At 35.8% G+C, this 72,089-nt stretch overlaps 2 protein-coding genes and 1 long non-coding RNA gene across 3 annotated transcripts; 2 read left to right on the forward strand and 1 right to left on the reverse strand.

Annotated features, from left to right (window-relative positions):
• Positions 1 to 13,197: 13,197 nt before the first annotated feature.
• LOC111989385 (phosphatidylinositol 4-kinase gamma 4) lies at positions 13,198 to 16,660 on the forward strand. The gene is made up of 2 exons (XM_024021171.2): positions 13,198 to 15,003; positions 16,098 to 16,660. The coding sequence occupies exons 1-2, from the start codon at positions 13,648 to 13,650 to the stop codon at positions 16,485 to 16,487; spliced, it is 1,746 nt and encodes a 581-aa protein (XP_023876939.1). The 5' UTR covers positions 13,198 to 13,647; the 3' UTR covers positions 16,488 to 16,660.
• Positions 16,661 to 24,394: 7,734 nt separating this feature from the next.
• LOC111989340 (uncharacterized) lies at positions 24,395 to 29,339 on the reverse strand. The gene is made up of 5 exons (XM_024021133.2): positions 27,022 to 29,339; positions 26,055 to 26,701; positions 25,660 to 25,869; positions 25,102 to 25,319; positions 24,395 to 24,961 (listed from the first exon to the last, which is right to left on the reverse strand). The coding sequence occupies exons 1-5, from the start codon at positions 29,306 to 29,308 to the stop codon at positions 24,919 to 24,921; spliced, it is 3,405 nt and encodes a 1,134-aa protein (XP_023876901.1). The 5' UTR covers positions 29,309 to 29,339; the 3' UTR covers positions 24,395 to 24,918.
• A 6,818-nt stretch (positions 29,340 to 36,157) lies between these two features.
• LOC136062699 (uncharacterized) lies at positions 36,158 to 37,030 on the forward strand. Its single transcript, XR_010624429.1, has 3 exons — positions 36,158 to 36,338; positions 36,523 to 36,585; positions 36,787 to 37,030. It is a non-coding gene; the product is annotated as an uncharacterized LOC136062699 (long non-coding RNA).
• Positions 37,031 to 72,089: the final 35,059 nt, after the last annotated feature.

Consider the following 72,089-nt stretch of genomic DNA (forward strand, 5'->3'; position numbering starts at 1 on the left):
AGTAGGTACTTGGGGATAGGGTAAGATTCATTCTTGTAACCTCTATTTTTTTAGTGGATTTTTCGAGATAGTGGCTTGAAATTCACCTGGTGGAGTTTTATTTGCGAGAGTTTTCCCTATTGTGATCAAATTGTCATGTCGAACGTATATTCCATTGTACTTAATTTAGTTTGATGATTTGATTATGCCTTAATAGAATTTGCATGTAATTTGGACTAATTAATCAAATAGGGTAATTAGTTAATTAACTAGGATCAATTTATACCCCAACATCCATGATGCACCAATGAAGGCTTCCAAGGTAGTCATTTATCAGTCAAAATTCAAAACTATTGTTGAACTTGTTCAAGAATCAAGGGTCCAAGAGCCATTTGAACTCAATTCTTGAGAGGCTGTTTGGCACCATTTTTTTCATCACTTAATTTCGGTCACTCAATTTTCATCACTCATCGCTCATTTCTCATTGCTCACCACTCATCACTCTAAAATACCAAGGCTGTTTAGCACCAAACCCAGGAGAAGGGGAAAAAAAAGGATGAACAGGGAGAACCAAACCAGGAGAAGAAAGGAAAAAAAGAAAAGAAAAAGAAAAGGAAGAACACTGAGGAGACTGAATCTTGGAGAAGAAAGGGGGAAAAAGAAAAGAAAAAGGAAGAGCAGGGGAGATCGAACCCAGGAGAAGAAAGGAAAAAAAAAAAAAAGGAAGAACAAGGGAGATTGAACCCAAGAAAAGAAAGGGAAAAAAGAAGAAGGAAGAATAGTAGAGACCGAAACTAGGAGACGAAAGGGGGAAAAAGAGAGGAAGAACATGTGGAGACCGAACCCAGGAGAAGAAAGGAAAAAAAAAAAAGAAAAAAAAAAAAAGGAAGAGTTGTTTTGGTTAAAAGGTGCAGCTGAGTTATGATTAGTGGGTCCCTTATGTGTGTTTAATTACAAAAATGTCGTTGAATTATAAGTTATGGAAAATAAAAATAGCCAAAATGTGTTTTTAGTTTCCATAACTCATAACTCAAAAATCAGAGAATTGAGTGATGGAAACAGAGTTATGGAAACAGAAAATTGGTGCAGCCTAACAGACTTTTTGCTATGGGTCCCACCATTTTTGAGAATTGAGTTATCAAAATAGAGAATTGAGTTACGGAAACAGGCCAACCAAACAGCCTCTGAGTGTCTCAACGCCATAATCGAGGAACCTCCAACAATTCATGAACCCCACAAGATCTCGGAGACCCAAGAAAAATCAAAGCTTCAAGAAACCAATGAGATTTCAAAGATGAAAGAATGATTGAATGATAGGGTTCCAAGATTGAAGAATGACAAATGACTCATACTCCAATACAATGATAGAAGTTGTAGCATACAAAGTAGGTCATGCTAGATCTCAAGGGTTTGTACTCTTAAAAAGAAATGGAGTCAACTTTGGAGTACATAAAAGAGTGGTTGACGTGGTAAATATGATCCTAAATCTAAGACTGCTTACCAAGAAGAAGTGAATGAACATGGTACTTTAGATGTGACTAGATTATTTGCTAATTGCAAGGTCACCTTTGATGAAGAGGCATTGTGGAAATGTCCATCCATACTTGGCAAAAACAACATAACCTTGAGAAAAATGTTCTCTAAATGATGGCGTGTTGTTAGGATATCATGTTAAGAAATCAAACTAGCTTAAGAGAAAGCATAATTAAGGGAAACAAGAAAAAAAAAATCGTCATTTCAAAGCCTCTCATTGATAATGTGTGCCAACCTTGCCTGCCCTAAAGTGCATCTGAACTCAACCCAAGGCAATTCCTCTTGTACGTGAGAGACATCTAGAAATCAGTTCAAGGCTTGAATAAGAGTATCCATGTGGAAGGATGATGGGGTAATATTCAAGAACTGTTTCAGGCTAGAGCTAGTTAAGATTTTGTTAGGCAAGTGTACATGTAATGCAATTAAACCATGTTGATATTCTTTAGAATGTATAATTGAAGATCCAATAGTAAACTAATGCATCATGTGCGACGAATGAGAATGATGCAAGGAGGGTATACATATAGTTTATGTAAAATACCTTCTTTTTTTTTTCTTTTTTCTTTTTTTTTTTTTTTGAGAATGAAGATTGCTATTTTATTGAAAAATCAACCGGGATTAGCAAAAAGTACATCATAAAGGTGTGGTGGCATGTCCTCCACCCACACTGACAAACCTCTAACATGTCTAGCATGTTTAGCTAGGTTGTGTGCTACTCTATTACCACTTCTACGAATATGGGAAAATGCAATACATTTGCTGGTAACTAGAGTGGATTTTGCAGATTCGAGAAGATGACCATAAGTTGTCAAATGAGGCTTCTGAGCTACGGAGGGTGTTTATTACTGCTTCTGAATCTCCTTCAAGCATAAACTCATTAATACCAAGTTCTTGTAAGAAGGTAATCGCTCTTGTAGCAGCCATGGCTCCACAATAACTGGTGAAAATGGCAGTGGAGCTTGTTCTGACAATGAGGCAATGGCATTCCCATGAGAGTCATGTACAACCACACCCAGACCAGCCTTGCCCAACTCCAGAAAAATGGCACCATCGAAGTTCAATTTAACATAGTTAGCTAGAGGAGGACACCACTGAACACGTTGTTGAGTTCTTATGTCCCCTGCATGGTTGATGAGAGATTGTTGGCTCTTTTGAAATGTTTCAAGGACCTGCATTGCTTGTTGAAGAACCTGGGCTTTAGGGAGGACGTTGGCGTTTACTCGGAGTTGATTCTGCCTATGCCATACCGTCCACATCACTGAAGCCATGAGTTCCGTGTTCATCCTTCTCTCATGCGTCACATTGATCAGCTCCATGATGTTTGAGATGCCAAGTTGGTTACATTCTTCAAAGCCTGGGGTGTTATCCCAAATTTCATCCAGAGTGGAACAATTCCAAAGTGCATGGGCAGCTGTTTCGGACTCCACCCCACATTGTTCACATCTATCTTCATTTAGGATCTTCCTTTTCAACAGATTGTGCTTTGCTGGAATGGCTTCTTTGCAAACCTACCACATGAAATTTCACACTTTATTTGGAACATTGAGCCCCCAAATCAGCTTTCAAACCTCATTTTGCTGTTGCAGATTACCTGCAGGAACCAACATAGAGTTTAGTTTGGCTAGGAACTTGGAACCCGAGTTTATTGTATAGTTACCTAAGGGGGTGAAGGGCCAAATGATTTTGTCCTCCACTGGGGTATGGCTCAGTGGGATGCTGAGAACCAGTGCAGCTTCTTCAGGTGACAATAAATTGTGCACTAAATTTGCATCCCAAGTTCTTGTACTCGGATTAATGAGATCAGAAACTCTACCATCTTCAAAACCGGGAACAATGTTTGAAAGGACCCGCGGGTGCTCCTGTGATGGTAGCCAAGCATCATTCCAAATACTAATATTTTCTCCACTCCCAACCCTCCATCTTTCACCCTTCAGTAGAACATCTCTTCCTTTTAAGATGCTATGCCAAGCATGTGAGCCAGAGCTAGAGTCTTGAGCTTCCCATATACTGTAGTTTGGAAAGAACTTCATTTTAAAGACTCTATAGAATAGGAAATCCTTATTTTGAAGTAGTCTCCAAGCCTGTTTGGCCAAAAGAGCATCGTTGAAGTTGGTTAGATCCTTGAAACCCATTTCGCCTTCTTTTTTTGGAAGACAAAGTGTGTCCTATCTCACCCAGTGAATTTTTCTCCATTCTCCTTTTTGCCCCCACCAAAACTTTCTTATTAAGCTCTCAATTTCAGAACAAAGTCCAACTGGGAGTTTGAAGCAGCTCATGATGTAGGTTGTAATAGCCTGAACAACTGCCTTAATTAGAATCTCCCTTCCAGCTTGTGAAAGAAGTTTTTCCTTCCACCCCTGCAATTTTTTCCATACCCTTTCCTTTATATAATTGAAACTTTCTTTTTTGTTTCTACCTACCAGCGAAGGTAACCCCAAGTATTTTTCATACTGAATGATTTCAAGAACTCCCAATGCCAATTTAATTTGATCTCTAGACTCAACCTTCGTAGATTTACTAAAAAAGATTGTCGTCTTGCTACGGTTAATCTGTTGACCTGAGCATTTCCCATATACATCCAGAATGTCCAAGACTCTTTGGCACTCCTCGTTGGTGGCCTTGCAAAACAGTGAGCTATCATCTGCAAACAAAAGGTGGGCTAGACGTGGACTATTTCTACAAAGAGAGTAACCCTTTATATGTCCTTGGTGAGCTGCTTGATTAAGAAGCCCATTGAGACCTTCAGTACAAAGTAAGAATAGAAAAGGAGATAGGGGGTCGCCTTGTCTAATGCCTCTTGTTGGTGTGATCATGCCTTTACATTCCCCATTCACCAATATTGAATAGGTCACCGTCTTGACACATAACATCATGAGTTTGATCCAGTGGTCTGTGAATCCCATTTTTACCATGACTGATTCTAAGTACACCCACTCTACTCTGTCATATGCTTTGCTTATGTCCAGCTTAATGGCCATGTATTTTTCCTTCCCTGTGTGTCTCTGCATACTGTGTAACGACTCAAAAACTACAAGAATATTGTCAGAAATAAGGTGACTCTTAGTAAAAGCACTTTGATTCTCAGTGATAATATTAGGAAAAATTTTCTTAAGTCTATTTGCTAGAACTTTTGAGAAAATTTTATACAAGACATTGCACAAATTGATGGGTCTAAATTCAGATGCAAATTCAGGATTCTTCTTTTTTGGAATGAGTGTGATAAATGTGTGATTGAGGTGTTCAGGTAGAGTGGCAGAATTAAGGTAATGCAACACAGTGTTAGATATATCATCACCAATTAAATTCTAATAGTGTTGATAAAAGAGAGAAGGCATATCGTCTGGCCCAAGGGCCTTAAGTGGAGCCATTTGGTTTATGGCTTGCTTTACCTCCATATGAGTGAACTCAGAAGAGAGCTTGGAGTTCATTTCCTCAGTAATCACAGTCTGAATTGAGTCTGTAGCTGAGTCACAAAATTGTTGGTTTTTTGAACTAAGGAGATTCTGGTAGTACTGCACTAGACATTCCGCTATCCCCTCATTTTCCTCAAACACATAGCCATTGGAGTCCTTAAGCTTCCGGATTATATTTTTCCTCTTCCTTTGTGAAGCTTGGCTGTGAAAGAACTTCGAGTTTTTGTCTCCAAATTTTGCCCACAAGACTTTGCACCTCTAAAACCAGAGTCTATTTTCCTTGTCAACCAACTCAGCAATTTCCTTCTTCAATTCTCTGAACTGTTGATTATTTCTAGATCTCATGGCTACTTTTTCAGCCTCTTTTAACTCCTTTCTCTTTCGACTTAACATCATTCTGACATTGCCAATGCAATTCTGGTTCCATACTCTTAATTCTTTGCCACAATTGTCTATTTTACGAATGACATGATCCTGAACATCGCCATCTTCTCTTGATAGCCACACCGCTTCTACAATCTCCGAGCATCCACGATCTGAGAGCCACATTTCTTCGAACCTAAATGGTTTAGAGAAGGTAGGAATATCTAAACCATCTAAGGTGATCCATAGTGGCAAGTGATCTGAGAAGTCTGAATGCAAGTGATGTACTTTTGAACTTGAGAATTTCATGAACCAATCATGATTGGCCAGACCTCGGTCCAATCTTTCCCACAGTGAGTGACCATTTGCAAAATGCTTTCTCCAAGTGAATTGATCTCCCACATACCCGAGGTCAAGGAATCCACTCATCTATGACATCCCTGAAGAGTTGCATCTAAGCTTGGCTTTTACTATTACCCCCCAATTTTTCTGAGTGTCTGGTGATTTCATTAAAGTCTCTAGCGCAAAGCCAAGGGAGTTTATGTTTTGTGTTGAGTAATCGAAGTTTATTCCAGGCTTCAATTCTCATGTGAGTTGCTGGTTCTCCATAAAAACCTGTGAATCTCATGCTTCATCATTGCCTTTGTTGATAATTGAATCTATATGATACTTGGAGAAGGAGTCTATGTGTACATCCGTGGAACTCTTTCAGTATAGAGCCAAACCCCCACCACCTCTGTGATTTCTTTCCACGTAAAACAGATTATCAAACTTAATATTCCTTTGGACTTCTTTTAGCCTAGCTTCGTCTACCTATGTTTCAGCTAAAAACACAACGGAAGGATCTTTAGCCCGAATCAAAACTTCAAGCTCCTTCCCTGTACACAGGTTTCCAAGCCCATGACAGTTCCATACTAAGAGACTCATTGTGCTTGGCAGGGCTACTGAGCAGCCTCCACCATTTTATTTTGTTGACAATCTTCCATTGAAACCTGTATCTTTTTGATAGGTAACTCGGGAAGAACTTCCAAATCCTCATCTCTGTGTCTTTTTGTGGCCGTGGGTCCTTGAGTAATTTCAGTTTCCATACTGCTATCACGTGCTAACCTTTTCCATGTTCGCAAAGTTCTGTTGGCTGCCACCTGAGGTGCTTGTTCTTAACTTGTTTAGGTGTGAGCTGGCATGGAGGGAGTTACCGTGGCATCATTATTTGCTAAAACCTGTGAAGTATCAATTAAATTGGAGGCCACGTATTTTTCACAGTTGTCACCAGTCCCAAGAGCAACGTCTATTTCCTGTATCTGCGCATCAAAGTCAATTGAATTAGTATGGTAAGTGGATAATACTGATTTGGATGTTATTACCTCAGTTATTGGGATGCGATTTTTCTGGGATTTTGGCAAGAAGTGCGCCCCTGTTTTAATTGTTTCCATATTGGGCTCCTAAAACCGATCAGCTTTGTTCTTTTCACCGGGATCGGATCTTATCGTGCTCATTCTGGTTGGGTGAACCTCCGCTTCAGTTGTCGTTTTTGATGGCTTTGATGCTCCTCCTAGTTTGTTGCCCAAACCAGAGACAATGGTGAAAGAAGTTTTCCCCGGGTTGAAGGGCATCGCTATCAACCACGGTCCATACTCTGTAGGTTCTGTGTTCCCTGTATCTTTCCTTGCTAACCAGAGGTCGCAGTCCTTCCCCTCATGTGAAATCAGACTGCACCAGTAATAGAAATTCGGGAGCTTTTCGTACTTGAATGAAATCCATCGTTCATTGTTATCATCTAATGTGACTCTTCGACCTCGGCAGAGAGGCTTTGAAACATTGATCTCCACATGAACACATAGAAAATCATCCCCCACCAACTCATTCGGGTTCTCACATGGTGTTACCTGACCGAGAGATTCTCCTAATTCAATTGCCATCTCTGGTTCCAACATACTTATCGGCAAACCATATATTTGCACACAAAATTTCAGTTTTGTGAATCTAGGTACCTCGGTGGTGTGGAGCCATCAAACCTCTGAAGAAGGATTGTGTGTTTATCGAAAGTCTAAGGTTCATTGGCAAGAACCCATTCTGCATCTGCTTCAAGTTCAAAGACAAATAATAGAATGTGATCTCCAGCTTCGCGAACTTTGAAGTCCTTTATGGCTCTCCATAGGGGTTTGAATGTGCGGCCTATGGCTTCCACGTTGAGAGCTCTTTTTGTGAGGAACTTGGTAGCCAATATATACTCCTTTGTTCGTATATTTTTGGATCTTGATAGACTAAGCTTAACATCTTCTTCATCTGTTAGTGATAGTTTTTTCTAGTCGTAAAGGATCTCTTCCATGGAGGCTAGCAATAATGAAAGAGTGAGAATATAGAGAGTAGACCACACGTATAGGAGAACGGAGGTCAAGGAACCCTATTGCAATGGAGGATTCAGTAGAGGGGAGGATTTATCATTCCGGGGAAGATAAGGGAGATTCTACGCTCTAGTGTCTCAGGGAGAAACTAGGGTGAGAAAAAGGGGATCGACGTGACATTACCTTTATGTAAAGTACTTAGTATTCTTTTTTAATAATAATAATAATAATAATAATAATAAAGGAATGAAGAATCAACTTTTTATTAAAGACTTGTTTCTAGTCTTATTTTGAGGTAGAGACCACATACTCTTCTTATCACTGAAGAATGTGAATCTTTCAAAGAAGTTACAACCCATTCAATCATCTACTATATGTGTCAAGGGTCATATTTTAATATATTGACATTTCATAGTCAGAACACAAATTATTTATTTATTTATTTATTCTTTTTTAATGTACTTGAGTCTTAGGTTGAGTATCTCTATTTACATTCAAGTGATATCAATTGCAGGTATAAGAAAACTAATCAAGAATTGTTGAATTTGCTGCCTTGATACTAGGCTTGATTGCAGGCCGACCGATTAAGCTTTTAAAAATCTCGATATCACCTCAATATCTCTCGATCTTTCAATCTATGAGATCTTAGAATTTCCTTTTCTTGTGTGTGTGTTTATTTCTTTAAAAATTAAAAAATTTATTTGCAATTTGTTGGAATTTTGATTACATTAGTTAATAGTGATCCTTTTTCAAAGGTATATATATATATATATATATATATAATTTAAATTAAATTAAGATTTGGAATTTGTTGGAATTTTGATTACATTAGTTAATAGTGATCCTTTTTCAAAGGTATATATATATATATATATATATATAATTTAAATTAAATTAAGATTTGGTTGAAAATTTTTAATTTTGCCTAAAACATATTGTATGAGTATGCAACTTTTATTGCATTCAACATAAAAACTTATATTTCAAACAATTCAAATATTCATTTATAAGTGGTTAAAATCAGGTAATCATATTTATTATTTCATCAATTTGTAAATTTTATGATATAAAACTTAAAAAGTACAAGAAAACCACAAAATGCAAGCATCATACATGGCACAAGCATGCTAATTGGACCGTCCCCAAAATTGTAACATTGACTTGGAAAGCACTCCAGGTGACCAGAAAGTGAAAAACGAAAATTCTTATTATTATGTAACTGTTTTTTTTTTTTTTTAATTCAGTTTTTAAAAATCTCTTTCAGACAGCACAGTACTCCCGACAGATTAAGCTTTTAAAAATCTCGATATCACCTCAATATCTCTTGATCTATCGATCTAAGAGATTTTCGAATTTCATTTTCTTGTGTGTGTGTTTATTTCTTTAAAAATTAAAAAATTTATTTGCAATTTGTTGGAATTTTGATTACATTAGTTAATAGTGATCCTTTTTCAAAGGTATGTGTATATATATATATATATATAATTTAAATTAAATTAAGATTTGGTTGAAAATTTTTAATTTTGCCTAAAACATATTGTGGGGCCTGTGGGCCTGATAGCCTCGACCCATCGTGTAGTAGGCCCAAGGCCCACACCGAGGAATACTGACCATTCAAGGCTAAATTGGGGAAAGTTTCCTTTCTGGATCCACGCCGAGGACCTCCTCGTCCTCGGCCTGAAAAGAATGATTTTTGGGAAAGACCAGGCCCAAAGTAAGCTGTCACCCTCACATTTAATGCATTCACCTAACCCCCCTGGCCGCATTAATGAGGATATAACCCCTTAGCAGGGCAACGTTGATCAGAGTGAACCACTTGAGTACTGATAAGGCCTCTGATGGGACGGACGGCCAGAAGAGAGGCAAATGGATGATCAACAGATGAAATAAGGAGATAGGAAGATGAAGACTATATAAGAAAAGCAAGTAAAGTAAAGGGGAGGGGGGAAAAAGGGGAAGAAAAAGGTCTCCTCGGATGGGCCGAGGAGCATCCCCCCAGTTGTAAAGAAACTCTAAGTATCTTTTTTATAAAAGAGAGTTCATACTTGATGAACGACGGCCAGCGCCTAAACCTTTAACCCACTCTCTATAAATTTATTGTTTGGGCTTGTTGGGCTGAAAACTCATTCATACTCAGGGTCAATCCAAACTGAGTCCCTACAATTAGTGCCATCTGTGGGAAGGATTAGGGTGCTGGCCGGCGCACCAGGCGATTGTTCTAAGTGGTCGTTTTACAGTAGGTTGAAAAAAAAAATATATAGAAGAGTTGACAACGAAAAGAGAAATCTTGATATTATTATTTCATAAATAGAAACAGTACAAATTACAATCAGAGGCTCAGGCAGGTGTGTTTCACAAACAAATTTACAAGCTAATCCTACCAGCTATTTCTACAATCAGAGGCCCAGGTGGAGCCGCCCTAAAAAAAACTAGCCGGTGGGAAGTGTCAAGCCGTCCCTTTATTGGTATAAAGAGAATGGGAGAGCTTGACACAAAAGCCAAGGAAGGGGGAGGGCCATCATGTTTCCAGGCCACCGACAACTCCCTTCTCGGCGCGGCGGAGCTGGAACAAAGAGAGGAGCAGATGCAGGGGCTCCGGGATACCTTCCCCCATGATGTTCCCTTGATTCTCTCCAATCCTCACGAGTGTTGGCCGTTGGAGACGGCAACACTTGAGCACCGCCCATGAGGTGAATTCGCACGTCTTCTTCGTTGGGGATGCGCTCCGAGGAGAGACGTTAGGTACTCTAACAACATCCCTCCAAGCCACCTTATATGGCGCCATCGGGTTACGCTTAGATTCTGCCGCACCGGAAGCCCAGTGGGGGCTGCGGCCGTAATGGCTCTTGGCACGGATGTCCTCACACCCGCCCAAAGCCGCCTCATATTTGCCAACTCCAGTCACAATTCCGGTGGGGTTATTAAAAGGGATTGGGGAGCTGAAAGGATGTGTTTTTCTTTTTGTTTGTGTTGGGAGGTTCATGGATTGTGGAGAAACCATCTCCCCACCTTATATAGGGGATGAGGGTTGGTGAGAATTAATTCATGCAGAGTTCGAAAAGAGAATTATTAGCTGGGCTAATAATGAAGCTACCAATTTCCAAGGAGGCCATAGACCGTTGGACTCGTGTTAATTCACGAGGACATTAATGAAGGCGCGTTTCGCGCACCGAAGCGTCAAGCGCAGAACACGAACGGACAATGGGCGCTTCATAAATGAAAAAGATGGGGCCTCGAGCTAGAGGCGAGATCAACGCCACGTGTAAAGATCATAATCTGACCCAAGGAGGAATCATCTCTAGTAAAGCTGTCCGAGGACAAACCTCTACTTACAGAAAAATAGAAGTGGTAGACAGAACCAAGGTATTGCATGGTCCTCGGACTCAAACCTATGGGAAAACTAGATACTTACAGAAAAATAGAAGTGGTAGACAGATCCAAGGTATTGCATGGTCCTCGGACCCAAACCTATGGAAAACTAGATACTTATAGAAAAATAGAAGTACTAGGCATAACCAGGGTATTGCATGGTCCTCGGACTCGAACCCATGGAGAAAATAACTATCTGGAGAAAAACCAAAGCGTTACATAGAGTCAAGCTATAATACGGTCTTTAGATTTATATTTGAAGGATAACAGATGGTTTCATGAGGCTAACTCCAGAATAGAATACGAATATTGAGCAGAATATTATAGTAAAGCAAATAAAAGAAAATATCATTAGTTGGAAGTAAAATATTAAGTATTCAGTTCAAACGGAAAGTATACAACTTCCTTACAACGCCACTGAGGCAAGAAACAAAATGAGATAAAAGAGAAAATAAACAAAATTATCCTATGTCGTATACTAGTCTCCCCAACTCAGTAGGCAAATTAAGTCGATAAGTAAATCAAAAGGCTTTGGCCAAGGCCTAAGGGCTTGGTCTCGAAAGGTCCGCCGGAGGCCTTGCCACATCTTGCGGTATCTCCTGACCCTCGGTTATAAACCCCCCCAACGTTCTCTGGGGCTCAACCTCCTCGGGTGGTTGGTCAGTTAACGATGCATCCTCGGCGGTCTTATCGTGACTCTCAACCGCTGGTAATGAGGAAACCAGGCGGTTCAAACAGGTACTTATACTCCCCCTTAGGTTCCCCAAATGTAACCGCTTGCCCATAAAAGCAGGAGATCCCCACCGAACAATTACCATCATACTGTTGAAAGTGGGAAACGTGGTGCCGCCAAAAGTTAATGTGGGCACACATTAAGTCTTGAAACGCTAAAAACGAGCATCGGGCAGTCGAAAAGTCGCCAGTATTAACACGAACTGAAGTGGGGCGACTCGTCTATAGGGCTCGCAGGTATCAAAACCCTCCTCCCCGTCCGAGGGAACGTGCAGCAGGGTTTTGAGGGGCTATTGTGGGGCCCGTGGGCCTGATAGCCTCGGCCCATCGTGTAGCAGGCCCAAGGCCCACGCTGAGGAATACTGACCATTTAAGGCTAAATTGGGGAAAGCTTCCTTTCTGGATCCACGCCGAGGACCTCCTCTTCCTCGGCCTGGCAAGAATGATTTTTGGAAAAGACCAAGCCCAAAGTAAGCTGTCACCCTCGCATTTAATGCATTCACCTAACCCTCCTGGCCGCATTAATAGGGATATAACCCCTTAGCAGGGCAACGTTGATCAGAGTGAACCACTTGAGTACTGATAAGGCCTCTGATGGGACGGACGGCCAGAAGAGAGGCAAATGGATGATCAACAGATGGAATAAGGAGATAGGAAGATGAAGACTATATAAGAAAAACAAGTAAAGTAAATGGGAGGGGGAAAAAGGGGAAGAAAAAGGTCTCCTCGGCCCATGGCCGATGAGCATCCCCCCAGTTGTAAAGAAACTCTAAGTATCTTTTTTATAAAAGAGAGTTCATACTTGATGAACGACGGCCAGCGCCTAAACTTTTAACCCACTCTCTATAAATTTATTGTTTGGGCTTGTTGGGCTGAAAACCCATTCATACTCAGGGTCAATCCAAACTGAGTCCCTACACATATTATATGAGTAATTGAGTATGCAACTTTTATTATATTCAACTTAACACTTTATATTCCAAACAATTCAAAAATTTATTTATAAATGATTGAAATCAGGTAATTATATTTATTGTAATCATATTTATTGTTATATCAATTTGTAAATGATAGGATATAAAACTTGAAAAGTAAAAGAAAATCACAAAATGCAAGTATCATACATGGCACTCATTTATTGGACAACATACATGGCACAAGCTTGCTAATTGGACCGTACCCAAAATTGTGACATTGACTTGGAAAGCACTCCAAGTGTCCAGAAAAGTGAAAAATGAAAATTCTTTATTATTATTACGTAACCGTTTTTCTTAATTCAATTTTTAAAAGTCTCTTTCGGACAGCACAGTCCTCCCGACAAAAAGTCAAACAGGAACCATAAATGAAAAAAGAATACCTTCCGACATATTTGTATACGCGTTTGGTGACGTCTTTATCTCTGGCTGCTACACGCGTTCCACCTTCCTTCCTCCTCCTTTCTAAGAAATATATAAATTTTCAAAGCAACAAAAAACAGCCAACCATTATTTAAGCTCTGGTTCCTGGTACCCTTTCTCTTCGGTTCTTCCTGTTCGGCAAGGGTCCTCTGTCTCTGCCTTCTTTCTTTGTTGGGTCTTCTCCTCCTTTTTGCTTTGTAATCTCGATGGATGAATTATTTCATTTTTAGTTTTGTCTGGGCCTCTGGGGGCGTTGACTCTAGGCCTTTCAATTTGTTTGTTTGTTTGTTGTAATTGTATATAAGAAGAAGAAGAAGAAGAAGGAGTAGTAGTCAAATCTAATCTAGGTGTCTATTTGATGGATAATCTCATCTGGGGTTGGTATGGTATGTATGTATCAATTAGATGGTCTTTGTAGTTAGAAGAAATATGTCTCAATTCTGACTGAATTCTTTTTGCTTTCAATAATTGTACATTTCATTCATTTCTAGTAAGCTTAAAAAAAAAAAAAAAGCAATGTCGTCCGCCGGTGTCAGTGCTCTTCGTCCCGTTCGCGACGTACCTGTTGTTTTCCCTAATAATTTGCATTCCGAATTCAATCTTTGCTCGGAAGAGTCGATTATGGTATACCTCGCAATGTCGGGGTCAATGACTCCTATGCGTGTTTTGGAATCGGATTCCATTGATTCTGTTAAACTCAGGATCCAAACCTGTAAAGGGTTTGTTGTCAAGAATCAGAAGCTCGTTTGTGGAGGCAGAGAATTGGCCCGGAGTGATTCTCTGGTACGGGACTATGGGGTTGCTGATGGTAATGTTTTGCATTTAGTTCTTAGGCTTTCAGATCTTCAGGAGATTAATGTTAGGACTGCGGGTGGGAAAGAATTTACATTCCATGTGAAGCGGGGTAGAGACGTTGGTTATGTGAAACATAAGATTGCAAAGAAGGGGAAGGAGTTTGTTGATCTTGAAGAACAAGAAGTTGTGTGTAACGGAGAGAGAGTAGAGGATCAGAGGCTTATTGATGATCTCTGTAAACATAACGATGCTGTGATACATTTGTTGGTTCGGAAATCTGCAAAAGTTCGGGCTAGACCAGTTGAGAAGAATCTTGAGTTGTCCGTCGTTGTGCCACAGTTAATTGATGTTGGAGGAAAGAATTCTGATAGAGGGTATGAAGCTGATGGAGAAATTCTACCTAGAAAGCCTCCTGATAGGGATTTTTTGTTGGAGCCAATTCTTGTTAACCACAACATCAAATTGCCCTCGGTGGTTTGGAATATGGTTAACTCCACATATGGCGGATTAGAAAGTGGTCATTATCCGATCAGGTCTATGGAGGGTACAGGAGGAGCTTATTTTATGCTGGACACGTTGGGGCAGAAGTATGTGTCTGTTTTCAAGCCCATTGATGAGGAGCCAATGGCTGTGAACAATCCCCGAGGGCTACCATTGTCACTGGATGGTGAGGGATTAAAAAAGGGTACAAGAGTCGGAGAAGGAGCGTTCAGGGAAGTAGCAGCTTATATTTTGGATCATCCAAAAGGTGGGCACCGCTCATTGTTTGGTGAGGGTAAGGGCTTTGCTGGGGTTCCTCCTACTTTTATGGTCAAATGCTTGCACGGAGGATTTAACCATCCTGGGGATTTGACTGTCAAGATTGGATCTCTGCAGATGTTCATGGTGAATAATGGAAGTTGTGAGGATATGGGCCCTGGGGCATTCCCGGTTGAGGAAGTGCATAAAATCTCTGTGTTGGATATCAGACTGGCAAATGCAGATAGGCATGCTGGGAATATTTTGCTGAGCAAAGAGCAAGTAGATGGCAAGACTCTTCTGATTCCAATTGATCATGGATATTGCTTGCCTGAAACTGTAAGTACTACTTAACTTTGGCAATGTGTAACTCTTTGCAACTTAATGCATCTTACAGCTATTTTATTTGTTTGATTTGCCTGTGGTATAGTTGTTTGAATGGTTTGTTGTCTCCTTTTATGTTTTTTGACTTTCATATTACTTTATATTCATATTTTAGAATCCCATTATTCTTGATTTCATCCCATATATTTGGTTCAAATTTCAATCAGGAGTCAGGACTATAGTGTTCCATAAGACTTATTCAGTTTGATTAAATAAATGAATTCAGCCTGTTATGATTTTCCACATCTGGTCATTTTTATTAAAAGTTTTTAATCCAAGTTAACATTGCTGCACATCCGCTTGCATATGGTACATTTGTGGTCATTACTGATTTGATGGCCTTGCATATCAGATTGCCTAATCTAAGAATTTTGTTATAATACTTCTGATTTTGATTAGTTTTTATCTTGAAAGCTTTTATTTTACTTATTTATTTTTTACAAAATTGTATTCTCTTGAAAGTTGATACCTATCAACTTTTCTTTGAGACGGTCTCAAATATGTAATGAGGGGAAAAGACTGCTGCTCTATTCTCTTTGTTATTTATGATTTTCAAAGTATAATGACTGCTTAATTGATTTTAAATTTGCTTCCTATATTACAAAAATATGTCATCCTGTTTTTTTTTTTTTATATGAATTTTCTTTTTCTTTTCTTTTTTTTCAATTGAAATGAAGAAATTTTCTTAAAAATAGGAGTGACCAATTGATGAAAAGATGAGGAAGAGTCACTTGATATGTTTTGATTCTGTACAAAGGAGAGCAATTAATGTACTACGGAGAAGGAATGAATTGATTCAAATGTAGAGGAAGACCTAAAATAACATTAGTAAAAATAATGAAAAAGGTCATATCAATTAAAGTAGTGACAAAAAGAGTGATTTTGGATAAGATAGAATAGCGGAAAAAAGTACATGTAGCTGACCCTAATTAGTTCGATGAGGATTTATAGTCAACTCTAAAATTTTGGGACTAAGACTTGGTTGTTGTTTCAGTCTTTTGCTCAATCTGTTCAATCCTATTTACTTTAGACTTGTGCTGATCCTGCAGTTTGAAGATTGCACATTTGAGTGGCTCTATTGGCCACAGGCTCGTCAACCTTACTCCACTGAGACCATTGACTACATCAGATCTCTGGATGCTGAAGAAGACATTTCCCTTCTGAAATTCCATGGATGGGACGTGCCACTTGAATGTGCTCGCACACTCCGCATCTCAACCATGCTTCTGAAAAAGGGAGTAGAAAGAGGGCTTACTCCCTTTGACATTGGAAGTATGATTTGTAGAGAAAACTTGAAGAAGGAATCCGTGATTGAGGAAATTGTCCAAGGAGCCCAGGATTCTGTGCTACCAAGCACAAGTGAAGCTATATTCCTTGAGACTGTGTCCCAAATCATGGATCACCACCTCGACAAGATTGCTCAGTTTCCGTTTTCATAAGGATGCTATTTTTTATTTTTATTTTTAAATTCTATTATAGGAACATTGGTATATATATGGACATATTATCGTACATATGTATGTATGATAGGTGACTAGGATGTTCTCCTTTTGTCCATGCACAATGTGAAAGGAGTCGTTATTTCTTTGTTATTACTATTTCTTTCATGTCACATGTCTTGATCCATTTCATTATTTATTTGTTGAACCTTTCATAGGTTCTTCTCAAGCTTTCATTTGAAAGCAAATAAATTATGTTTTATTTTATTATTTTTTATTTGTGGCACTGGTTCGTGATCATAGTTGTCAAAATCGCGATCTGGATCGTAAGATTGCACGATTTTACAATCCTACCTCATTAAAATGTTTAGGATCGCACTAAGATCGTAAAATTGGTAGGATCGTACGTAGGATTGTGTAGGAATGTATAGGATCCTACCAATCCAACCAAAAACATACATTTTTGGTTTTTTTATTTTTTATTTTTTATTTATTTTTTATGGGATAAATTTTTTGTTTTGATAAAATTTTAAGAGTTTTTATTTTTTCATGTTGTGATAGTATAACTTTTTATTTTATAAAATTATGTTAACCTAAGCAAATGTTTTTTAATTTCTAGTTCACTTGTAATCAAAATAAAGGAATCTTCATCATTTCTAAATAAAAAATTTGATGTTGGCTTTGCTACCTTTTAAGCTATAATGTTGTTATATTTGTTTGATCAATATACTAAACCTAAGCAAATGTTTTTTAATTTCTAGTTCACTTGTAATCAAAATAAAGGAATGCTTCATCATTTCTAAATAAAAAATTTGATGTTGGCTTTGCTACCTTTTAAGCTATAATGTTGTTATATTTGTTTGATCAATATACTAAACCTAAGCAAATGTTTTTTAATTTCTAGTTCACTTGTAATCAAAATAAAGGAATGCTTCATCATTTCTAAATAAAAAATTTGATGTTGGCTTTGCTACCTTTTAAGCTATAATGTTGTTATATTTGTTTGATCAATATACTAATTTGTGTTCTAATATTACTAAAATATTTATATATATATATATATATATATATATATATATAATTTTATTAGTTATGCTTGTATTTGTATATTGATTGACTGATTTTTTTTAAGCATGCTCTTTAATTATTGCTGAGTGGTATAACTTGAATAGTTGAGTGTGAAATTGTATTATGATGTCTTTTACAACTCTAGAATACAAATATATAGTGTCTACATAAATGATGAAATGGATGATAATGATTAGAAATTTATGTACATTTTTAGACCCCTTAAATACAAACAGATTAACCTAGTTATTTAGCCAAGTGATTAACTTAGGTAAATTATTCAGATCTAGATTAACACAAGTAAATCATATCATTGAAACAATGCGAAAAATAAATAACATAACGATATGATAACCCAGGAATACCAAACCAGTAAAAAACCTATGAAGGATTTAACCTAACTATCCTCAAGGTAAAACAGATCCACTATAAAAGAATTGAAGTTTTACAATAGCGACTTAGACCACTAACATCCTATTGCTACCTCAAGTATAAAACTTACTACCACGATCACGTGACAGCTCCAAATTTACGGACTACTTCTTTCTTGGATTCACAGCTGAAAGGTTTTTAGACCCCTTAACCCAACCAGATTAACTTAGTTAATTAGCTAAGTAATTAACTTAGTCAAATTATGCAAATCTAGGTTATCACAATCAAACAATCATATCAAGTATATAGCAGCGGAAATATAAATAACACAAAAATATGATAACCTAGAAAAACCAAACCGGTAAAAAACCTGGAGATGATTTAACTTAGTTATCCTTAAGGTAAACTTGAATCCACTATCTTGAAAGAATCGAAGTTCATACAATAAGACTTACAACCCCCACACTCGACTTCTTATTGCTACCCACTAATAGAACTTACTGACACGACCACGTGTAAGCTCTGAGACCACAGACTCCTTCTTTCTTAGATTCATCACCAGATACAAGCACCCACGCTTGTTTTTCTTTAGGCTTCAATGGCAACAACTGAGTTGATCATTAAGGTGTAGATAACATCTCCTCCTTGAAAACCCTAAGTTTTGTGTAAAGGAAAGATCCTCTAGATCTCACAAGAGATTTACACAAAACAGCAATATGAGCAACCTCTAAAACGTGGCTAGGGTTTGCCTTATATACCTAGGGCAAAAAAATAAAACCCTAAACGTTTTAGGAGTTAGGGCTGAGTTGGAAATTCTGCAGAAAAAACGTATCTACCCAAACGTATCTAGGCCAAGATGCACAATGAATTCTGCATCAGCTCGATTCCAACTTTACATAAACAACACTACTTTGAGCAAGTCTAAACAAGACTAAATAACTTGTTTTGATCATGGTTTCCAGCAATACATATTAGAATTCTAAATACATTAAATCCTAAATCTTTAGAACCTAACAAACTCCCCCTTTGGTAATCCGTGACAAAACACAACTAAAAGCTCAAAGTTTACAAAGTACAGCCCTTTACATAACAAATCCAATCATAACTACTATCCATCAGTTGCAAGTGTAAACAGCAACTCAATTGAATCAACCTATATTTCCTAAAATACTCAACAAATGCATAAACGCATGTGTGGAAAATACAAGTAAACAAAATAAATTCTTAATTTCACCGAAACACAAAATAAAGACATTTATCAAATGAATAACCAAAAAATATAAGTCAATAAGCAATGAAACAAGAAACAAAATAAATGTATCTCCCCCTAACATGAATACCCAACAAAAATAAATCTAGAGCCAAAAGAATGTAAATACAAGATGCAGCTCCTAGATACAATCTAATCACCACAGGCTCCTCAGAAACAAAAACTCCCCCTATCAACAAAAACTCTACAAGCTAATCCAAAAGCTACTCCCCCTTTTTGTGACAGAATGCCAAAGGGCAATCACAATCCATCATCAAAAGGAGGTGGTGAAGGAGATCGTCTGAAATGTCCCAACTCCGCACGCAAAGCACGAACCTCATCGAGCAAGTCCACCAAAATCTGTCCATGAGCCGCCTAAACGTTCAAGACATGATCCAACGTACATCGAATGTCTGAATCATCTGAAGTAGTCAATGGAGGAACATCATCAGTAGTAGCAGCACCAAACGCCTCGGCCTGTGCATCACCTATAGAAAAGGAAGAAGGGGGTACAACACCAGAAGACTGAACACGAGGAGGCCTCAAATGTGCAGCCCTCAGACGAAGAATAGAAGCACCTATGGGACCAGTAACATGTACAAGCTCAGATGCGGGGAAACCATCTAAACCTAAAAACAACAAAATCCTATGAATGAAGATAGGATAGACAAGAGCGTGACCAACAACGCTACTCCTATGAATCTCGTTCAAAGAACGAAGAAACAGATAAGGAAAAGAAATAGAAGCACCAGAGAAAAGGGTATACAAAAACACACATCGCTTAATAGGGATGGTGTGGAGATGAGAGATAGGCCACAAAAAATGACACGCTATCCTAAGAAAAAGATAGGTAGTCACAGGAAGCTCAGCGGACGTGATCTGAGGATCAGAACCCCATTAAATAGAAAACCCAATGATGTATGACATGACGTCATCAAGGGGTGGAGACTCCTCATAAGGATAGTTAGGATGCCTAATGACCAAGACCCCAAGAGCATCAACCACTACCCTAGGGGTAATGGTGAACTCAACACCTCGTATCCAACTCCTAACATGGGTGTTGGAATCATAGGCGTGGCAAGAAAGGTTCGAATAGAAATCTCTAATGAGGGCGGTCAGAGGTGGATGATCTATCTCCAACAGGGACAACCAACCTCGACTCTCAAAGTTTGCCCTAATGGCAGGATCTAACTCATCTAGCAGCACAGAACGCTCAGCCCAAATCTTCCTCTTACTGTTCAGCTTATCAAAAGCATCTCTGCATTTAGCATCCTTAAACAACTCACTCCAAAAGGGAGACTCAGAAGAAAAGGAGGGAGTCCTATGAGCTCTAGTTTTCCTAAGCATGGTGCTAAGGAAAGGACAAGGACACACAACTGAACCAAAAAGAACAAAAAGGAAAAACTAAGGGCAGACAGCAAGTTAGCATAAAAAAAATATAGAACAAAAATCTATATGATGCATGAACAGATTAAAAGTCATGATGCATGCGCTAATGCAGTGAAACTAGGTTCAATTGAAGTTTAAATTCACAAAATTGGCTTGAGCATAAAATTTCTAACAAAAACCCAAAAAATTTGAAAACCACTTGAACATTTTTTTTTAAAAAGAAATTTTACCAATTGATCATCACACAAGTTAGAAAACAGATTAGAATGATCAATTACATCAATCCAACAAGCCAATTTCATCAGTTTTGACCTAATTGAACAAAATCCCCAAATCGGATTCAAAACAAGCCCTAGAAAATCCAATTTCGCACAAACCACAAAATTGATCAAATTATCCAACATAGAACATGTTAATAACATCATAGGAAAAAAACCCAATGATCAATTTTAGAAAATATGGCTTGAATCATCAAAAACCCCAAGTATGCATAGGTTCGAAATCCCCAAATTAAAATGCATGAAAAATGCATGAAATGTGAAAATAAAAACAAAAAGAAGGGTAAAAGAGTCTTACCGGTATTTGCAGAGAGAAACCTTGCAAAAAGAATGATAAAAAACAACAAAAATCTAAGGTGGAGCCAAGTCCGAATCCGAGAGAGAGAGAGAGAGAGAGAAGCTTAGAAACTTTTGAAAAAGTGAATTTAAAAAGGTCAAGATCTGATTTTTTTTTTTTTTAAACATGATTCAAGATTTTCGATTGATCGAAACAAACAGAGGCTCACCTAAAATTTTAATTGCAATTTCGATTGATCAAAAAACAAATTCGATTGATCGAAATTGTAAAAAAAAATGAATTTTTGAAAATCAATATAATTTGATGCAACCTCTCCTCAAAGCATTAAAAAATGAAATAAATGCATGATTATAAGATGAAATAAGTTTCAAAAACCCAAGATTTTAGCCCAGTTTTTCAAAATTAAGATTTTCAAACAATCTCCCTTGAAATTCTCAAGCAATAATGCTATTTTGCATAAAAACTCAAAGTATTTTCAAACTTAGTTGGTCAGATCAAAAACACACACAATAACATGTACAAAGTTTAGCAAAGAGTAACTTGTGTAGTGTGTGCAACTAGCAAAAACTTGAGATACATGTGAGGTGATATGTGAATAGAAATCAACCACAAAGTCTACAAAATTCATCACATAGAATTCAAAAGAGACTATCACTTAAAGAGTTACATCATATAACTCCCATATCTCTTAGAACATAAGCTTGCAATCATGTAAGTTTCTTGATTTTTGCCTCATAATATACACACCAATTTTAATTTATTCAAAAACTTATTAAAAAGTCAGGATAATGTACACACCAATTTTAATTATGTGATTTGGCATCAAGCCTAATAGTACACACCAATTTTAAGCATTAAACAATTAAACCGAGGCTACACCTTATGTTCTTTTTGTGCATGTGCTACGCTTTCTCGAGTACTTACGATATGCACTAAGGTATTCATGATTGGCTAGTGAACAGTGGTGAGATGGTTATTTATGCCTTTCTCAAAAAGTTCAAGTCCAACAGTCAAAGACATGTGACTTCAAGATCAAGACAAAATGATCAAAAATCATAAACATCTTTCACACACAACATGCACTACAAAGCTTCAGCTAGTAAAGTGCAATAAATAAGCTCATCAAAGCTAAACAAGGTACAAAGACATGTTATGTGAAAATAAATTGATCAACCTTGTTTTCAAAAACCAAGAGAATGAATACAAAGCACAAATTGCTTTCCTCTTTCTCCTTTTTTTTATTTTTTTTTTTTTTTTTTTTCTTGAAAAGAAAAAAACAAAAGCAATCCTAGAATGAAATGCATGAATGTTATGCAATGCAAATCCTAGGAAAAAAAAAAAAAAAAAAGATAGAACAATGAAGCATAAGGACCATGTCAGAAAGACTCAATTAGATCGAGCCTTTTGTATCCAAAATCTCTTAGATGTATTACGAGCATTGGAGTTCATATTCACATTAGAGTGATTTCCAACTCCGGGGTTGGAATAAAGGTTTAGATCCTTTACCAATTCATCAATAAGTGTCATAGGATCTTGTGCTTGAGGTACAGGCACTTTTGGCTTATTTGCTCGCTTAGCTGCTTGCAGCTTATAACAATTTGGACGAATGTGTCTAGACTTTCCACAAAAATGACAAATCCAAACAGGTTTATCATGCATCTTGTCCTTAGTAAGGGAAGACTCCTTAAGTTCAGACTCTTTCATATCAACCTTAATCTTACTAGAAGGTGTGACTTCTATAGGTTTAGCAGTCTCACTCACAACCTCACTCTCAGGGGGTTTAGAGGAAGAAGAAGGAACAAAGTTTGTGGAATTTAGTGTAGTCACAGAGATGCTTTCAACAAAACCTAATCCAGATTTGTCAGAAGGAGCCTTTTGAACACTTACCATTTGATCAAGTTTAGAACTAGCGGATCTAGCAACAGATAAATCATATTCCAAATATTTAACTTTATCAAGCAAGAGCATATTCTCAGTTTTCACATTGTTCAAAAGATCATTCGCATCAACCAAATTAGCAAGCAAATNAAAGGCCTCCTCGGCCACAGGCCGAGGAGCATTCCCTCATTTGTAAGAAAATACTTAGCCATTTTTAAAGATAAGTTTGGGCATGGTGATCAACGGCCAGCACCTAAGCCTGTCAGCCCACTCTCTATAAATGTATTGTTCGGGTTTGTTGGGCTGAAAACCCAACACTCAATTCAAATTGAGTCCCTACATATGACATGCAAATTATATCATATGATACAAATCTAAGTTTTTTTGTGGATGAATTTATAATTTACATGATTATTCAACATATAAAACGGTTAAAACCATTATCAATGTATTTTTTTCTTTAAATATGAAAATATGTAAGATCTTACGATTCATGATCCGATTCTATGATCTATGATTCCCACCTACTTACAACGATCATATATAGGATCCCGATTTTGACAACCTTGTTCGTGATTATATTGCTGAAAATGCACATATATGAATATGACTGAATCTGTTTGTGATTCAATACCAAAAATTGCAGGAGAGACAAGGATTGTGTAATCTGCGTCATGACTTGGTCTTCTGATGCTTCTGTTAGAGCATCTAGGTGTTTTTCATACTGAAGGTAATCTTCGTGTAGGTAGGATCATCACAACAATAACATAAAGTTGGCAAGAATATTGAAACTTCTAATGTCTTTTTCATATTGACTTGATAGATTTCTTGAATCGAGATGTTCAACTCTGTTTCTTAACATCTTCCTATCAATAAAATCAAACTTTTCTCACTTGTTTTTCTCTCCTAGATGCACCATTTTGGGACGATAGTTTACATCTATTGACCCAAAATGTGCTGCTTTCATTTGAGGTGTTAAGACAATAATTGTTCAAGTAGTAACAAGTGAAAAATTGGGTGATTTTAATTATAGAAAAATGGTAAAATTACTAAAATATTTATTAAAGAAGTCTTAAAAATTGTCATACCAAATGGACATCATAATAATTATGAATTCTCTCTTTTTTTTGGTGTTTAAAAATTGACAAAAAATGACACATGGATATACTGTGCCTAGCATTGGTCTTATTGATAATTGGTCAGTTGATACACAATTGGACTGTGCATTTTAAATGGAAAATATTAAAGCTATTGCCAGTTTTAGTACAAAAAGATTTAAAATTTATGTAACAGTGAATATGATTGGTGTCTCGCGTCCCATAAATAAATTTCTTAATTATCTTTATGTTGTGATGTAATTTCAATATTGTATGACTTCTATAACAAACACCCTGTCCTCATTAAACATTAAGCAGCAGTAACAAGGATACACCTTCACAAAACACCATACATTTTCAAATTATTGCTCAACACTTTCATCCATGTTGGATTTCCATTCACTACATGATTGGAGTAGAAAGGTGACTCAAGAACGGGGCAGGGACAACAGGATGATGCAGAGCAGTTGTGAACCTATTTGGGACAACTCACTGTCTTGAACAATTATGTGATCAGAAGATTGAGTGCTGGCTTCCCATAGTCCATCTTTGGTCTGGAATAAGAACAAAAATGCAAGTGAAATAGGCAGTCGTAATATTATTTTATGCATAACTTACGATGTCTTCTATAAATTTATCGAGCTTGACACATCCAAATTTTGACAGACGATTCAAGATATTGGTCAAGAAATGCTGGATCTTGCTATAGCTATGATTTTTGTGTGGCACATGTCAGACCAAGAAAGCAAGACAGGCATCTTGAAAACACATCCTGCCCAATTGCAGGAGGCAGACATCATCCTTATTTCTTGTTAGACTTCTTCAGCATCTGCTTCAACCCCTTTCTGAAAAGCAATCACCAAGAAATACATGAGTTTACCATAAAAATGTAAACGTGACTGAAATAACTAATGCAATTGAGCAGAATTGTCCCATCCCTTTCTGCCAACTTTCAAAACTAACTATGCCAGAGTTCAAAAGTTACCTCTTTGTGGGTTTGCCAGAAACACCAAATACACCCTTCATCAATGAGCTTATATCCACAGAGCGTTCCTTCATGATCTTATCATGGTAAATTTTGCTCCCAATCTCAGTAATTTGTTCGTCCACTTCTTCTAGTGTTTGGTCAACATTGAGCTGAAGTTCCCCTTTCCTGATGACAGTTACACTGAAACCATTTGCTTTGGCTTCCCAAAAAGCGTCCTAGAGAGAGTTAATGACTGTTAGCAATGGCAAGAACAAGAGTTCCCATCTCAAAGGAATAAATAACACCTAAGAACCCCAATGTCAAGCAATATATATATATATATATCCATTATACTTAAAATGGACCAAGAAGGGAACTCAGACCTAGCAGACAGCAAAAAAATCCAAAAGCAGAAAAGCATAAGGGCTTGCGGAAAGGAATACTTAAGATACACAGCTTTGATAGTGAAGAGAAGAGGAAACTAAGCATCAAATTGCCTCCATGGCCATCACCAACAATGGCAATCACATGATGCTCTATAGAAAGTAGTAGTATGGAAACAAATAAACTCCTCACCTTAGGTGGCCGAGGAACAACAAAGGCACGGCCATTTCCAAGCATGTCCATGTGAGCCTGAATTATATAACAAAGATTTTTGCAGTCACCAGCATCCTCGAAGGCAATCACATGACATGGCTTTGGTTCCAATTCAAGATCAGTAGCCATCTCCAATGAATATAGTCCAACCATCTGTTCCCCATTGTCAACTGTGTACAATTCGATGCACTGGAAAGCAGGGAGAAAAAAATCTATTTACTCTGTAAATTTCATGGAAAAGATATCTATACTAAAGCAAAATATAAGACACTAGTCTATGGAATTTTTGACAAGTGCATAGTTTTGAGACTTTGTTTAGAAATGAGCAGATTCAGGTCCAAGAAGCTGAAAAAGTTGAAATATCACAAACTTACCAGCAAATGTGGAAGATCCAACCACCACAGATAATCTTCTTCCTTCTCATCTGCATATTCGCGGTATTTGGTCACTACGGCTTGTGGTCCAAACAATTCCATTTCTCTTTTGAGCTTGTTGAGTTTCTTTTCCATGAATTTCTTATTCCTCTCAGGTACTTCGCTCATCAGATCAGCTGCTTCCTGTATTTCTTTTTCAGTGATCCACCGATCTAAATCCTTCCCCATATTCCTCATAATTGATTTAACTTCTGGGTCTGTCTCTGCATTATAAGAATCCAAAAACCCACGGGACCATTTCTTTGTGTGTTGCCAATATTCTTTCCCTGATCTTTTGCCAGCTATAACAGAACCATCACTGCCTTCAATTACTGTCCTAGAATTTTTGGGATCCTCATCATGAAAGTTTTTGTCTGAATCAAGGGTGGGCAAAGAAGAAGCGACATTCCCAGGGGTGGGGGATCCTGTTGATTTTTTAATGGAGTTTTCCTGGTCCTTCTTCACTGGGTATGAATTACCAGTGTTCCCAGCTAAAAATGCCTTCTGTTGTTCAAGGAAGTTCTTGAGGAACTCAGGGTTCTTTTCTATCAGAGGCCCTTTCCAGCGTGGTATGATTTTGCTAGGTGGATCATACAAGCTGATACCATCTGGAGGAAGAGAAAAAGATTAAATCAGCATCAGTGCTTGAAAAACTTAGAATGCTAGGTTAAGTATTTATTTGAACGTAAACTTAGCCCCTACTAGGTAACTATCTAAATCATTTACCAGTCTGCTTATATGTTTTCAAGAAATTTGTTCTTAATGTAGTAACCTTTTAGGGAGTTCATGATTAGGTGAATTTCATTATACTCTTGCTGCCAGACAATTGAAATTCATTCTATTAAAAAACCTAAAATGAATTGCTTCTTCCTCGAGGGGAAAAAAAAAGTGAAACAAATATAAATGATTTAAAAGAACATGTAACTACCTGCTCCATAATCAAGATTTTCAATATTTGAATGTAGCAACTCGTGCAGCTTCAACAATTTTTCATTCTCTTTCTCAACTTTCTTTTCAAGACCCATAAAGAACACACGTTTATCTTCAGCATCCATCAAATAAAATGGATCTCGCCCTGCCAACTCATTTTCTCGGACTTGAAAGACAATTTCTCTAAGATCATCATCTTTCATCCACTCAAGTTCACTATCATCACCATTAAAAGCAAGCTGTGTAATTTCAGTATCCATATCTAACTGTTCATTACCTTTTTCTCTAGCAACCATGTAGTTATCTTTAAAACCAGTTCCAATCTTCTTAACTAAGGGCTCAACTTCATGAAAATTTGTATCTATCCAGTTTTGCATCTTTGCAGGTGGCCCTTTCCCCACATTGATTCCATTACCTTCATGATTTAAGGAAGTTTGTGGCTTCCCAAGATCTCCCACTCCACATCTCGCCTCAGAATCTTCAGAATTTTCATTCTTAGTTGGGACAGATTCCTTCCAAGCAGAAACTTTGCAGGCTTTTGTGGAATGTGTAGAATTTGATGTTCGACCTGAAATTGCAGCCAATTTGTCATTCACATCCAATTTATGGCCTGTATCTCTTCTACCAAATCCTTCATCACCTGGATGCCTCAAAACGGCATCACTTTCTTGCAAGGTTTTCACTTGGGACATTATGTCAGGAACTTGATTGTGAAATTTTTCAGAAAGATAGTCTCTAGCTTCTTTCAATGACAGTATCACTCTTGTCTTTGTTCTAATAGAACCTTTCCTTGACATGTGTGATTCAGCATAAGGAGTATCAGAGAATTGGATGACCTCGGTTGTGTCTGTTAACTTCAAAGAACTTTCACTATCTTCAAAACCCTGCACAGTGCTTTCCCTATCAGAAGAAACGTTCTCACCTGAAGTGGTACAACCTTGCATATTGTCCTCTGTGGAAGAGACCTTACTGAGAAATCCAGAATCATCAATTTTTTGTACATCCAAATTGCCTGTCTTTACAGTTTCATGAATACCATTAGTCTGCCCTAAAGAACTCTTATCGTCGTCACTAAGCACATTGACCAATTCCATCTCATTGGAAAGTTCATTATTCACACCCTGTTTTTCTTTTGCATCCTGATCAGTCAGGGAAGGCTCTTGCCCCTCAATGTCCCGTGCACGCCTGGCCATTTGTCTGATTTCCTGAATTCTATTATCCAAGTCAATAGATTTCTCCGTTGGAATAGCAGAGGAATCTTGTAATGATGATTTATCAGAACCTGCCTTGGCTTTCAAAATACTATTCATTAGTTTTTCCTTATCTATCATAGGTTTCTGATTCTCAATTGGTTCCGGAGTTTGTTGAACAACCTCCACGCTAAACTTCTCCAACATGTCTTTCTCCTTTCTTGACTTTATCTTTCTCCTCATCATTTCCTTCTCCACTTCCGTGTGACGAACCTCCTTATTCCCAAAAATAAATAACTTTTTCAATGCCCACAATGCAACAAATCCAAACAACACCAACCTCCCAACACTTGACACCATGGGGAACAATTCAGGCTGAAGAGCAAAACCCTGAATGGCCTTAAAGAAAACAGACTCCCCACCTTGAACAACAAACTTTGCAACTGAACTGTTCCTCGGAATCACATTGTTCTTCCCGCTCCCCATCTCTCTAGCTAAACTCTGAGCACACAGAATTTTCAAATTCACTTCTGTTGAGTCCTCACCCCGGCTCCTTCTAACAATTTCGTCCTCATTAACAGAAACCCACTTGACATTCCCTTCCAAATCTTCAAAAACTGTAAAAATGGGAGCAGACCCAATTCCCCAATCCTTGATATCTTTCCTATACTGCTCAACCCAATTCTCCAATTTATCCCACAACACAGACTCACCCAAACCCGAACGTTTTGATTTGAATTCTTCTGTTTCAACATTTATGAGTCTACTACTATCAATAACGCTATCACTATCACAGTTTAAATTATCATCGAAACTACGATTTGGGTTTTGAAAATCAGACAGACTCACCTGTTCCTGTTGGTCACCAAAAGTGAGCTTCTTCCTCAGCGAGTTCCGGCGATGGCGAGACGTGGGTCGACCAAAATGTGCACAAATCTGGAAGTTCCTGCAGTTATGTAATGGTAAATAATAGGTTGGAAACGAGGAGTTTCTTTTGAAGCTGGGTTTGGGTGGTATGTTGTACTTGTACCTATGTTTCTTTGGAGAGAAATAAGGTGAAGTTCCAGATAGAATTTGAGGATTCAAAATCTCCATTGATAAATTATAAAAAAAAAAAAAAAAAAAAAAAAATTGAGGATTCAAAATCTCCATTGATAAATTATAAAAAAAAAAAAAAAAAAAAAAGACCCAATTAGTAGTGAATCATAATACCAAACACTTATGCTTTCCTTCTTTGATACTACAAAAATAAAAGGTTCTTTCTGGCCCCTGGGTTTTGCACTTGTTGAGTGCAGGTTTTGGGTTTTGGCGTTTTCTAGTTGTTCTTTGTATGTGACGACGTCGTATTGTAACCTCTTTATCATGGGCTTCTACGATCTCAGTATCTACAGAGATTTTAGAAACTCACGTTTGGGTGTAGAGTGCATTTAGTTAGTTACCTAGTTACTCAGTTACAATTCCAAGTATTTTAATTACATTTAACACATTCTAGAATTATTAAATGCACATGGAGAATAATAGGACTATTAGGCTCCAATTGGGAGTTCATAAGGAAAAAGAATGGAATAAAATAGAATTAAGTAACCTTGATCGGATGTTTTAAAATAAAGGAATGGAAATGAATGAAAATGAATAGAATGTAAGTAATCTTGTTTGGGAGTAACATGAAGGGAATGGAATGGAATCATTTTATGACAATATATTAGACCCCTATTTTAAAATAAAGAATTTAATATATAGGGGTATTTTAGGAGTTTTAGTAAAAAAACATTAAATTTAATTTCATTCCCTCCCATTCTTTCTAATTTTGGGATGAATGAAAATTTGAGGTTTTAAGGGAATAGAGAGGAATGAGTGTTCCTTCCTACCCATTCCATTTCCTCCTACTTAAAACTCCAAAACAAGGGAAGGGAATAATATTCTAAAATGATTCTTTTTATTCATTTTCATTTCATTTCATTACCTTCTCCCAAACGAAGCCTTAGTGTATTTCTTTTATCTCTCTTAATATTTCTCTATAGAAAGTGACTATCTTGAATTAAGTCAATTTCCCTACAATTTACATATGTTCCCCTATAATTCTAATCTAATCTCATTAGAAACTACTAGAATCCTAACATTTGGTATCAGAGCCAACCACCACCTCGATTAATCGGGCGTAGCTTAATGAGTATAAGATCAAATGAGTTGCGGCTTTGTGGTTGAATCCCGGATGGGGCAACCTAAAGGCTCGATTAAAATTATTGATAGTTGAGTGGAGCCACCAAAAAGAGAAAGGACTACCAAAAGGTTGGTGTCACTAGAGTAAGCCATCGTGGACAACGGTTGTGGAGTGTGGAGGTATGTTATGATCCTAGTGTCTCACATTGATTAAGTGTAAGCTTAACCATGTGTTTATAAGCTTTTGGGCACCCTCCCCTTACAAGCCGGTTTTCAAGGGGGAGTTCTACCTATAGGTTCCTAACAAATGTGCATTGAACAAGTAGAAAACACCATAAAAAAAAAATTCATAGATGTAGGTTTTGCCCTTGTTGATGATCCCTTTCTCCAACAGCATTTAGGTTCCTCCAACAATGTAACATCTCACACTGAGTAAATCCCTTACTCTTCCCCCTCTTACCAAGGGGAAATTTGCCATATAACACAATTTTTTAAGACAAATTTGTTAATTGACAACATTTCCAAATTATTTAGGAAATTAGCATCTCAAGTCTCTTAGACTTGAGTTCACCATAGCAACTTGATCCTAAGAGATTGGAGTTCTATGTGCTGGCAAAACTAAGGTGGATTTCAAATCCATGTGGAACTCGAGTTCCTACTCTACTTTCTTCTTCCTTCATTCTTTTTTTCTTTCTCCATCTATCGTCCCACTCTCCTCTTCCAAGCCCCAAAAACCCAAGCACAAAACCCATTTCTCCATCTTCTTCTCCAAACAGTTCTTCCCTTCTTCTTCTCTAGCTTTCTTCCTTCTTCTTATTCTCCCTTCTCAAACATCCAAACCCATTTCTCAAAAACCTAAACCCAAAATTCATGATCTTGGCACCAGAGCAAAAATCCAAACCCAAAAATCACAATTTGGCGCTGGAATGACTCTTTTAGCTTGGGTTTGTTGATGAAAATCATAGAGTGATAAAGATGAAGCATAAAAAATGGCAACTATGACTGCACTCTAGAGCTCCATGTGCCAACTTCTCTCTCCTCCTACTCTCTACCCAGTCAAGGTACCTTCCTACTCTCTGCCTAGTCATGGTACCTTATCCTACAAATCCTCTAACATTTTTGTTTTTTATTGTGCTTTGTAGTTTTTAAATTATAATTAGGGAACTCAAGTCTAAAGACTCAAGTTCGACGTGGATAATTTTTTACCTCAGCTCTGCCAACATATGAAACTCGAGTCTTTAAGACTTGAGTTGCTACAGTGAACTTAAGTCTAAGAGACTTGAGATGTTACTTTTCTAAATAGTTTAGAAACGTTGCTAACTAACGAAATTGTTAGCATTTAGCAAAATTGTGTTATTTTGCAAAAAAAAAAAAAAAAATCCTCTTACCAAGACCTTGCATGATTTTGATATTCCTTTCTTTTCTTTGCTATGAATTTCTAATTTCATTCTTTCTAAAAGTACGCTTCCTGAAATAATGGAATATTACAGCATAAACTTCACCTTTGTTTCATTTGACATGTACATGCATATCATTCCTTTAAAAACCAAATTTCAAAAATCTTAGTTGTTCTTTAAATGGTGATATTTAAGATTAAATTCAAAACAAGGTACTATCCTTTTGGATATGCATTGTGGGATGCTTAACACATTTTCCATACGTAACCGAATTTTTGAATCTATGATTTCTAGTTTGAGATGTTCTTTTGCTTTCTAGTTTAGTTTAGGAGCCCAGGGTTTTCTTAATTGAATTTAGGAAATAAAATTGATTATACTTGGGGAACCAATCACACTTTAGAATCCCAATAATTGGTGGTGACTCCTAAAAATGAATATACGTGTAAATATTCACCCACACACACCATTATAGTATTGGACATGTGTTATATACACATGTTTACCTTATGCAAACCACACACACGTCGCCAAGTAAAATGTCCCAAGCCAATGGGAACATTGTCATTGAATACGGTGAGAATACGGGTACGACAACCTTCACCAATCCAATGGACTCTAGGAAGCTCGTGCCATATAATTTCTTCACTGTCTAGAAGTTCCGTAATCTCCTTTCAAAGCATATTAATGTCTACACCATAGGAACCATCTTTTTCCCTAGATAGTAAGAAAATTGAGTCTTTCTTTTTTCCTAGATTTTTTTAGGGATATGAGCAAACACAACATTATTCCATTTTGTAAGCTAATTCGCACAATTTTGTAGACCTAGTGCTATTTCCTTGGGGCATTTATGATCTCCTATCTCTCCAAACTGCTTCAATAAATTCTATGCAATCTTCTCTTCTAGTTCACATGGCCTCAAAATGGAATCGGTGTTTACAAGGTTAAAAAGGGGAAATTGGTTCGTGATTAGCAAAACACAAAGGTCTGATGTTTAGTTAACCGAATTATGAACTCTTGTATCACCAAAATGATCAAGCCACTCAAAGGTGGCAAAGGCTTTGCCCAACCGTAGATAAATCCTATCATCTTTCACCTACATATTACACCAAGGGAAGTATAGACCACAATACCCCACATCCTGGAAACCACGTATTTTGATTGCCTGACATAAACCATCCATTTGCTGAGATCTCTGAGCTCTGCCTAATTTTCCATTTAGGAGTAAGATTTCATTGAAGCCTTCAAATCAAATTTTAATTAAGAATAATGCTAGAGATACAAACTTTATACAAAAAACAAAAAAACTTACAAACTACTAATGTGGTGAGTATTTATTGGTAAATGAAAAAAAAAATGTTAATGGTTGGCTTAAATGAAAACTAATAAGAAGCTTGTTACATCAACAGTTTGTAAAAATGTTGTAAAATAATTTGTGACTGTAATATTACTCTTTAATTAAATCTTAAAAGGAAATATCTTGATATTAATGAATCAATTTATCAAGGCCAGCTCAATAACTTTGGGAGCCTTAGGCAAAAATTTTAAGTGTGGTCTTTTTTATATATAAATATTAATCAAATAATATATATATATATATATATGCTTTTTGAGATGCAAAATTACTAATTAAGTTTTTGTATTTAAAGTTCCTCTAACATTTATTTTTTTCAATTGATAATATAACTAATCCATTTAATCTTTCTTGTGACATAGTAGACCTTAAATAAGGTTTTGTTAATTTTAATTTTAATATAACTAATCCACTTAATCTTTTTTTTTTTCAAATAAAAATTAATTTATTACATGGTTCAATAAATTAGTGTCACTATAATTCAAATGAGTTGATATGATACACATCAAATTATTAATTGGTATGGTAATTTGTAATAATTGATAAAGTAAGAAAATGTGTTGTCCTATGGGCCACTAGGTTGTGCAGCATATGCAGTGTGCAATGCGCAACTATGTAGCTTGTGCTGCTGTGCAGTGTGTAATTGTGCAAAAAATGTGCTATCCAACCTAAATTTAATTTTGTTAGCTGAAGTCAGACTATTTTTGTTTTTACCCTTTTTGATCTTCTGCATTTTAGGATACAATGAGACCTTTTTAATGCATTTTATTGACCAAAAAAAGTACTTAAATTTTTTTTTAGTTAAAATATATAGATAAATATTATATATATATATATATATAATTTTTTTTTACAAGTGGGGGCCTTCTTTTATTTGGGGGCCTTAGGCGATTGCATCAATTGTATCATCTATTGAGCCAGCCCTGCAATTTATTTGAGAAAATATTTATTCATTTATTAAAAACTTTCCCAATAAAAATGTTAACTTAAATTTGAATTTAAAAGTTTAATTATAATGGAAATATCTAATCTTTAGTCACCTTATTAAGAGTAATTATAGAATACTCTAAAAGTACTATAAATGTAAATTTCTTCCTCTCACATAATTGTGCACCCTACTAATTAAATTCATGGTGGGATCCATAATTCATATGAGAGGGGGAGTACACATTTATGGAACTCTCGGAATATTCAATTATTTTCCCCTCATTAAAGTCTTTACACTTTCCAAATTGATTTTTCAAATTCAAGGGTAATTTTACCGTACCCCTAAAAAAGGGGGTATGGTATCTACTAATAGGTAATCTGCTATACTAAGTTACCAAAACTTCACATTTAACAGTTTCATCCTCATATTATGCAGTTCCAACATCACATGTGACAGTTTTTTTGTCACATTTGGTGGTTCCCTTACTTTTTTTTTCTCATATTTGACGGTTCCATCCTTACATTGTGTAGTTTCAACATCACATGTGACAGTTCTTTTGTCACATTCGGTGGTTCCCTTATTTTTTTCTCACATTTGACAATTCTATCATCACATTGTGCAATTCTAACATCATATATGATAGTTCTTTTGTCACATTCAGTGGTTTTTTTTTTCCTCACATTTGACAGTTTTAGTCTCATATTGTGCAATTCCAACATCACATATGACAATTCTTTTGTCACATTTGGTGGTTTCCTTATTTATTTATTTTTTCATATTTGATGGTTCCATTTTCACATTCAGCAATACTAACATCACAATTGATGGTTTCATTGGCACATTAGGCAGTACTTTTGCCACATTTAGTGATTCCTTTATTTTTTTCTCACAATTGATGGTTTTATTGTCACATTACGCAGTACTAACATTGCATCTTACTTTACTTTTGTCACATTCAGTGATATTCTATTTTTTTTCTCATATTTGACAATTTTATTATTACATTAGGCAGTACCAACATTACTTTTAATTGTACTTTTGTCACATTCGGTAGTAACCTTTATTTTATTTTATTTTATTTTTATTTTTTATTTTATTTTTATTTTTATTTTTTATTTTTACATTTGACAGTTTAATCATCACATTGGGTTGTACCAATATCACATCTGGCCATACTTTTACATTTGGGCCCACTACTAAAGTCACTTTTTTATTTACTAATAACCACTTGTCACAATAACAATTTAAAAAAAAAAAATTTGTAGCTTTAGCATTTTCCTCATTTTAAAAGCTATTAAAAAAATTTAGATCTAATATCTTAAAAAAAAAAAAAATTCCCAAAAAATTAGCCTAACCACAATAATTACTTTTGTCCACAAAAAAAATCATCCATCTTACTCTACTTTTGTCACATTTAGTGGTACATTTTTTTATTTTATTTTTTATTTTTTTGTTGACAATTTCATTATTACATTGGGTAATACCAACATCACTTTTGACAGTACTTTTGTCACATTCGGTAGTAACCTTCTTTTTTATTTATTTATTTTTTTACATTTGACAGTTCAATTATCACATTGGACTGTACCAATATCGCATTTGGCTGTACTTTTACATTTGCACCCACCACTAAAGTCATTTTTACTTACTAATAACCGCTCATCACAATAACAATTTTTTTAAAAAATTTGTAGCTAGCATTTTCCTCTTTTTAAAAGCTATTAAAAAAAATTTTAGATCTAAAATCTATAAAAAAAAAAAAAAAAATCCCGAAAAATTAGCCCAACCACAATGATTACTTTTGTCCACAAAAAAAATTAGCTGGAATTATCTTGGTTTCTTCCATAAATATTTGAATATATTAATTAACTTCCTACGTATCTCCTTTGGTAGCTTCCATCACGTTTAGGAGATACCTTCCTGTAAAATAACATAGTTGACGTCACTTTCTTGATGTTTATATTTTTCTAATTAACGATAATGTGTGAGATTAATAGGGATATATTCTTTATTTATTTATATTTTAACATATACTTTACATCATCTTAGTGGCATGAGCTTACTTATAATAAGAACATGGTTTTGCCAAGCAGTTACAGGTTTGAATCTTAGCATGTAACTTATTTTACTTTTTTGAAGTTTTATTTCAGAAAAGCCCACAAACCCACGCTTAGAAACCCTAGTTCGTCTTCAGATTACGGCCCTGCTCTTCTCGCTCTGCCCTTTTGTTCTCAAGATTACGGCCTCTCTCTCTCTCTCTCTCGCTGCCCTTTTGTTTGAATTTTTGAAGTTCAGTGTTCTCTCTCTCTCTACCCTTTTGTTCTAAGTCTCCAACGTTTACGTCTCTAATCTGAATATGTCTCCTCCGTATTCTTTATTTTTCCATTTGGATTTTAACTGTTGGCGTTTGGCTTTTGTATTGCTGAATTGTTTTTAATTTTGTTTTGTTTTTGTTTTCCTTTTGGTTTCGCAGGGTTGCTAGGAACAAAACTCGGAAGCTTTAATTTTTTCTATTATTCCTTTTGGTTTCTAGCAGGTGAGAGAATAAGTAATTGTATATACTTGAACTATTAAACTTCTAAATTTAATTTATACATTGCTTTCAATTTGGTTTCTTTTTCTTTATTTTTTCCGGCTGGGTTTTTTACTATTGCCGTTTGGTTTTTTAATGGACCATTGTTTTTAATTTTGTTTTTGTTTTTTTTTTTTTTTTGTTGTTTTCCTTTTGGTTTCGCAGGGTTGCTAGGAGCACATCCCAGTAGCTTCTATTTCTTATATTATTCCTTTTGGTTCCTAGCTGGTGAGAAAATAAGTAATTATATATACTTGAACAATGAAACTTCTATTATTATCTATGCTGTGGTGTTGGTTAATGTTTATATTGATTCCCTCTTTGTGATGTGTTTCATTATGTAAGGCAAATTCATGTTTATTCCTAAATTATAAATAAGTAAATTTGTACAGTAGTAAAAAATAGTGTTGATTTGTATCTGATGAGTTAGGGCTATCAATTCCCACCCCCCCCCATATAAAATGTTTACCAAAAAAAAATAAAATATATATATATATATATATATATATATAATATGCCTAAATATAAAATATAATTAATTATTTAACCGCCGTGTCTCCGCCGTGTCGTGTCCTTATTTTTCAAAAATTGCCGTATCCCTGTGTCCGTGTCCATGTCGTGTCCGTGTCCGTGTCCGTGTCCGTGCAACATAGTAATCAACGCTAACTTTGAACTTCAAACATCTTACCAAAAACGCCGTACACACTACTACACTAGTAAGTGGTAAGCTCTACTAAGTACCTAATTGAATGTTCAATTAGTGTGTAAAACACTAATGAATGTTTAGACCTCTAATTTCAACATTACCAACATAAGCTTATACACAAACAATATATGTGCAGAATGATGAATATAAGCTATGTCTAAATAGGTAAAACAATCTAAACATAATTAATTACAAACACAACAACAATTAAAAGGTAAAGAGTAAGGAAAGAGAGATGCAAACACAAAGATAACATTAACACGTGTTATCGAAGAGAAAATCGAAGAACCTCTCTGCCGCCCTCTAAACGGTAAAGTAATCCACTAAAGAATAAAGTTGGGATACACGAATAGTAATAGACCCTCCAAGCATAATCTACTCAATGCATCTAAGCCCTCAAAACTTCTTGCTCCAATAGGGTTAAGTCTAACCGTGTCTTCTTTAGTTTCCTGGATCCCGCAATAAGCCCATTGCATCAACCAAGTAAATTGGTCATCTCCAAATTGCTTCCTAAACACCAAAATACCTCCTCACTAATATAGGTATAGTGAGATAAGGATTTGGCAAATGTACCTCTCAGGGATATGTCAATGATGAGGGTGAGAGTAAAGGAATTTGGAGAATCAAATGTCTAAGATTGTGGATGAGTTAATCTTGGTTTTCTCTAGGATTTCTCTCTCAAAATTCTCTCTTGAACCTCTCTACATTTCGTGGGTATTAGGGTATTTATAGTAAAGTACGTGATGAATGTGAAAAGTCATTTTTCTGCATAATATGGCATTCTGGCAACTCAGTCTCGCAAGTGGGATGAGTCGTGAGTTTGAGTCACGAGCTAATTGCCTGGCCTGACTGTACTTTTTGTCTTGTAGTGTTCTAACTGTCGTGACCCTTGAGTTTCCTGCATGTTTCAAACATGTAGCACTTTGGCGACTTGCTAGTCGCGAGTCAGTCACGAGATCCGGTCGTGAGACTCCTTTGAATGCACACAACTTGCATGAGTTTTCTTCACACTCTCTCACACACAACCCTAACATAATTCCTATCTAAATACAGGGTATCTAATTGCTAAAATACAAATAAATTTGGCACAAAATAATGCCAACACATGATTGAATAAATTCAACATTACACTAATAATAAAAACATTGTACCTTAGGTTCACTAGCCTTAATTCCATTAACATGATATGACTTTCCCTGCACCAAATTTTAGCATAAACTCTAAGAGCATCACCAGCAAATTCACCAAATTTTTGTACTGTTTGGAGAATGAACAGTGACATTTAGCTTTTACATACCAACTTTTTTAAATACACTTTCCAACTGATTCTTTATTCATTTCTCCATCTCATTTAAATATTATTTCTTCATTCATTCTTTATTCTTTTTTTATCATCATTTCTTCTTTTTTTTAACAACTATATTTTTAAATGCGAAGTGTTATGTCAACAACATTTTATGCAATACTTTCACAACAAAATTTATGAAAAAAAGTTGTTACTAGTTCTAATTTGAACCCGCCACTGAAATTATTTTTTTTACTCGCCAATATTAACTAATAACAATCTTTTACTTAAAATTTATTGTGAAAATATTATGATAGAATTTCTCAATTAGGATTTTTTATTCTTTATATTATTTTTCTTTCTTTCATTTCATTCTCCTCTACACACATGTCCACTGTTCAGTGATCTCTATCCCCCTTCTTTTATCTTCTTTTTCTCCTCAAGAACATTCCAGCAACCTCATTTACTTCACATTCGTTATTTAGTTTCCCAAGCCAGGATGTTTTCTATGAAAACTATTTCCAATTGCATCCTAAAATCACAACAAATCTTTTCTCACTTCACCACCACAACTTCCTCTCAGATCTTTCCCTTCCTTATTTTCTCTGACCTTTTTTTTTTTTTGGTGGTAATTCATTTTCATACTTCCTTTCTCTTCCAAGCATTCCCATTTTTTTTATACACCCAAAAAACAAAAAACCTAATTTACTTCACATTAGAGAAGAGAGAGAGAGAGAGAGAGAGAGAGAAAGCTAGGTCAGATTGTCGAAAGGACAAAGCCGGTGGAGATCGGCATTCACCATGCAACACTACCAGGTCCGCCGCCCCACGACCAATCGTCCTCCTCCCCACCACCAGGCTGGGTCAGATCGGCTTGTTCTATTCTTTTTTTTTTTTCTTTTTTTTTTTTTTCTTTTTTTTGCATATTTGCCTGTTCTGTGAGAAGCAACAGAGAGAGAGTAGGAGAGAGAAAAAAAAATCCATAGGAGAGAGAAAGATTTGATATAATAGTAGATGATATGGTTTTTTAATCAAAAAAATTCAATTGCTATTGTACAATAGCCCATTAGAGTTGATGAGCTATTGTTCATAAGCCAAAAAAAAAAAAAAAATCGGGATTTAGAGAATCCACTGGAGAGCTTTTTTTGGGTTTCATTCTCTATTATAGAGAGAATTGTGGGTTTAGCTACCCCATTGGAGATACTCTAAAGATTTATTATTACAAGCAAAATTAGCGTAAAAAATATAAATTTGAGCGAAGCAACAAGATTTATTATTCTACTTATGGCAAAAGTGCCGTATAGATAATGTTTACACACGGAAACAAGTGACTATAGCCACGTTTTTAAATGCGGCTATAGATGTCCCCTATAGCCACATTTACAAAACGTGGCTACAGTATGACCTATGGCTGCATTTATAAAAACGCGGCCATTGGTCCTATCCTATAGCCGCATTTGAAAAAAAGTGTCCATCAACCCCACAAGCCTACAATCACGGGTTTTAGGCCACGGTTGAAAATGAGGCCTAAAAAAACATGGCTATAGGCCAAATCGTCCTATAGCCACGTTTTTTTAGCTATAACCGCGTTTTAAAAACACGGCTATAGAACGTTTTTTTTTGTAGTACTATGATATGAACTTTTTGCTTCTCAATGAAGTTTCAGTTTAGCAAAGAAGTAAATGCTTTAAATCTACTTATTATTATTCTACTTATGACATGTAGTATACAAAAGCTCCACATTACTTAAGAGAAAGGGAGGGAATATAGAGGTTGTTTAGTAATTTAAGACAAAAAATTTTATTATGTAAATTCACTTGACATCTATGGTTTAAATCTCCCCTCCCCAATTGTAATTATCTAATTGTCAAAAAAATAAATAAATAAAACCACACAACATTTACCTTAACGTTCAGATATGTAGTAGTGTAGTACTTGTCATGTGCTACAATGAATCATAACATGATTCAAAAAATTTATATTAGAGATTGTGGAGAGTCCATGCGTGAGTAGTTAACATGTTAATTTAAAAATGCTATGAAATTATTTTAACATTTTGGTGAGTCCAACTGTCCATTGCATTACTTTTCAATTTATTTATTTATTTATCTATTAGCTAATATTTGGGGCCTAATTGATTATATATATATATATATATATTTAACATAGTAGTAGGATCTACCCTAAGTGCCGATCAAAACTTCATATTGCAACTAGATTGTCTCTAAATTCATTATAACTTTCAATATATAGTCTATTCCTATATGATGATTTTGATTCCTTTTTTATTCTAAAAAAATGAAAGCCTAAATATATGTAATATAGTAGCTTAAATTTAATGCAGAATCTTGTTAGGTTGAATTTAATCAACCATTGTGTTGGCTTTATTCTGTACCAAATTTGCTTGTAATTTAGCAATAAGTAACCCTGTATTTAGGTGGAAATCATATAAGGGTAGTGAGTGAGAGAGTGTGAAGAAATGCTCAAAATTGTGCAAGGATGCAGAGACTTGCAGGTGACTCGCGACTGGCACGCCGCCAATTGCAGCACACGAGTGAAGCATGCAGAGAAGATGAACAGTCACGCTAGCTAGAGCACTACAGGACAAAAAGTCTAGCTTGACCATTCTATTATCTTGCGGCTTGAACTCGCGACTCAGTCAAGCCGCGAGGCCAAGCTACCAACCAGCCCTATTTTGAAAAATCTAACTCTTCGCATTTCACTCTCACCCTAGTATAAATACCCCTTATACCCACAAAATGTAGAGAGTTTCCAGAGAGAATTTTGAGAGAGAAATCCTAGAGAAAAGAAAAATTGATTCATCCACAATCTTTACATAGAGACTCTTCAAATTCCTCTACTCTCATCCTCGCCATTGTTACATTCTTAAGAGGTTCTTACCCAAATCCTTTTCTCACCATACCCACATCTGTGAGAATGCTATTTGGTGCTTTGGAAAGCAGTTAAGAAGGGACCAATGGTTATTGGTTAATGCTATAGGCTATAGCGGAATCTGGTAAGCTAAAGAAGACAAAGGTTCAGTGTAACCTCATTGGAGCAAGAAGCTTGGAGGGCTTAGGTACACTAGGTAGATTAGACTTGGAGGGTCTTCTGCTATTCATGTATCCCAACTTCATTCTTTAGTGGATTATTGACCGCTTGGAGGGCGGCAGAGAGGTTTTACGCCGAAGGCTTCGGTTTCCTCTTCGATAACACATCGTTATGTTGTCCTTGTGTTTGAATCTCTCTTCCCTTAATTTTTACCATTTAATTTCTGCTGTGAATTTAATTTTATTTGGTTTAAATTATTTATCAATTCTGGTGTAAGCTTATAATCATTTTCCGCACATACATTGTTTGATATTAAGCTTGAATTGGTAATTTGTAAATTGGGAGTCTAAACGTTCATAGTGGTTTATACACTATTTGAACATTCAATTGGTATCAGAACGGGTGCACTCTCTATGGTTTAAACACTTTAGTGCGATCCTTCACCTCGTATTGAGATGGATCGGTCTCAATCTTTAAATGCTCCACCATATTTTGATGGTACCAACTATGCCTTTTGGAAAGTAAGGATAAGGCATTTTTGTATTCAATGGATGAAACTATTTAGGATGCAGTGGATATTAGATGGAATAGGCCGAAGGCTGCCAAATCCACGTGGGATAAGGCAACCCTCGCGGCGTCTAATGCAAATAGCAAAGCACTTTTCGCTATTTTTTGTGGTGTGTCTCCAGAAGAGTTCCACAGGATATCACACATTTCTATTGCCAAGGAGGCATGGCAAATATTGGAGATCACGTATGAGGGAACAAAGAAAGTGAAGGATACCAAGCTATAGATGCTGACAACTCATTTCGAGGAGCTGAAAATGAGTGAGGACAAGTCCTTTGACTCTTTCTATAGCAAGCTGAATGAAATAGTCATCAGCAAGTTCAACTTGGGGGAGAAAACAAAGGACTCTAAAGTTGTGAGGAAAATCCTTCGTTCGTTGCCGAAGAGCTTCTGTGCCAAGGTGACAACGATTGAAGAGAGCAAGGGCCTTGATGATATCAAAGTCCAAGAACTGATTGGCTCACTTCAAACCTATGAACTATCGTTGCCCACACAAAGGAAGAGCAAATCACTTGCTCTTAAGACCATTAATGAAAGAGTGGCGGTCCATGACTCAACGGATGAGGATGTTGTTGATAAAGATGTTGCATACCTTGTGAAAAATTTTCAGAAATTCTTGAAATTCAAGAACAATGGAAAATTTGGTGATAAAGGGAAATTCCAAAATTCAAGAAAGGAGAAAAAGGAATTCAAAAAAAAAAAAAGATGGAAAGGAATCCTAATCTACACAAGGAATCACTTGTTTCGAGTGCAATGGGCATGGACACTTCAAGAAAGAATATTATTTGAAATTGAAGGACAAGGCGTATGCCACAACTCTTAGTGACTCAGATTCATCCAATTTTGATTCTGAGGAAAACTGTGATGGAGAAGGGAATTACTCTGCTTTTATGACCATTGCTCATGTTAAGTCTTCGGAGGACTTGAATTTGCTTGTACAAGAGGTTGGGGAGCATAGTGATGAGGAATCAATGGGAATTGTAGAAGAATTGGATGGTGAAAAAGATGAGAGTATAGGGGACTTCAAGAAAACTTCAATTCACTCCTTGAGAAATCAGGAGAATATGCACGTGTGGCCAAGGTAGCTATGAAAAGGATGAAGAAGGCAGATGGGGACTACAGAAGTCTCCTGGTGCGACATAAGGAGGCCAAGTGTGAGATAGAGACGCTAAATGGAGAGCTGACTGTAGCCTATTCAAAGATAAACTTTCTTGAGCTTGAGGTAGTTCAAGTAAATGCCAAGGTAGAGAGGGTATCCACCAAGAAACTAGATAATGTCATTTCCTCTCAAAAAAAATTCTCAAACTAATCCAGGTTGGGATATACAGGAGAAAGTAGTTTAGCTATTAAAATCACTAAAAAAGTGAAGTTTGTGCAAGCCAAAGAACCTGTAGTGGCTGCCTCTAAACCTAAGATTGTAGATGATGAAAAGAGGAAGAACGTGGCTGACCAAAGGGTGTTAAACAAGCCCTGTAATCAATCAGTGATCAAACCTGAAGCTAGAGGGAAATCTCTTCTAAGATCACAAAGAGGTCCGAGAACAAACCACTTTTGCCATCATTGTGGACTTCAAGGACACACAAAACCAAACTGTCATAAGCTTATAGCATTGAAGAATGCAACTGATCAAAGGTCAAGAGGACCAAGAAATGACAAGAGGACTTGGGCTGTTGAGTCATTAAGAGGTCGAAATGGTGATCTTGGTGTGATGGACATGATGAAGATGATTGGTGCATTCACCTCCTGCTTGGAAAGCTTCAATAGAAGGTTTGAGAATCCTAACTCTCGTACCCAATCCTAAGGGATATCACCCCAAACGCATGTAACATGTGGGTGAAGAGGGGTACTTAATGCCTAAGCATTACAACATGTCCATCCATTAATTCTTCCTATGCTTTGTGAATATGCTTAGTTGTGTGCTTTTTTCTTGTTTGTGTTGAAAATTGGTTGGTTGTTTCCTTGTTTATTTTTTAAATTTTTTTACATTGTTGCTTTTAATCAATCTTTTCTTGCTTTTATGTCAAAAATCCAAAAACACATAAAAAGTAAAAAATCCAAAAAGTTTGATCGACTTTGTTGAGTTTTGTCTCAAAACATGTTTTGCCTTGTACTTTTGTACTAATGGCTTTGTGCATCTACGAGATTAGCTTATTTCCTATGCACTCATATCATTGTGGGAAAAATCTTGAAATATATGTGACTGTTGTAAATAGATCTTCAACCTTGTCATGAATGATTAGTGAACGGTTTAGTTGATCTTGAGACATGCATAGACTTATGCCTATATATCTTTCCACTATTTTATTTTATTGCTTTTAATTAAAAGAGCTCACCAAATGTAAATCTCCAAATAAAAAGAAATAATGAGCTGCAAAAGCCTGTCGTACATACTAATATTTGACTAGAAAAAAGAGAAAGAGACCAAAAATAAAATTGTATGATGCCAAAAAAGCCAAAGGCTAACTCATCAAAGTGAAATATCAAAAATTTCAAGCATTGATCTCACAATGAGATGTGTTGATTTAAAAAGATCAAATGATATGTTGAACATGGAGCCAAATGAAAAGTTTCAAAGATATTATACTCAAGTTTATGTGGGAGGTCATATATGCATATTTCTATTATTGAGATGGGTCACATTATCTAGTGCTAATTGTGTATGTCTTGGTTGAATTGATCATTGAAGCTTCACATTAGACTAAGGACTATCTCATTTCTGATATCCATACACATCACACATGTCTATGTTCAATAAATGCCATATTTATTTGTGTAATTGTACTTGATTAAATGTATTTTCACATGCTCAATCTTTGTTAATCAAACACAAAAAGATTTTTGAGTATTTTAGTTTATTTTTGGAAAGTATTTTGTTTTTAAAAAAATTTTGAAAAGTTCAAAAACAGTGGCGTCCTATTTTGGCGACTCAGTCGCGGGTTGGTCTAGTCGCATGCCCTAATCGCGAGCCCATACAGAGATTTTTCGCTGCTCACTGGCGGGTCAATGTCCTAGTCACGAAAAATACTTAGAATATTTTTCAAAATTTAGGTTTTTATGTTTCTCGTGGCTCACTGTGGCAACTTGTTCGCAGGTGGAAGGTTCAGTCGCGAGAGTTATACAGAGATTTTCGCAGCTTACCTCGCGACTTTCTCGTGGGTAGACCTTCCAGTCGTGAAAAACACTTAGAAAAATTTTTCAAATTTTTTTTTAAGTGTTTTGGCAGCTAGTCCTGGCGACTTACACATGGCTTGACTCAGTCACAAAAATTGCATGTTTTTGCATTTTAAAGGCAGTTTTCAAAACTTTTCAGTTTTCCCTTGAATTTGTGTGATTGTTCATTGTCTTCCCCATTTCAATCCTCTCTCAAACTCATCGTGCCACTCTCAAAAACCTCCATTATTGATCATCTCTCCAACCTCATTCTCCATGAAAAAGGCATGGGTTGCTATTTTCTCACTCTATTTTACATGTTTATAAGTGTATTTCTTCATTTTGTGAGATTTTGTTGAGTTTGTGTGCTTTTGCAATGTTCGAGCAAGGGTTTTGCTTAAAATGTTAAGTTTGGTTGTTTGGGGTTGGTTGTTTTTATTGCTAGACTGCTGAATATGTTTGCTATCATGATTAAGTTTCATTGAGCTAGTTTGTTTTCTGATCTTTGTTGTTTGAAATATTTCATACCCATAATATATATATGTGTTTAGGGTTCTTTATGATTTACTTTGAGAGTGAGTATGGTTGTTTCAGATTGTCTGAGGTTTTTGATTGTTTGGTTTATAATTCTTTGATTTTGTGTTGCCATATTATGTGTGTGCTTCTGTCTTTAGGGTATGTCTTGAACATTTCATATTTATTAAGTTATGTCTTATTGACATATGCTTACTTTTGACTGAGAGTGGTTTACACTGTCCAAATAGAGCTGATTACTGCTTGTTGCAGTCTACATCAATACAGACTGTACTTGATTGAGTTGTTGGGTTTTGATTTGAGCTATTTTTCTTTGGCTCTCAACTGTGTTTGGTCGATATGCTGTCTTAACACTCTATTACTCCCTATGTAACTAACTTGTTACTAATGCGTGTGTATTTCCACCTATTGTGTTATGTTCTTGTTGTGGGCTCTTTTGCTTGTTTACAGATGGCTCCCACACCTACAAAGAAGAAGACTCCTGCTAAGAAGGCTGACAAAAGGCTGAAAATAGACCATAACCTGTTTAGGTATGTTCAACACTTTGAGAGATACAAAGATTCTTTCTTGAAGGAAACCATTATTCAGGAAAGGTTTGTAGACTTAGGGGACTTGAAGGACACCTTCATTCCAGATTGTTTTGAGGGCAGAGGATGGGATATGTTGCTGAGTGACCTACCTGTAGTTTGTGAGCCTTTAATAAGGGAATTCTATGCAAATGCTGTTATAAGGGAGGATGAGCTGAATTGCTAGATCAGAGGACATGAGTTCACCCTAGATGCACATGATATTGATGAGGTTCTAGGGCTTGAGGGTTTAGAGGATCATGATTTCACCAATTACAAGGACAGGATGCTATCTATAGAAACTGTCCAGAATCAGATTGGTGGTGTTAAAGAGGGGAGATGTCTCAACACTAATGTCTTCCCTGTTGACATGAGGTGTCTGACCACCATCATGATGTTCAACTTGTATCCAGTGAGTAAGTTGACAACGATTACCAATGCCAGAGCTATTTTCCTCATGGAGCTCAAAGAGAAAACCTTCACTGACATTAGCCCTAACATATTTGACACAAATGTGGATGAGACTAGAACCACCTTTAGGCCTAAGCTGATCTTTCCTAGCCTTTTCATGAGACTTTTCAAAGCTAAAGGTGTTGCAATCCCTCAAGATATCAGTCTCATGACTTCACTCTCAGCCATTAACAAACAAACCATCACAAGGATACAACTTTGTCTTCCAGGTGATGAAGAGGATGACCAAGGAGAATGTGATCCAATGGAAACTGAAGCAGAGGCTACAGGACAGACGTCCACATTCAGAAGCAGAGGCAAGAGGAGCAAGGCTTCAACCTCATCAGCTGTATCTCTAGATGCACTTTAGATCATCCTGGAAAGGATTAATGGACTCAGATAGGTCCAGAATGAGCATACTAATAGGATGGCAGAAATTCAGAATCAGCTCAACACACTTTCAGCCAAGTTTGATAGCATCAACACCCAACAGTGACCCTTTGGCCATTCCGGTCAAAAAGGGGGAGAATTTTTGAGAAGCAGCTCTTGAGGGGGAGTGCCATTTTGAGGGGGAACAACCAAAAACAGTGTTTATCTAGTTTATTGTTCAGTCTTATTTTATGTTTACTGATTATGGTGTTGGTTATGGTATTATGTTTTTGAATACTTTTTTTTATGGGTTTGATACAATGTGTGAAACTTTGGTTTATTTATACTTAAGATGTTATTCAGTATATGTTTAGGTTTGCACCTGTTGCTTTTGTAAGCTTTTAATGTTTATGTACCCATGCTTTGTAGCTTTAGTACTTGTGTTAAATGCCATGCATTTTCTTTAAGTACATTATTCTTGTGCCCTTTGTTGGATTTTATATCCTTAATGCAATTTCCTAGTGTTGTTGCATTGGTTGAGTGTTGGACATGCAAATGATACTTTGCAATTGAGCTTATTAGCTTGCATGTCCAAATTTTCATTCCATGTGTGAATGAGCATTGTGATCACTTTTTATAGTGATTGTTTGTGTTTGGTCAAGTCTTGGTTTATTACTTATTTTCATTTTGCTTGATCGCATTGTTCTTGCTCCATATGCATTACAAATTTTCTGCATACAATGATCATATTGTGTTGCTGTGTTTCAGGACAGCTGGAGCACTACAGGATAAAAAGTCTAGCCTGGCTGTTCTGTTATTTTGCGGCTTGAACTCACGACTCAATCAAGTCGCGAGGACAAGCCGCCAGCTAGCTCTGTTTTGAAAAACCTGACTCTTCACATTCCACTCTCACCCTGGTATAAATTGTTAGGATTAAAGCCCTTAAATTCTATTATATGATGCTATGTATGATACTAATTTGACATTGTGTATGACATTATGTATAACTTAATATTGTGTTTAATGAATTTGTTTTATTATTATCTGAAATAATGGTAACATGAATATTAGGACATGAATATTATGACATTATCATTTAGTCCATGAGATGCATAGTATGTGATTTATGCGAAAAGTCACAAAAGATATAAATCACAAGTTCTTTGTAAACTCAGAATTATAGTTCGTAGTCAATGATGAAATTGGGCATTTCATCTGTGAAGACTATAACATATCAACCACGATGATTTGCCTTGATCATAGAAGTGGAGACTTCTAATTAATGTGTTAATATGTTTTAAGAGTTAAGACATATTGAACTGGACTGCTGTGAGATTTATTATTTTTCTAATGACTGTCAAATGAATAATAAATCTCACGACTTGTATTTGCATGAACTCTTAATCCTGAGAGAATAATGGACCTGATCATGAGGTGTAGGTTGTTTTGATATATCAGGAGTAAGATCTATAGTAATAGTCAAAATCTCAGTATATTGGGCAGCTACATTTAGTGTTGATGGAACATGTATTCTCAAGATGGAATTCATAGTCTCTTAATAGAGATATAAAGTATTCCCTTGAGATAAGTTTAATGAGTTTGTTATTCAGAGAGTTAGGTCTAACCACTTTAGTAAGACTAAAGTATGTATTTATGGAATTGGATTTCATAAATATATAATGAATAACATTAAAGAATTAAACCGGGTACTCAATGATTAAGATGTAGTAATTTACAAAGTGGCAGTCCACATTAATGACTTTGTATTACTACGAATATTTTATGAAGGGGTTGCATATATAATAAAGTCTTGGGATATAATATATAGATAAGGCCTAGAGTGCAACTATATTTATATAGTGGTATTAAATATAGTTAATGGTAAATTTGGACTTGTCAAGAGTTGACAAAAAAGCCCAAAGCCCATTGGAGCTAGTGTCTTATTGGTCCCTTTTGGTCCTACTCCAAGCCACACACTTAAGCCCAATTGGAAAGGCTCAAAAGGTCAGCCCATTTAGATAATTGGTTAGATACAAAGGGAAAAACGTACAGAATTTTCTGTGTAAGAAAAACAACATTGTAATGGTGTGGAAGTGAGTGTATGTCACTATCTAATCATCCCTTTGTAACCAATTGAGAGTCCACACTTCTTGGGCGTTAGTAGAATTGGAGTGAAGATTAAAAGTATTCCTAAGTGCTTCAATCTTCGGTTTTGAAATTCACCGTTTACGCTCACTTGTTCTCTAATTTCGAAATTTACTTAACGCATGTTATCAACTTTAAATGATGTAGATCCGTTATTTTTCCGCTGCGTTCATACTTACTTGCATCAAATGGTATTAGAGCGGTCATCAATTTCGAATTGTATAACATTTTTTGTGAATTTTGGAATTAGAATTTATAGTTTCATGTTGTTTAAAGATTATGAATTTAATTTTCTGCATGGTTGATGAAACTATGATTTGATAAAAATTGATATTGATGTTATGATGTTGTTTAAATTTGAATTTAAGTATGTTAAATTGATCTTTAAGACTTTAGCATCAATGAATTTCAGTTTTGATATCATTCTTTGACCATCATGTTCGTATGAAAGTTGTTTGTTCAAGAAAACATGAAGAAAACTGCCTTAGAAAATTTCTGGAAATTTGAGTTTCGCGATTTTTGATCGATTGAGTGAGACAGTGATCAGACTTTTTATATAGATTGATTTTCGATTGCTAGTCGATTGATCGAATCATTTTTTCGATCAATCGAGAGGCAATCGAGTATCAATCGAACAAGTCAGAAGGTCAAGTTCAAATTTTTTAATTTTTTCGATCAATCAAGGGGCACATTCGATCGATCGAAAGAAATAAAATTAGAAATTTTTCTAAGTGTTTTCACATGTAAAAGTACTAAGATTATGTGTAATTAGATTATGCATGTTTTATAATTAAAAAACATTTTCTTTAAAACATCTAGTGGGAGAGAGATACAAGGGTTGCATCTCACGTCCTCCATTGTTGATTTAAAGTAGTGTGATTAAGCACCTCACCTTGGCATATGTGTCTTGCTCCTTTCGGAGGGGGTTTGATTCATGGTACTACAGGTTAAACTTCTTAAAGATAGATGAAATGTATTTTAACATTGAGAACGACCACGCTTTCATGGAGTTACTTGGTGATTCACATTGATTCTAGGCAATGGTGTACACTAGACTAAGTGTAATGTTAACCTCCCTTTGGAGCTATGTCATTATTACTTAGAGGCTAAAGGGAAAACGACAAATTATTTTTGTTTGGTAAGAGTTACCATGATAGCATTAATAATGAGAATGTTTCTCGCCTAATCATAGTGATTGGTATGACCTCGCTTCCAAGGAATATTAATTGCAGGATTGGGTTGTCGTTGCATATATTATATTATGGTTTTATTAAAGTTCCATACTATATGTTTATATGCTAAATAGATAATGTCCAATTTATTGATTATATTCATGTTTATTGTTTTCAGATTTAGAACATGGCATCATTTAGCCCACTTGTTACTATTCTTATTCAAAACAAACTGACTGGATCCAACTATGTTGACTGGAAAAGAAATTTGGACATAGTTCTTACTACTGAAGAGCATAAGTATGTTCTTACTAAACCATGTCCCAGCTTTCCTTCATTAGATGCTCCTCCTGAGCATTGATAATGAGATGGCCAAGTGCTACATCCTAGCATCTATCTCAAATGTTCTACAGCATCAAATGCAAGATGTAAAACTAGCTTCAGACATCATGCTAAGTCTGAAGGAGATGTTTAGTGAGCAAGGCCGTTCTGCAACGCAAGAGACCATGAGGCAAATTTATAATACTAAAATGGCTGAAGGTACTTCAATGAGGGAGCATTGTCTTACAATGATCTCTAATCTGAATACATTGGAAGTTTTAGGTGCCAATATTGATGGAGAATCCCAAGTGGATATGATACTCAAGTCGCTACCAGAATCATTCAAAGAATTCAAATTTAACTATAATATGAACAAAAAGATTTATACTTTGTCTGAATTAATGAATGAATTGGTAGCGGTAGAAGGCATTCTTGGTACTTCCAATGTTGAAGCCAATGTTGGTAAAGCTTCTACTTCTCAACCTAAGTCGAAAGGCAAGGGTAAGAAAAAGAAGAAGAAGAAGAAGGACTTCACCAAGCAAGAGGGTAAACAAATTGCCTTAGGAGTTGTTGATAAAGGAAAGAAGATCAAAGGAAAGTGTTTCCATTGTGGTGAGAAAGGACATTGAAAGAGAAATTGTCCAATATTTAAGGCTGCCAAGAACAAAGGTATGATTAATACATTCCATCTTAAAATACGTTTGGTACAGAATCCCACAGATTCCTGGCGTGTGGATTCAGGTTGTACTAATCATATCTGCACTTCCTTACAGGGGTTCCAGGAGACCAGAAAGCTTAAAGAAGGGGAGTTATTTCTTACTTTGGCTAATGGGAGCAGGATTCCGGTTGTAGCTGTTGGATTGTTTAATTTATGTTTTAAATCTAGAGTTCTAATATTAGAAGACTGTTTGTTTGTACCTAATGTTCATAGGAATTTAATTTCTGCTACCTACTTAGGTAAACATGGATATTGTGTTATCCTGAAAGACAATGTTGTAATAAAGAAAGATAAAGTGTTTATCTGTTCTAGCAATATTGTGGATGGTCTTTATATTTTAACTCCTGATAAGCATGAATTATATAATTTTGAATTAGATAATAACTCTTATGTAAAATCATTAAAGAGAAAGTTTCCTTCTACTAGTGATGCATATCTTTGGCACTTGCGTTTGGGTCATATTAATTCAAATAGGATTCAAAGACTAATCAAAGATGGACTCTTAGAGCCCATGGACTTTGATGAATTTTCTGTTTGTGAATCTTGTTTGGAAGGTAAAATGACCAAATGATCTTTTAAAGCAAAATGTAGAAGAGCTCAAGATTTGCTAAAGCTAGTGCATTCTGATGTATGTGGTCCTATGTCAATCCAAGTAAAAGGAGGTTATGAGTATTTCATCACTTTTACCGATGATTACTCAAGATATGGTTATATGTACCTAATGAGACGGAAGTCCGAAACCTTTGAAAAGTTCAAAGAGTTTAGGGTTGAAGTAGAGAATCAATTGGGTAAACGCATAAAAGCCATTCGATCTGATCGTGGTGGTGAATACCTTCTTGGGGTTTTCAAGGATTACTTAACTCAAAATGGGATTGTATCCCAATTGGCTGCACCTAAAACTCCCTAATAGAATGGTGTAGCAGAAAGAAGGAATAGGACTCTTTTAGAAATGGTTAGGTCCATGATGAGTTACTCAACTTTACCAATTTTTTTTTAGAGTTATGCCTTAAATACAGCAATACATCTTTTGAATTCAGTCCCATCAAAATCTGTTCCCAAAACACCAATGGAATTGTGGAGTGGGCGTAAGCCTAGTATGAAATATCTCCACATTTAGGGTTGTCCTGTACATGTGTTAAAAGGGAAGCCTGATAAATTGGAACCAAAATCAGAAGTGTGTTTGATTGTAGGTTATCCAAAAGAAACTAGGGGTTATTTATTCTATAGTCGTAAAGATAACAAAGTTTTTGTTAGTACAAATACTAAATTCTTGGAAAATGACTATATGAATAATTTTACTCCTAGAAGTAGAGTTGTGTTGGCTGAAATGAATGAACATGTAAATGAACAACCAATAGATGAAACTAGGGATAATGTGGTTGTATTAGATACACCACAAGATACTACTCATGACATGTCTAGTACTCACATGCCTCGTCGTAGTGGGAGAATTGTTCGGCCTCCTATAAGATTCATAGGTTTAGGAGAAGCTTATGAAACTATCTCAGTAGAAGCTGAATTGGATCCCTACACCTATGAAAAGGCAATGAATGATATAGATGCACATCATTGGGTCCAAGCTAAGAAATCCGAATTAGATTCCATGTATTCCAATCAAGTTTGGGATCTTGTAGAGGCGCCTAACGGCATTAAGCCTGTTGGTTGCAAATGGGTTTACAAGAGGAAGAGAGGGATAAATGGAAAGGTTGAAACCTTTAAAGCAAGGCTAGTGGCGAAAGGGTATACACAAAAAGAAGGTATTGATTATGATGAAACCTTTTCTCCAGTAGCAATGCTTAAATTTATCAGAATTCTCTTATCCATTGCTGCTCATTATGATTATGAGATTTGGTAAATGGATGTCAAGACTGCATTTCTCAATGGCAATCTTGAAGAGGAAATCTATATGATGCAACCGAAAGGTTTCATAGCTAAGAACTAAGAGGATATGGTATGCAAGTTGAAAAGGTCCATTTATGGACTTAAGCAAGCATCTAGGTCATGGAACATCAGATTTGATCAAGCAATCAAGTCATTTGGTTTTGAGCAAAATCTTGATGAACCATGTGTGTACAAAAGATATTGTGATAAAGTAGTAATGTTCCTAGTGCTTTATGTTGATGATATTCTACTCATTGGAAATGATGTAGGGGTAATGTCATCAGTAAAGGTTTGGTTATCAAGTCAATTTGATATGAAAGACTTGGGTGGGGCTAACTTTATTCTAGGGATTAAGCTTTTGCGAGATCGCAAGAATAAGATGTTAGGCTTATCATAAGCTGGATATATAGATAAGATTCTAGAACGTTTTAGCATGCAAAACTCTAAGAAAGGATTGCTTTCTTTCAAACATGGAGTTCTTCTGTCTGATAACCAAAGGCCTAAGACTCAAGAGGAAGAAGATATGATGAGACAAGTTCTTTATGCTTCGGCAGTAGGAAGTCTCATGTATGCCATGCTTTGTACTAGACCAGATATCTGTTATTCAGTTGGCATGGTCAGTCGATATCAATCAAATTCAGGGCCAAAACATTGGCAAGTTGTAAAGCATATTCTCAAGTATCTACGGAGAACAAGAGATTATATGCTTGTTTACCGAAGTGAGGATTTAATACCTATTGGTTATACAGATTCAGATTTTCAATCTGATCTAGATTTCAGAAAATTCACATCAGGATGTGTTTTCACTTTGGGAGGTAGAGCCATAAGTTGGCGGAGTATTAAGCAATCATATACTGCAGACTCTACCATGGAAGCAGAATATGTTGCTACTTGTGAGGCAGCAAAGGAAACTGTATGGCTCAAGAAATTCCTTTCTGACCTTGGTGTAATGAGAATGGAGCAAGTTCCAATCACATTATTTTGTGACAACAGTAGAGCAGTTGCACAATCTAAAGATCCAAGGAACCATAAGAAAGGAAATCACATTGAGAGGAAATACCATATCATTCGAGATATTGTTGCTCGTGGAGATGTGGTGGTAGCAAAGATTGAAAGTGCAAATAATCTAGCAAATCCATTTACTAAAGCTTTGCCTCAAAGGACTTTCGAGTCACATTTGGAAAGAATGGGAGTTACATTAGTGCACAATATTCTTTAGGGCAAGTGGGAGATTGTTAGGATTAGTACCCTTAAATCCTATTGTATGATGTTATGTATGATATTAAGTTTGACATTGTGTATGACATTATGTATGACTTAATATTGTGTTTAATGAATTTGTTTTATTATTATCTGAAATAATGATAACATGAATATTAGGACATTATCATTTAATCCATGAGATGCATAGTATGTGATTTATGTGAAAAGTCACAGAAAATATAAATCACAAGTTCTTTGTAAACTCAGAATTATAGTTCGTAGTCGGTGATGAAATTGGGCATTTCATCTACGAAGACTATAACATATCAACCACGATAATTTGTCTTGATCATGGAAGTGGAGATTTCTGATTGATGTGTTAATATGTTTTAAGAGTTAAGACATATTGAACTGGACAGCTGTAAAATTTATTATTTTCCTAATGACTGTCAAATGAATAATAAATCTCACGACTTGTATTTGCATGAACTCTTAATCCTGAGAGAATAATGGACCTAATCATGAGGTGTAGGTTGCTTTGATATATCAGGAGTGAGATCTATAGTAATGGTCAAAACCTCAGTATGTTGGGCAGCCACATTTAGTGTTGATGGAACATGTATTCTCAAGATGGAATTCATAGTCTCTTAATAGAGATATAAAGTATTCCCTTGAGATAAGTTTAATGGGTTTGTTATTCAGAGAATTAGGTCTAACCACTTTAGTAAAACTAAAGTATATATTTATGGAATTGGATTTCATAAATATATAATGAATAACATTAAAGGATTAAACCGGGTACTCAAGGATTAAGATATAGTAATTTACAAAGTGGCAGTCCACATTAATGACTTTGTATTACTACGAATATTTTATGAAGGGGTTGCATGTATAATAAAGTCTTGGGATATAATTTATAGATAAGGCCTAGAGTGCAACTATATTTATATAGTGGTATTAAATATAGTTAATAGTAACTTTAGACTTGTCAAGAGTTAACAGAAAAGCCCAAAGTCCATTAGAGCTAGTGTCTTATTGGTCCCTTTTGATCCTACTCCAAGCCACACACTTAAGCCCAATTGGAAAGGCTCAAAAGGCCAGCCCATTTAGATAATTGGTTAGATACGAAGGGAAAAACGTACATAATTTTCTGTGTAAGAAAAACAACATTGTAATGGTGTGAAAGTGAGTGTATGTCACTCTCTAATCATCCCTTTGTAACCAATTGAGAGTCTACACTTCTTGGGCGTTAGTGGAATTGGAGTGAAGATTAAAAGTATTCCTAAGTGCTTCAATCTTTGGTTTTGAAATTCACCGCTTCAAGGTATGCTCACTGGTTCTCTAATTCTGAAATTTACTTAACGCATATTATCAACTTCGAATGATGTAGATCCGTTATTTTTCCACTACGTACATACTTATTTCCATCATAAATGCCCTTATACCCACGAAATATAGAGAGCTTCCAGAGAGAAACCCTAGAGAAAAATAAGATTGATTCATCCACAATCTTTACATAAAGACTCTTCAAATTCCTCTACTCTCATCCTCTTCATTGTTACATCCTTGAGAGGTTCTTACCCAAATCTTTTTCTCACCATACCCACATCTGTGAGAAGGCTATTTAGTGCTTTGGGAAGCAGTTAGAAAGGGACCAATGGTTATTAGTTAATGCTATGGGCTATAGCGGAATCCAGTAAGCTAAAGAAGACAAAGGTTCGGTGTAACCTCGTTGGAGCAAGAAGCTTGAAAGGCTTAGGTACATTGAGTAGATTAGACTTGGAGGATCTTCTACTGTTCATGTATCCCAACTTCATTCTTTAGTGGATTATTGACCGTTTGGAGAGCGGTGGAGAGGTTTTACACCAAGGGCTTCGGTTTTGTCTTCGCGAAGGGCTTCGGTTTCGTCTTCGATAACACATCATTGTGTTGTCCTTGTGTTTGCATCTCTTTTCCCTTAATCTTTGCCATTTAATTTCTGCTGTGGATGTGATTTTATTTGATTTAGATTGTTTATCAATTCTAGTATAAGCTTATAATCATTTTTCACACATACATTGTTCGATATTAAGCTTGAATTAATAATTTGTAAACTGGGGGTCTAAACGTTCATAGTGGTTTATACACTATTTGAACATTCAAATCTCATAGTAATCTTGTGGTGAAGAGATCTATAGTTTCTGATTGGCAAAGGGAAAAAACTAAACAAGATGGTTTCCAAATATGATAAGCACGTGAGTAAAGTGATAATCAGGTTCAATGTGCTTGTTACAAGCATGGGAAATCAAGTTGGCTGCCCTGTACGTAGTGTTGAGGTTGTTATATTAAGAGCATCCTTATCAAGGATTGCAAAAATGCTAAAACTTAAATTCTAGCATTTGAAACCCAAAGAACCCACTCCATCAAAACTTGCATATGCTAAAAGATTTGTCATCTTGCTACAAAGCGCATTCATTCTTGAGAGCACACTGTAGCTATATCATATAAAATAATAATAATAATAAAGCTTTCTTTCTCTTCTTCTCTTTAAAAAACATATTTTATTTCTCCCTTTTTTTATTCTTTCCCTCTTCTCTGTTCAAACTTGCCGTTCCTCTCTTCCTTTTTTTTTTATTTCCTCTCTCGCTCTCTGAAATCAATCTCCTTGTGGCTCCCCGCTTGAAGCTATCTCACGACTTGGATTTGAACCAATAAAGCTACTTCCCTTCCAATTTTTTTCAATGGGTTTTGATGGTGGGTCACAGTGGTGGTAGATTTGTGGGTTTGATTTGGAGGCATGGTGGTGAGGTCAATGAGTGTGTGAGTTGGATCTTTGGGCTACAATTTTGTTTTGATGGCTGGTTGTTTTTGCTAGATGGTTGTGGTTTTGCTTCTTCTTTTTTTCTTTTTTTTTTTCCTTTTTTTTCTTTTTTTTTTTTCCTTCCTGCAGTGGGTTGGATCAGCCACTGGTGAGTGCTTGGCTGAGATTTTGTTTTTGCAGTGGCTAGTTGTTTTTGTGGTGGTTGGGTGGTGGTTGGTTGTGATTTTGGTGGATGGTTGTAGTTATACTTTGGGTTTTTTTTTTTTTTTTTTTTTTTTTTTTTTTTTTTTTTTTTTTTTTTCTTTTCTTCTTGCAGGTGGTTGTGGTTGCCACGATGGTGCTGTGATTTGTGGTGGTGGAGGCTATGGTGGGTTGTGGTTGCTACAATGGTGGTTACGGCAAGTGGAGCGGTGGTAAGGCTGGTGGAGGAGATGGTTGCTATAGTTATTTGTGCAGTTGTTTTATTATTATTTTAATGAGTAGTTTATATTATTTAAATGAAATGGTAAAAAATATAAAAGTTTTGATGTTTGATGTATCTTAAAGTGGGGTGGTATAACAGATAAAGTAGATTTTTGAAGTGTTAAACGCTAAAATCTTTAGAATCATGGGAATGCTCTAATGACAGATGAACATGGAGGTAGGAACATAAGGCTCATAAGTAAGGTGATACCTTTTTCTTTCTTTTTCTTTTGGTTGCTAATAAGCGATACCTTACTTAGAATCAACACTTAAAAGAGACATCAAAGGTAGTTTCTTAGCACTGAAAAAATCAAGTAGAGGGCCCAGGAAAGGCCAAATGCCAAGGCAACTTGCCCAGTTAGCATCAGCTAAAGAAGTCATGGAGAGCTAAGTAGATGCAATTAAAAGTAGATGCAATTAAAATTAAAAGTTTTATTGGCATCGCTGAACTCTTATTAAATCTTTACAACATTTTTGCTTGATGATATTGGATGATGTGTGCGAGAATGAAGAATGGTGAATGGTGTTATATAAACTTAATTAATTTTTTTATATATGTTTTAAATAAAGGTTTATGTTTATGTACATGTCTATGCTAATTTTTTTTTTTTGTTAAATTCATTAATGGATTACAAATAACATTAATGAACTACAAATAATTAAATCTAAATTGATAGTTTTATAGCTTGATGTTACTTGTAAAAGATTTTAAATTCTTTAGAGTATAAATTGAACTTTATTTTTTGTAAAATTTGCATTTTTTTTTTAAAAACTCTAATGCGTATGTGTATGTGTGTGAGAGAGAGAGAAAGATTTGAAAATGCCTGCATATATATATATATATATATTACTCTTCCAAATTGATCTATAAGGTTGATGTCAAGGCCTACACCACAAATGCTTGCATATGCATCAAATATAGACGGGAACAAAAGTGAATACTTGTATGAAGAAAAGGAATCCTAATATATTCTGGCATCTTTGGTCAAATCATAAACAACATAATTCAGTAATATCTTCGCCTAACCCTTTTCTATGATAATCCCTACATCAAATTGTTTATAGGAAAAAAAATTATTAAATTGATTGTATATATATATATAATATGACTATAGCCAAAATATTTGTACAACGATATGTGTATAACTATTACTTTTTGGATATTTTGGAGGGACAACAAGTAGACAATAAGAATATGAGTTTGATAGTTGATAAGTTTAGCATCAGTGTAGATGCCATTAAAATTAAAAGTTTTGTCAGTCTTGTTGAACTCTTGTTAAATCTTTACAAACTTTTTACTTGATGGTATTGGATGATATTTGTGTGAGAGTTATGAATGATGAATGGTATTTATAAACTTAATTAATATTTTTTTATGTGTAAAATAAATTTTTATGTTTATGTACATGTACATGTTTATGCTTAATTTATTTTTGTTAAATTTATTAATGAATTTCAAACAATATTGATAAATTATAAATAATTAAATCTAATTTGATAGTTTTTTAGCATGATTTGCCCATAAAAAAATTTTAAATTCTTTAGAGTATAAATTGAACTTTATTTTGATAATATTTGCATTTTTTTCCTGAAAACACCACTGCTTGCATAGAGAGAGAGAGAGAGAGAGAGAGAGAGAGAGAGAGAGAGAGAGAGAGAGAGAGAGAGAGAGAGATATTTGAAGATTATATATAAATTGATCTATAAGGTTGATGTCAAGGTTTACATCATAAATGACTGCATATGGCACAAGAATAGATGAGACATTATGGAGATAACATTTCCACAAAATAAATAATAATATATCAAACCGAAAATTATCACGGCTGAAAATAAAGGTATTGTGACATTTGTTGTGTTCCTAGACTACTTTTTGGTTTAATCAAATTTGGTGAGCAAAAATTCACTATTTCACACATAGTTTAATGCATATTTTAAAGTGGTTGTCCCATAGTGGTTATACATACGTGTATGAAGAAAAGTAAACCATATTTGTTTGGGCAACTTTGATCGAACCATGAACCGCGTAGTTCAGTTATATACTTTACCACACCCTAGATTATGACAATCCCTAAATCAAATAGTTTTACAAGGAAAAAAATTATTAAATTGATTTAATAAATATATAATATGACTATGACCAAAATATCTATACAACGATATGTGTATAACTATTACTTATTGGATATTTTGGGGGGACAACAAATAGAGGATAAGAATGTGAGTTTGATAGTTGATAAGTTTAGGATTGGTGTAGATGAAATTAAAATTAAAAAAATTTTCAGCCTAGCTAAACTCTTGTTAATTCTTTACAAAATTTTTATTTGATGGTAATGGATGATATGTGTGAGAATAATGAATGATGAATGGTATTTTGTAAACTTAATTAATATTTTTATATGTTTAAAATTAATGTTTATGTTTATCTACATGTTTATGTTCTATTTATTTTGTTATATTCATTAACGAATTAGAAACAACATTAATAAATTAAATCTAAGTTAATAGTTTTGTCAGTTGTGCATTCTGTGCGCCATGAATGTATTTTCCTTTAGTGAGATTACAATAGGGACAAAAATTAGAATTACTTCAAAAATGTAGGAACCAAAATAGAAACTCCAAAAAAGTGGGCACTAAAATGAAAATTGGACGAAAATGTAGGGCCGAAAATGTATTTTTGCCAATTATTTTCTCATTTTGTTGTGTTGGTGATTCTCACCCTAACTGAATTTTCATCCACACCTTAGAGACCTTCAATGGTACCAAAGCCCATGACTCGTAAGAAAAAAAGCACATCACAACCACCACCCTCCTCTACCACCAATTCATCCACAATCAACCATGCTATTAATTTTTTGAATGTGAAATTTTTAAACCATTAGAAAGACAAAATTTAAGAATGATTACTTTTGTTTTTTATTAAAATTGTCATCAACAAATTGCATATCCTAAAGAACCACCATCGTGAGTGGGGTTTGGTGGAGTGCCTTTTACCGTTGATATTTATTAAGGACATAGAGATTTCATATTGCACAAGAAATTTTCAGAAAATATTGAGAACTTCAAAGTCAGACTGAAAATATTTCTGAAGAGGTAGTGACAAAGATCAGAGAGAAAAAAAATCAAATTTTGGATTGAATTAGACCCAAAAGAATCTGACAAAATTTCCTTGAAATTTAAGATTACATCATATTGGAGTAAGATATCAAAGTCTAAAGATTAAAATGATGGAGAAGTTTCAAGTTTTGGTGAATATTGTTTATACTCAGAGAAAACAAATTAGGTTGGTTCATAACGATCATGTTTATACCTTGCTAGATGACACCATTCTTGCGATAGAAAAACTCAAAAGACAGTTGCTTAAAAAGACACCTTTCTATAGCCCACCATTAAGTGACACCATTTGTGCAAAACGGATTCTAAACCTACTTCAGATCTAAGATTCAATCCAATCTATGGTTATCCAAAATCCTCCAAACATTCTGTAAGCCTGTGTAAGACCTTAACCCAAACTACCTAGACCATTTAGAAAGGCTATTAAAAACCTTTACCTAACTCCAATCACAAGCCCGAAATTCAACCCAATTGGAAGTCCCATTTGGAGACAAACTCAAAATAAAACTCCTAACTCGAATCTAGACCTAAAATGTGACACTAACCTTAGACCCGAAAGTGAGTTGAGGCTAACTAACGTTAAAATGACTCTGTCATTTGAATGATTAGTCATATAGTTTTTTTTTTTTTTTTTTTTTTTTTTTTTTTTTTTGAGAATCGATTAGTCATATAGTTTGATTTATATAAGTATGATTTTATTTTAATGGTTAGTATGTTTATATTTTCAAGACAATATTTGGAACTTTATTGTACTTGATTTGCTTATATTATATTAGAGAGTTTGGTGTGTTTATAAATTGGGGTAAATATTGAGTATTCCTATTATCATAATTGCATACTCATCTTTCTCACATAATTGTGGGTCTCATTAATTAAATTCAAGGTGGAACCCACAATTCATGTGAGAGAAAAGAGTACGCATTTATGGTTCTCGGAGTATTCAATAATTTTCCTATAAATTTTAGTTTGTTATCACATTGTAGTACACTTCTTGGAATTTTATATTTAATTTAAAATGACCATGAAAATCTGTTTGATTCTTCCAGTATTGAAATATTCAATGGCATTTAATTATTGATTATGGAAGTGTTATTATATTATAGGTAAACTAACTTGTAACTCCATGCATATGCATGGATATACTTAAAGATATACAATAAGATGCATAATATAATTTCTATATATATTTAATTTAAATACTATTGATAGTCATTTTTATATTTTGTTAACTCTTTAAAAAATTCTGTAAGGATATTATTATGTATAAAATGAAAATTGTCCATTTTTTTTTTTATTGTGAAGCACTTTTTTCTTTTTTATGATTCATTTATTTTAGACTCTTTGGTTTTTATACTTAATAACTCATTTAAATGAATATTTATGATGTGGTCCCACATTTGATTCAAAAATTAAGAAATAAAACTCTTTATAAATAAATAATTTAGGACACGTGGTGCAAAATTGGAACTCTAATTTGGAACTCTAATTTGAGTTTCTCTCAACTTCACTTATTATAATTATATATATATATATATAGATTGCTACTTGTCATATGCCATTATTTGTCTACATTATTCTAAATAGAAAAAATATTGCGTCATTTTTCATCAATGTGTTTGTCCACTAGTTATAGGATCCAATTTTAATATTATATTATAGATAGATAGATAGATTGGGCATGAAAATCCCATTTGAGCATTGCATTGATAACAAGCAACTAATACTCAATTAATGGTGTGACAATTTTAGGGGAAAAAAAAAAGATTTCAGAACCTCAATGATATACATTCGTTGGCCTTTAGTTTCTCAATTAGTCCTCTCAATGTTCATACTTTTCTTGGCTGCATTTTTTTTTTCAAAACTTATTAGTATCACATACCCAATTCATGTGTGTATTGATGTTATCTTTGCTTTCCCTTCTTTCCATGTTCGTTGCCTTTGATCAAGGAACACAAGCAATTTTGATTGAAAAATATTAGGGAAAATTTGGTAAATCGAATGAGGATTACAACAAGAATGATAATTTTAATTAGTGGGAATAAAATGTGTTGTAATTTAATGACAAAAACTATTTATAAGATTGACTATGAGTTGTATCATTTGAATAAAACTTAAGATCTATTTTAGGAAATATCTTACTTATTCAATTATATTTCCTAGAAAATAATATTCTTTAAAATGAGAGAGAGATGAGTTCTTTTTTTGATGATTTTTTTTTTATTTTAGTAATTGTTATGTATTTATAAAAAGTTTGTTTATTTGAAAATACATTAATTTTAGAAATTATTGCACTTGCTAAAGAATAGTTATTACAAATATTTTAGAGAGTTGTTCCTCATTTTAAAGAATTGCTATTTATAAGGAATTACTATTCCTTATAATAAAATTATAACCAAACTACCAAGAAATACAGAAAGAGTTAGAACAATAAAATCATCTTTGTAAGGATAATTTATAATTTATTTTAATAATTAATCGGTACAACACATGTTTCATTTAACAAATGCGTGTATTATATATATTACATATACGACAATTTTAATAATAAAAAAAATCTCATTTATTGTACAAACAAAATTATAAAAATATATGATTTTTAGGGGAGGCAATCTCACCTAGTGTACCATCCTTGGTCGGATAGTGCAATCCTTCGTGCCACTCCCCTGAAATGATAAGGAAGTCTTCGTCCATGCCTTTATTGGTCTAGGGGAGGCAAGAAATTAGCCTAACGGCGGGGATCTTAGTTTTCAGGTAATATCCTGCCTCCTTATTATTCTGGCAACTATATACCCAATTTACATCATGTTGACGTGGGCAATGTGGCTTGTATTGCCAAGCCCAAAACAACACAATACCAAATACTTGTTGTATTAGGAGTCCAAGGCAGCCGACCTAACATATATCCCTATATATATGTTATTAGTTACGGCAATAGAAAAAATTTCTAATAACCTAGCAAGTGCAGCCGTGTGAGGAGAGTAATTCCTAAAAACCTAGCAGTAGCCGCATAAGAAGAAGAATAGTGTTTTCTTGTCTTGTGGGTGAGAGAGAGTTAGGGTGTATTGGGATTTGGGTTTCTTGAGAGTGTTCTTGTGCACTAATGTCTTTCCTATTCTTTTATAGTGAAATTTCTCCGTCGTCTCCGTGGAGGTAGGCAGTTTGCCGAATCACGTAAATTCTTGTGTTCTTTGTGTGTGCTTGGCCATATTGGTGAACGTGGTATTTTAGAGTTGCACAAAAGAAATTTATTGAAGAGGGTGAAGACATGCAAGCTAGACTTCTACAAGTATTGTGTGTATGGGAAGCAGCATAGAGTCAGTTTCAAGACAGACTCTCATACAATAAGGGTGTTCTTGACTACATTCATTCAGATGTTTGGGATCCAGTATCAGTTTCTTCTCATAGCGGTGCTCAGTATTTCATCAGTTTTATTGATGACTACTCTAAAAAGGTATGAATTTATTTTATGAAGAATAAGTTTGATGTGTTTGGCATATTTAAAAAGTGGAAAGCACAAGTTGAGAATCAGACTGACAGGAAAATAAAATAACTTAGAACAGATAATGGACTAGAGTAGATAAAGAATTCATAATATTTTGTGAATTAGAATGCATTACTCGTCACTTCACAGTTAAAGGAACTCTACAGCAGAATGGGGTTGAAGAAAGAGTGAACATAACCTTAGCAGAAAGAGCCAGATGCATGAGATTGAATGCAGGGTTGCCTAAGGTGTTTTGGGCATAGACAATTAACACAGCAAACTTCGTTATTAATAGATCTCCATCATCAGCAATAGATTTCAAGATTCTAGAAGAGGGTTGGTCAGGTAGACCAGTTGATTATTCGAGTCTAAAAATCTTTGGTTATCCAACTTATGCGCATGTGTAGAGTAGAGAGCGTTCTAAATTGGACTCGAAGTCAAGAAAATGCGTATTTCTTGGTTTTGAAAAAGGTGTTAAAGGCTACGGGCTTTAGGATCTAATCTCAAAGAAAACGGTGACTGGCAAAGATGTCATATTTGACGAAACCTTTATGTTGAAACAGAATGAAGTAGAGATATGTGATGATAGTTCACAAGAGAAATTAACTGTTGAGATAGAGTTTGATGAGAATAATTCACCTAGTGATAAGGGTGATGCTTAGATTGATCCACACCAACAACAAGAAGAGTCTTATTCAATAGCTAAAGGTAGAGAGAAGCGGGTCCATAAAGCACCACAGAAACATGGCTTTGAAGACATGGTTAGCTTTGCTCTCATAACTAGCAGTGGAGATCCATTGTCTTACAGGGATGTAGAAGAGATGGGGCCACTACAGAAGAATTAAGATTTGGGAATCCTCTAGTATGTTGACAAAACCAACTCCAACAGACAAGTTCAAGGGCTACTTGGACTTGGTTGATGTTTGCAACTTGTAAGCCCTTAAGGGCTAAGGTGGAGGCGATGGAGGAGTTTGCTCGTGTAGCTTAATCAATTCAAGCCAAGGTGGAGATTTGTTGATGTGGGCCGTGTGGCTTGTATTGCCAAGCCCAAGTCAACATAATACCAAATACTTGTTGTATTAGGAGTCCAAGGCACCCGACCTAACATATATCCCTATATATATGTTATTAGTTACAGCAATAGAAAAAATTTCTAATAACCTAGAAAGTGTAGCCATGTGAGAAGAGTAATTCCTAAAAACCTAGCAGCAACCACATAAGAAGAAGAATAGTGTTTTCTTGTCTTGTGGGTGAGAGAGAGTTAAAGTGTATTGGGATTTGGGTTTCTTGAGAGTGTTCTTGTGCACTATTGTATCTCCTATTCTTTTATGGTGAAATTTCTCCGTCGTCTCTGTGGAGGTAGGCAGTTTGCCGAACCACGTAAATTTTTGTGTTCTTTGTTTGTACTTGTTATTTAATTTTCACTTATTTACTGTTATTGATTTGAGTCCTGGGGTGCTATCTGCACAACACATCATGATAAGTGAGATTTACACCCATTTTCTCGTTTATCGCATCTGTACTACTTAATATTCTAAACATGTTAAGGGCATACTAAGTGGGATAGAGTCTAAAAGGACACAAAATATTCCTAGTTATCCTACCCATGGGAATCCTCATTCCCGCCCTCTATAAATGCTATTATTGGAATTACTATAGCCTTGGAAGGCCTTTTCTCATGCCACTCTCCTTAGTGGCAATGTTCTATGGTGACATCTCTAGGAATCCTATACCATTTCTTAAACTTTTCCTTGTGCTCGGGGGTGTCAACTAAGCTAAAGAACCTACCCATTCCTAAGAAAAATAGGAAAGAAGAGAGATCTTGATTCTAATAAAAAGAAGAATCATGAGACACTTACAATAAAACAAAAGAGAAAGGGCTCCTTAAACGAGTTATCTGGAAAGGGATTGATTTTTTCTCAGCTAAAGCTAAAAATGGGGAAAAGTCACCCCATCCCCTCCTTTTATAGGGGCCAAGAAACAAGCGGCAATTTTCCCGCTCCTTTAAAGTGAAATACGAGGACTGTAGGATCATAATCTCACCGTAGAATGTGGGAGACAATGAGTCGTCCGTTGCATTTACTACTGCACCATGGATTCTAAAGTGTCAGGAGCGTGTCTCAAATCAGGTGAAAAGACACCCCTACGTGGAAACGCATCTGGAATTTGCTAAATGCCTCCCTACAATTACCAAAACCACCCTTCCCTAGAAAGAGTGGGAACTGAGGTTTTGGGGGACTATTGTGGGAGGATGAGAATTTAAGGATAGGGTCAAAAGAGAGAAGTCCAATGTCAGAAAAATTAACCTCAGAAGGCACTAACAGCGCACCCATGGGAAACATATAAACAACGCATCACAAGCCTAGGGAGACTATAATGCCTAAGGACCTCGAGGATACTCTTATGTCCTCAGAAGGGCCGAGGACCAGTTCTGAAGACCATTGGGCATAAATCGAAAAAAAAGAGGAAGATTTGTCGACAAGCAAAAAAGGGAAGAGTGCAGATGAAGCATTCATCACCTCCGCATTCAATACTTTGAACCCACTCAGCTGGTTACATTAATGAGGAAATGGCCTCTAAACAGTATCACCATAGCTTATAGCCAAGTATAGAAGCCTTCCAGTGAAGTCTTGATAGGACAAGTATCAAGCGAAACAAACCCAAACCCTCTAAGTGGAAGGCTGAGATACAACCTGAGAGGCTATATAAAGCGGAAAGACCTCTATAAAAAAGGATGAAAAAGATTAGAGAATAAAGAAGAATATAAGAGTGTAATTGTAAGCCAAGAACAAGTGTAACCAGCACCTCAGATCAAACCCGAGGCTCCTTTCGACCAACTTTCATCTTATACACTTATACTTGCGTTGACCCTTTCATTTTTAGTTAATCAAACACGTTTAAATATGGGTATTAAAGGTTGATTAGCATCCCACCTCTGTAAATTAATTGAGTGAGGAAAAAGGTAAGTTTGACTTATTTTTGCCCGCCACAATATATATATATATATAGTTAATGCAATGGAAAATGTTTCATATATTCCTTCAGTCATTTACTTTATATATATATATATATATATTAGAAGAGCTTTTTTATATATATTTGTCTTGAAAACACAGCATAAATTGAAAAACAATATATACTAAGTATATTGTTTGCTAGCTTCCCCCTCATTGAAGAAATTGAAAAACAAATGGAGACAGGAACTCAGCTGACTTATATGTTCAGAATCAGGGGTATCGCCAACGCCCTCAAATGGCTATATATACGACCTCAATGACTTATTGGCCAAGAGCTGAATTTGTGCAAGGTATAAGTGCAAGCAGTGCAACAAGAATTTGTTGCACTTCATCGCTCTTCTTCGGGATAAAATATTTTTAAGGAAGATGAAGAAGCAATTGAACATTGTCTACAATAATCTTAGCAAAATTTTAGTTCCAAATGTTACAATTCACAAAAAGAAATTCAAATTTTCAAATTAAATGTCTCTTGACATTAATGGCATGGATGAAATCATTAGGGAGAAAGCGGGCGAGCTTGAGAGCATGCTCTTGGATCATAGCCTTGGATTAATAACAATCGGGATTGTTGGAATGGGTGGCATGTGAAAGTATTTCACGCTAGTGAAAAAGGTGTTCAACAGCCCTAAAGTGTAGATGGAGGTTCCAAAATGGGTTTCTGAGTTTGATAGTTGATAAGTTTAGCATCAACATAGATGCCATTAAAATTAAAAGTTTTATCAGCATTGCTAAACTCTTGCTAAATAATCTCTACAACCTTTTTGCTTGATGGTATTAGATGACGTGTGCAAGAATGAAGAATGATGAATGGTATTGTATAAACTTAATTATTTTTTTTATATGTTTAAAATTGTTAGTGTATAGATTAGCCCATTGGGCTTAGCCTAGTATATTACTTGTACTACACTTATATTACTTGTACTGCACACATACCTAGCCTATATAAAGGCTCTCTTTTGTACATTGTTTCACATATATTATTATACTGACTATTCAGTCATTCTCTCTCTCTTTATATTGTTAACGTGGTATCAGAGCCTTTCCTCTAATTTTTTGGTTCCTGTGGACATCTCCGGCGTTCTTCTGCTGCCGTCGCCTTCATCTAGTAGTCACTGTCAGAAGCGAGTCACCGCCGTCACGCCCACAACCCTAGAACACTTGGATTTTGTCAGTTTGTTGATCCAACCGCCAAAGTAAAGGCACACATTGACAGATCTGACAATCCCGAGCAAAACCCAACAAAAATCTGCCAGAAACAACCTTCCACGCGCCACCAGAAGTTTCTGCCTCACGAGCACGAGCCGCCACGCGCTGCCACGCGCCCCCACGCGCCGTCTCTACCTTCCATGCGCCTCACGCACCGGTACGCGCCGGTAACTCGCCGGTCACGCGCCACACGCGCCCTGCTCCGTTTCACGGACTGCCACATCAGCCCTAGTGACGTCACTCCGCCACATCAGCATCCACGTCACTCAGCCACGTCAGCATCCACGTCAGCGTCCACGTCATCATTCCACGTCAGCATCAGTCGTTGACCGTTGACCGTTAACTTTGACCAAAGTCAAAATTTTTCAAAGGGACCTGTCTTGCTCAGTTTTTCGCGTAGATTCCGATTTTGGGCTCCGTTTCTGCATTTGAGGTCTCTAAATCTCATTTTTTGGGTCATTTTCTTTATTATGGCTCAACAATATGAACGCGACATCATACGTCCTATCACCATTATGTTGGATGGTCCTACTAGCTATCATGCATGGTCTCAAAATATGACTATTTTTCTCAAGGGTCGTAAACTGTGGAGATATGTGACTGGTTCAATTCCTAAGCCAGTACCAAACCCTAAGTCCAAAGTCACAGTTGCTGAAGAGTCTTCCACAACTACTGTTGCAACAGATGATTATGAAGATCGCCTAGAAGAATGGGAGAGTATTCAGAGTAAGATCTTATCTTGGTTTATTAATACCTCTATTCCCTCCATTCATAATCTTCTTCCTCGTCTTGAGACTGCTGAGGCTGCTTGGAAGTTTTTGGCTGATCGCTATAATTGTACTAATGATTCAAGCTTGGAGTTCCACATTGAATCAAAACTTTATCAAATGCGCCAAGAGACAGGTCAGTCTATTTCTGATTTTTATTCTCAGACTTCTACTATGTGGAAACAACTCTCTGCTGCAGATCCTCCACTAGTGTGCTCTAAGGACATTGAGCTCTTTGTCAAATATCAGGATCGCCGTAGATTTATGCACTTCATGATGGGTTTGCGTGAGGATTTTGAGCCTACTAGGGCTTCTCTGCTTAGTCGGTCTCCTACTCCTTCTCTTGATGCTGCAGTCAAGGAGCTCATTTCTGAGGAGAACCGTCGGCCTACTCATCACATGTCATCATCTGATCATGTATTGGCTACACCATCTCCCCAGCCTCCCATTGCTGCATTCACTGCTCCTCCACGAATAAACTCTGGGCGTCCCACCTCTCAGTCTTCCAAAGGTACTCAATGTGAGTTTTGCCGTGCTAAAGGCCATGACATCTCAGTTTGTCGCAAACTGCAGAAATTTGTGCAAGAGCAGAATAAAGCTTCTCTTCCTCGGGCAGCTGCTGTATGTCCTTCAGATCCATCGGTTCCTACAGGTCCATCTTTGACTTCCTCACTTACTACGGCTGATATTGAGGCAGTTGTTCAACAGGTTTTATCCCGCACTTCCACTGCCCTTTCTGTCACCTCAGGTAAACAACCTTGGTTTTTGATACTGCATGTTGTAACCATATGACTCCTGATGAATCTCAATTTTTTGATAAAGCACCCTTAGAACATCCAATCACCATTTACACTGCTGATGGAACTCCTATGCCTGTTAGTCATAAAGGAACAATCTCTTCTCCTTGTTTATCCCTTAGTGACACTTTTCATATCCCAAAGTTATCCCTCAATTTGCTTTTTGTTGGTCAACTTTGTGAATTAGGCGTAGATCTTCTCTTTACTAATCATGGTATTTCAATGAGACAAGAGTACTATCGTGTTCATCCTAAGACAAATACTATATAATCACGACACCATAACTTTATTGTCATGGGCCACTTCGTACAAAACAATAGTATATTCATCCTGATAGTGAATCCGATAACATCATGTCTCACAAACGTGAATGGCACTGGAAACGGTTATCGAATAAAATTAAACTGACAACTATATCCAAGCAGTGCAATCAAAATGCTCATGCTTGACCGATATACCAGTTTTATTTACATTCTTTAAACCTTAATCCATGTCTTTCACAAAAGAGTACAATCAAGGACACAATTATGCAGAAAATTTTACTGCAGAAAATTAGAACACCAATAAAATTTTTTTCTTTGATTCTAAAATTCAATCACATGTTATTCAAGCATGATATTGAAGACCACTCTGATACCATTGATGGGTTTTTGTATCTCATACAAAATTACACGCAGCGGAAGCAACAAAAAACACGGATCTACTTCAATCATGAAAGATAAACATATAACCATGAATTCTAGAATCAAAGAATAGAAAGCGTACCTTGATGCAGTAAATTTCAAAACCTTGACTTGAGAATACCTTCAATCTTCATCTCAATTCCACATGGAGCCCAAGATGTGTGGTCTCTCAATCAATCCTTTTGTACATAAACTCTCAAAGAAAAATCCTTCTTCTTCTCCTTGTGGAGAAAAACTGATTTCTTTTTCTTTGTATCTTACGTACGTTAAACTATTCTCCTCGTTTCTTTATTTAATAACACTTATTAAATAATGACTGATTTCTAATTGGGTTAGCCTTTTGGGCCTACCCAATTGGGCTTTAGTTTGTGGCTTGAGATGGGACCAAAGGGACCAATAAGACACTAGCTCCAATGAGCCTTGGACTTTTCCGTCAACTCTTGACAAGTCCAAAGTTACCATTAATTATATTCAATACCACTATAAGAATATAATTGCACTCTAGGCCTTATCTATAAATTATTTCCCAAGACTTTATTATACATTCAACCTCTTCATTAAAATATTCGTAATAATACAAAGTCATTAATATTGACTGCCACTTTGAAGGTTACTACATCTTAATCCTTGAGTACCCGGTTTAATCCTTTATGTTATTCATCATATATTTATGAAATCCAATTCCATAAATATATACTTTAGTAACTCTTTACTAAAGTGGTTGGGCCCAACACTCTGAATAACCAAACTCATTAAACTTATCTCAAGAGAATATTTTATATCTCCGTTAAGAGATTATGAATTCCATCTTGAAAATACATGTCCCATCAACACTAAATGCGGCTGCCCAACATACTGAGGTTTTGACCATAACTTATAGATCTCACTCCTGATATATCAAAGCAACCTACATCTCATGATCAGGTCCATTATTCTCTCAGGATTTAGAGTTGATGTAAATAGAAGTCGTGAGCTTTATTATTCATTTGACAGTCATTAGGAGAATAATAAATCTCACAGCGG

This window comes from Quercus suber, unplaced genomic scaffold (assembly GCF_002906115.3).
Source record: "Quercus suber isolate HL8 unplaced genomic scaffold, Cork oak 2.0 scaffold_442, whole genome shotgun sequence".
Taxonomy (NCBI): Eukaryota; Viridiplantae; Streptophyta; class Magnoliopsida; order Fagales; family Fagaceae; genus Quercus; species Quercus suber.

Coding starts and splice junctions, on each gene's coding strand:
- LOC111989385 (XM_024021171.2), top strand. CDS start 13,648: ATGTCGTCCGCCGGTGTCAGTGCTCTTCGTCCCGTTCGCGACGTACCT. Junction 15,004..16,097: donor GATATTGCTTGCCTGAAACT/GTAAGTACTACT, acceptor CTGATCCTGCAG/TTTGAAGATTGCACATTTGA.
- LOC111989340 (XM_024021133.2), bottom strand. CDS start 29,308: ATGGAGATTTTGAATCCTCAAATTCTATCTGGAACTTCACCTTATTTC. Junction 26,702..27,021: donor AAATCTTGATTATGGAGCAG/GTAGTTACATGT, acceptor CTCTTCCTCCAG/ATGGTATCAGCTTGTATGAT. Junction 25,320..25,659: donor TTGTTCCTCGGCCACCTAAG/GTGAGGAGTTTA, acceptor AACTCTCTCTAG/GACGCTTTTTGGGAAGCCAA.